This window comes from Gossypium arboreum, chromosome 8, assembly GCF_025698485.1.
Source record: "Gossypium arboreum isolate Shixiya-1 chromosome 8, ASM2569848v2, whole genome shotgun sequence".
Taxonomy (NCBI): Eukaryota; Viridiplantae; Streptophyta; class Magnoliopsida; order Malvales; family Malvaceae; genus Gossypium; species Gossypium arboreum.
This window is the reverse complement of record NC_069077.1, coordinates 130,194,848-130,266,936: the sequence shown is the minus strand read 5'-3', so window position 1 is coordinate 130,266,936 and position 72,089 is coordinate 130,194,848. Positions and strand designations below refer to the sequence as shown.

The 72,089-nt window shown below is 34.7% G+C and overlaps 2 protein-coding genes, 1 long non-coding RNA gene and 1 other non-coding gene across 5 annotated transcripts; 3 read left to right on the top strand and 1 right to left on the bottom strand.

The window, feature by feature from the left end:
* The first annotated feature begins 6,421 nt into the window (after nucleotides 1-6,421).
* Nucleotides 6,422-6,528, top strand: LOC128280188 (small nucleolar RNA R71). Its single transcript, XR_008270368.1, has one exon. It is a non-coding gene; the product is annotated as a small nucleolar RNA R71 (small nucleolar RNA).
* Nucleotides 6,529-44,843: 38,315 nt separating this feature from the next.
* Nucleotides 44,844-52,565, top strand: LOC108467515 (lysine-specific demethylase JMJ31). 2 transcript variants are annotated; one of them, XM_053031925.1, is made up of 16 exons: nucleotides 44,844-45,085; nucleotides 45,243-45,320; nucleotides 45,690-45,773; nucleotides 45,881-46,054; nucleotides 46,230-46,298; nucleotides 46,402-46,528; nucleotides 47,176-47,248; nucleotides 47,473-47,589; nucleotides 48,604-48,723; nucleotides 48,869-48,887; nucleotides 49,546-49,591; nucleotides 49,728-50,059; nucleotides 50,454-50,569; nucleotides 50,665-50,758; nucleotides 51,469-51,553; nucleotides 52,266-52,565. In XM_053031925.1, the coding sequence occupies exons 1-15, from the start codon at nucleotides 44,996-44,998 to the stop codon at nucleotides 51,490-51,492; spliced, it is 1,563 nt and encodes a 520-aa protein (XP_052887885.1). In that variant the 5' UTR covers nucleotides 44,844-44,995; the 3' UTR covers nucleotides 51,493-51,553; nucleotides 52,266-52,565. The 2 variants fall into 2 exon arrangements, with proteins under 2 accessions (XP_052887885.1, XP_052887884.1); XM_053031924.1 differs by having other exon boundaries at nucleotides 51,370-51,553.
* Nucleotides 52,566-54,675: 2,110 nt separating this feature from the next.
* Nucleotides 54,676-57,535, bottom strand: LOC108468336 (uncharacterized). The gene is made up of 6 exons (XM_053032102.1): nucleotides 57,236-57,535; nucleotides 56,612-57,112; nucleotides 55,980-56,157; nucleotides 55,444-55,515; nucleotides 55,115-55,177; nucleotides 54,676-54,872 (listed from the first exon to the last, which is right to left on the bottom strand). The coding sequence occupies exons 1-6, from the start codon at nucleotides 57,533-57,535 to the stop codon at nucleotides 54,676-54,678; spliced, it is 1,311 nt and encodes a 436-aa protein (XP_052888062.1).
* A 5,767-nt stretch (nucleotides 57,536-63,302) lies between these two features.
* On the top strand, nucleotides 63,303-65,767 carry LOC128296555 (uncharacterized). Its single transcript, XR_008287180.1, has 3 exons — nucleotides 63,303-63,478; nucleotides 64,396-64,437; nucleotides 65,635-65,767. It is a non-coding gene; the product is annotated as an uncharacterized LOC128296555 (long non-coding RNA).
* The last annotated feature ends 6,322 nt before the right edge of the window (nucleotides 65,768-72,089 follow it).

Genomic DNA, 72,089 nt, shown 5'->3' with positions numbered 1-72,089 from the left:
CATTTTGAAGACTTTCGACTGATTAAATAACAAAATTTTAAAATTAACAAGTACTAATACAAAGTTTCTAAATGGAAATTATTTTAAGCAAAGTTACGGTTTTCTAACACACTACCATGTGACATCGCCCAATCCGACCATAGCATCTAAGCCAAGTTTGGGGTGTTACATTTAGTGGTATTAGATCCAGGTTGTAAAACCCAGCTGTGGATGTGGGTTTTTAAGACGTGTTTTTTCGAGAACTGATTTCTAAATGTTTTTACTAAAAGTGTGGTAAACTGAGCCTCCGGCGCCGATCGAGTAAGTCTTCTGAAACTGTGAATTGTTCTAAAATTTTTTTTGATAGTATATCCTAAAATTGCAAAAGGTATTATATGCTGAGACTACTGTAGATAGACTGCACTGAAACCACCCAAAATAGGGTATACCGAGACTGTAGTAAAACTGATAGACATTGATTGACATTGCTATGTACGAAACAAATTTTACACTTCTGATACTAAATTCATAAAATATCTGTTAAGAAACATTGGAACTGTAAAATGATGCATAAAACTGTTAGTACAGATAATATGCAATTAGACAATGAGCACCAGAGGTACTCGTAGACGGGGTACAAGAGGCCATGGTAGAGTTCGTAGAGGTGTTCGAACTAGGTCTTCGTCATCTGGCAATCTACCTAACTTGGATACTAGTGAGACACCGGCTTCACCTGTTACTGAGACTAGATCTCATGATCAAGCGGCTGAGGACGACGCACTGTCCCAGACCATGTTAAGGATTTTAGAGAGGGTCGCTGGGCCCAATACTGGAGCTAAAGGCCTCGGGTCAGTTATGGAATGACTCTGGTCTAACTGAGCTAAGCTTTTCAGGGGTATTGCTGGAGTTTCTCCTGATGTGGCTGAGTACCGGATGGAGGCCACAAAAGGATTATAGATGATCTGGACTGCACTCTCGAGCAGAAATTAAAGCGTGGGCTAATTGTCAGACGCACCCAAATTCAAAGTTCGCGAATCACACGGGTAAAAATTGGGGAACACGGGCATGTCCCCTGGCCATGTGTCCCAAAATCTATAAATACCTCTCACTATTCATCATCTTCTTCACCCAAAATCCCTAACCCTAGCCGCTGCAAGTCCACACTGCCTCCCTAGCAGGCATGTGCGCCGCTTCTAACCCCATTTTTTACGGTTATTCTCCTCTTTCTAGCTTTTGTTTACTCTTTTCTCTCTTATTTTTCTGATTTTTAATGCTATTTATCATAGTAATCTGCATTTTTCGTGCTATTTGCATCTTTCTATCACTCAAATTTCATATCTAGAGTAGTTATCATCTTTTTCATGTTAAAGTTCTTACTCTTTGCATGATCTATCTGCTCTATTTGACTAGTTTAAAGTGAATATTTATGGTTAGGATAATAGAAATACTCATACCTTTTGGGTTGACATTTTCCATCAATACAATATGCTACATAGAATCATTTGCCATTTTTTTATAAAACTCATACTATTATCATGCTAAAGATACACCATAAAATTAATTGTTTTTTTTAAGTTTGCTAGTAGTTGTGACTGAGATTATTAGTTTTAATTTATGACTTTTTCCTTTTTGAATTTGTTTTCGTCTTACCTTGAACATTCATTACGATGAAAAAATGGTTTTTCTTGCAGGCATACCATGTCGTCTTCACGAGGAAAGAAAGTCGCCGTCCCAGCTTCGAAGAAAAGGAATGGAGCCTCATTTTCCTCGGGTCCTACCATAGAAATTAGTCACCCTTTCTTGCAGTTACCCATTGGGACCCAAGAAGAACTTTTTCATATTCTACGGGCCCGACCCTTGGAAGTGGGCTGCTGTATAGACTGGGCAGCACTAGAACAAGTCCAAATCGCGGATGTAATTTGGGCCCTCCTCACCACCGATACTTGGGGGCTTTTCTTTGAGATTGTCGAGCCGACATATCTCAAACTCAAGATGGAACTCTGCTCAATGTTCCATCTTCAAATAGTGATGGCCCGCTTTGATAACCCGAGAACAATCCAATTTCGCCTCGGTGGTCTAATCTGCCAGTTGAGTGTCCCAGAGTTCGGTACCGCACTGGGCCTTTACACGGAAGAGTTCATGGAGGAGAATGAGCTCTACACTCTCAATCGCCACATCTATCATTCTCCTTCATGGTGCTGGGATGCCCTCGCCCCTAGCTCTGCCTCTTACAATCCTAGCCGCTCCAAGGCGTCGGCTCTCCCTCCATCTCTAAGGTACCTACATGCCATTTTAACTCACATGTTAAGAGGAAGGCGAGAGAGCACTGGCGTCGTCAACACTCACGAAGCTTACTTTCTATGGTGTTGTTGCAAGGGCACATCTTCGATCTTGCCTACTTCATTGCCCTCCCCATTCAACATCAGACGGAGCGGCATAGGAAGGGGGTCATCTCCATTGGGCCCTATGTGACGTGGTTGGCTCGGCACTTCAGGCTCCTCAACACAGTAGCCCAATCATCCTCCCTTACTCTTATTGGCCAGATGCCCCCACAAGGCTTCTCGAGCATGATTAGTATGAGGATGATCGAGAAGCGTCGAGGAACCTACCCTCTTCAGTATCGCCTCGCCCAATCCACCAAGAAGGAGGCCCTCGAGGACATTACTGGTGATGTCCCTCCACGTCACGAGGACCCACCGTCTCAGCCACCACCTCCTTCTCGTCCATTTCATGCAGCGACTTCATACGCTGACATCTTTGAGTGCCTTACCAGATTCGAGCAACAGTGTTTTTAGCGCTTAGATAACATTAATGCTACTCTACAGCAGATTTGTCAGCACTTCCACATCTCATCACCACTTCCACCTCGCGAACCATCAAGTGATGAAGATGTTTAAAAACTTTTATTTATTATTTATTTTTATGGTTTCACTTTTATTTTATAACTACTTTTTATTTTTCTCTAAGCTTGTTTTTATTAGGTTTTATAATTTTTATTTAATAATTTTCCCTTTCGGCTATTCCATATTAAGTAATTATGCTTCCTTATATTTTTTAAAAAGTTCCTGATTCTGTCACAATTATAAAGAGCTCCTAAGCTCATCATCTCATAGGAACTAAAAACTCCACCGGGAAAGGCTCTCCACGATTGTCATGTCTTGCTCGACCACGACCATAGCTACCACTAGATATAATATGATTTTGGTGCAGGACTTATGGACTAATGAACCTCTACCACCACCGGAGTATCCTCCTCCACCCTCATGCTGATTATTCTCTAAAACTCTACTTCAAAGAAATTTATTCATCACTCGGGAAGTTTCTCCTCTCTTCCTATCTTTTATTCTTTTCTATATATCTATCTTTGTACATTGAGGGCAATGTACATCTTAAGTGTGGGGGGGTATTCATTCCACTATCAGAAAAATCTCTGAATGATTGCCTTGTTCTCTTGAAAAGCTCTCATATCATGTCTAGGATAAATTTTGATTGATTTATAATGTTTATTGATGTGTCTTGAATTAAAGCAAAGGCATTTATGCATTGATTGTTTAAACTTTAAGATATTAGGGAATCAAGCATGATAAGATGATTTTTGAAGAATTAAAAACTTTTAGATTGTTTCCCCAAGTTTAGGTATTATCTTGAATTGAAATCCACAAGTTTAAACATCAAAAAGCCATAATTTTTTTGAGATCTTGAGCTTTTAGAGCATCTATTATTTCTTTCATGCTCACTTTCATTATGAGTGCATCAGTATTGAATTGTTATTTTAGAACTTGCTTGATTATGCATGTCAAGACCACAGCATTTGATTTGATATGTTAAGATAATGAGGCACTTAGGTTTAACTCACTCACTCCATAAAAGCCTACCTTCACATTAACCCTTAGTGAACCCCTTTGAGCCTAACTCATTCATTAATTTACCCTCAATATTAACACATAACTCATTATTGTTGAATTCCCCTAAATTAATTTGATCCCTATTTTTGTCGAGATTTGAGTTGGAATAACTGCTTAACTATGTTTTATTATATTTAGTTATTTGACTTGTTCTAAAAAAAACATGTATTCATATTAGTAGTAGTGATCTTCTGAGCTAAAGAAGTTAAATTCCATATTCTGAGACAAAGCTCTCTTGTACGCAATTGATGACTAGTCTTTTTCTAGTTAAGTAATTTTTTTCAATTCAATCTCGATTCTAGCCTTTTCTTTTAGCTTGTCACCACACCCCTCTAACCAAGCCTCGTTACAACCCTCTAAAGACCTTTTTATTGATGTTTCATCTCAATTTGTAGTGGTGGAGATTTGATTTTCATGCAAGCCTATAGTAATAACTTTTCATATTGACTGAGGAGTGTTAATTTCATTGTCCATAAACACTTTGAGTGATTTGAGCGAATCTTTAGTGAGGATGTTAAACTCCGTGAGATTTCGAATCGAGAGCAACCACCTAGATAAGGGGAGATACCTATGTTTTCATGATAAAATGCTCAACTTGGAATGTTTGAAACTTTGATGTTCTTTCAGTTGAATTCTCAATGTATGATTACTTATGGATTATTTTGAGATATTATTGATAGAACTTATAAGTTAAGGAGAATTTATTTTGATTATGAGTTGAGGATTTTGCTTGAGGACAAGCAAATGCTTAAGTGTGGGGGTATTTGATAAATCGTAATTTATACATATTTCTATCCCATGCTTATCACATTTTATGGATGATTTTTCCTTAGATTTGGTGAATTCGATGCTCCTAATGCCTTAATTTCATGTTTCATACTTAGGAGAGCTTATGAGAGTGAAAGGAACGAGAAACGGGCTAAAAACAGAGAAAATGGGCCAACGTATGAAATCAATACGGCCTAGACTTCCTCACACGGGCAGACCACACGGCCGTGTCAATTTGGAAGAACCAAAGCACGATTCACACGGGTGGACCACACGCTCGTGCCTATTTAACAGGCTTAACCACGGCCCAAAGTAATCGCACACGGGCGTGTCCCTGTCGAGCCCAAGTTGAGTTCAATTTGGAAAAGGCCAATTTTGATGGTTCTTAGGCATTCCAAAGCCTATAAATACACCCTAAAGGAGGAGGAAAAGGGGGTCACTGAGGAGGAAGCAGGGAACTGGTTAAGGGAAGCCGATTGATCCATCTCAGAAGCTGGATCCATCATCAAAACTGAAGATCTCCCCTCAATTTCCCTTAAGGAGTTTTGGGTTTTTCTTATGTTTTGTATTCATTATTCTTCTGAGATGTTTACCTTTTTAGTTATGAACTAAAATCCCTAAATACCTAAGGGGAATGAAACCTAAGGCAGAGTTTGTTATTATTATCTGAATTGTATGATAAATATTTGACTTGTTATTAATTATGTGTTCTTAATTCTTGTTTTGATATTCCAGGATATTGATTCAAGTTAAGCTCTTATTCAGAGGACGAATAGACCCTGTCTAAGAGTGCATTTGTCATAATTAAGTGGAGTTGATTGCGCGCCTAGAGATAGGGTGACAAGATTTTACCGAATTAGGGTGAAACCTAATAAGGGGATCCATAGATCGAGTTAATGCATCCCTAGGGAGTTAATTTAGAAAGAGATTTCAATTATTCAACCTAGGGTTAGACGTTGTTAGTCTCAAAAGAGATAATGATATAACTTAGGGATTTCTACGGATCAAGTCAAATGAATAAATCGTTTGATTCAGAGTCAAATAACAAGTGAAGTCTAGGTGGATTTTTCCTTAGGTATTGTCTTAATTCAATCTTTTTTCCAAAAGTAACTCCCAAATTCTATTTTCTGTGAATTCTTAGTTTAGTTAATTAGTTAGTTCAAACAAACCCATTATTCTTAGGCTAGATAATAAAAAGACAGTCCTTACTAGTACTTTTAGTTCCTTTGTGTTTGATAATCCGGTCTTGCTAAAACTATACTACTGTTCTATAGGTACACTTGCCTTCATGTGATAATAGTTAGTTTCAAGAATGATTCATTGTAAATATTTAAAACCTGTCACGAATATCACGTATCAAAGGATTATTTTGAGGTCGAGGATTATTACCCATATAATTTAATTGCTCGTTTTCCATGATGTGGCCATAAGGTGGCTATTCTGAATTACTCGTCTCTTTTTCACTTGCATTGAATTGCATTATTGGGTGAAACTGTGAAGAACCAAGAAAACCGCCAATTTTTCTATTCAAAAGTTCTACCTGATTAGCGAGCATGGTGACCGAATCGACGTTAAAAGTGTCGGCTGCTTTCGTTGGCTTTGTCCTCATGACTTGCCACTGATAATTATTCAGTGACATCTCTTCCATAAATTCATAAGCATCCTCAGGTGTCTTATTGTTGATAGTCCCACCCGCAACTACGTCAACCATCTGTCTAGTTGAAGGATTTAGGCCATTGTGAAAAGTTTGAACCTGTAGCCAGAGTGGTAGCGCATGGTGAGGGCACCTTCACAATAGATCTTTGTATCTCTCCCATGCATCGTAGAGTGTTTCTAGATCCATCTGCACAAAAGAAGAGATATCATTCCTTAATTTAGCCATTTTAGCCGGCTGAAAATATTTTAATAAAAACTTTTCGATCATTTGTTCCCAAGTAGTGATTGACCCTAGTGGTAACAAGTTCAAACACTGTTTTTCTTTGTTCCTCAACGAAAAGGGAAACAAATGAAGGCGTATGGCATCGTCAGAAATGCCATTGACTTTTAATATGTCGCAAAACTCCAGAAAATTCGCCAAGTGATTGTTTGGAACTTCACCCTACAAACTATCAAACTGAACAAATTGCTGTACCATTTGAATCATGTTAGGTTTCAGTTCAAAATTATTTGCAGGGATAGTAGGCCTAACTATACTTGACTCAGTTCCTTTAAATTCAGTTTAGCATAATCATTCATAGTGCGTGGAGTAGGATTCTAATTTATTGGATCAGCAACAATTGCAGGAGGTAGCGGATTTTCCTGATTTTCAGCCATCTCCTCAGTTGTGGTGTGAATGTCGTCCTCTTGCTCTTCCTCTGTGTATCTTAAATGTCTCCTTATTTCTCTTCAGTTTCTGCGAGCTGTGCGATCGATCTCACTATCAAAAAGTAATGGTCCCAACAAGTTTCTTCTAGTCATGCACTATAAAAAAACCTACCAGAAGCTAATAAAATAAAAAATTAGAAAAGAAAAAAAAGATTTAAATTGCAAATAAAGTAAAATGGCTAAAGTAATAAAAATCGAGTGTTCCTAATATCTTAGTTCCCTGGCAACGGCGCCAAAAACTTGATACGTGATATTCGTGACCTATCGAATAGTAGTATAGCTTTAGCAAGACCGGATTGTCGAACCCAAAGGAACCAAGAGTACTAGTAATTACTTTCTTTTTATTATCTCGCCTAAAAAATTAAGGGATTTGTTTATCTAAACTAATTAAATAAACCAAGGGTGCATAGAGAGAAAATTGGGGAAAAGCTTTTGGGAAAACTTGATTGATTAAAACAATACCCAAGGAAAAATCCACCTAAACTTCACTTGTTATTTAACTCTGAATCAGACGATTTTTTCATTTGACTTTATCCGTAGAAATCCCTAAGTTATATTATTATCTCTCTCGAGACTAATAACGTCTAACATTAGGTTGATTAATTTAAATCTCTTTCTAATTAACACCCTAGTGTTGCATTAAATCGATCTATGGACTCTCTTATTAGGTTTCACCCTAATCCGACAAAATCTTGTCACCCTATCTCTAGGTGTGTAATCAACTCCGCTTAATTACGACAAATTTTACTTTTAGACAGGGACTTTTGCTCCTCTGAATAAACGCATTAACTTGAATCAATATCCTGGAATATTAAAACAAGAATTAAGAACACATAATTAAGAACAATTCAAATATTTATCATACAATTCAAATAGTAATAACAAGATCCATTTTAGGTTCCATTTCCCTTAGGTATTTAGGGGGTTTAGTTCATAATTAAGAAAGAAAACATCTTAAAAGAAGAAAGATAACAAAACATAAAGAAAACCCAAAACACCTGAAAGAAATTGAAGGGAGATCTTCAGTCTTGACAATGAATCCGGCTTTTGAGATGGATCAATCAGCTTTCCTTGAGTAATTCCTTACCTCCTCCTCTGTGTCACTTCTAAGTGTCTCCTCAAGTGTTTAAATAGGCTTTAGAATGCCTAAAAGCCCTCAGGAGTCGCCTTTTCTGAATAGAACTAAACTTAGGCTCGACAGGGACACGCCCGTGTGACACGCTCGTGTCTCATTTCTTCAAGATCGTGCTCAAGGCTGTTAAATAGACACGGACATGTGATCTACCTCTGTAAGGAACTCTAGGCCGTGCTGATTTCCCACGTTGGCCTGTTTTCTCCGTTTTTGGCCCATTTCTTGCTCTTTTTGCCCTCCTATGCTCACCTAAGTATAAAACATGAAATTAAAGAATTAGGAGCATCGAATTCACCAAATCTAAGGAGAAATCATCCATAAATGTGCTAAGCATGGGATAAAAATATGTATACATTACGGTTTATCACTAAGCTTCAAGTTAAGCCTACATAGATTGAGCAGATTAAGGGTAAGCAGTTGAAAGACGAATCGTTGGGTCTTCGTTTTTGACAGGTTAAGAGCGGGCTTACTGAGGACTTTGGACTGAAAAGGGAAGGGGTACTTTATTTCCATGGGAGAATTTGTGTACCGAAAGACACTGAATTGAGGCAGTTGATACTGAGAAAGGCACATAGCAGCCCTTGTGCTATGCATCCTGGCAAAAATAAGATGTACTGAGACCTTCGTGAGTTATACTGGTGGCCAGGACTTAAACATGAGGTTACCAATTTTGTGGGTAAATGTCTGACTTGCCAGTAGGTTAAGGCTGAGCATCAATTAACTTCAGGTTTGTTGCAGCCAATTAAGATTCCACTTTGGAAATGGGAGTGGGTGGCTATGGACTTCGTTAGTGGGTTACTCCTCACACCCACTAAGAAGGATTATGTATGGGTCAACGTGGATCGATTGATCAAGTCCACCCATTCTATACCTATTCGTACTGGCTACTCACTGCAAAAGCTGACTAAACTATATGTGTCTGAGATAGTGAGACTGCATGGGGTACCGATTTCGATAATCTCTGATAGGGATCATCACTTCACATCTCGATTCTAGAAAAAGCTACATGAGGTGTTGGGTTCAAGGTTAAACTTCAGTACTGCTTTCCATCCTCAGACAGATGGTCAATCTGAGAGGGTGATTTAGATACTGGAAGATATGTTGAGGAGCTGTGTGATTGACTTCCAAGCCAGTTGTGAGGAGTATTTTCCATTGGCAGAGTTTGCTTACAATAATAGTTACCAGTCTAATGTAAAAATGGCACCTTATGAGGCACTCTATGGTCATAAGTGTCGCGCTCCTTTATGCTGGATTAAGTTGGGTGAGCGACAAGTTCTTGGTTCTGAACTGGTTTCTGATATTGAGGATAAGATCAGATTGATACGGGATTGACTGAAAGCAGCATCAGATAGACAGAAGTCCTATGCAAATCTGAAGCATCACGAGATTGAGTATTTTGTGGGGGACTTCATTTTTTTAAGGTCTCCCCATGGAAGAAGGTACTGAGATTTGGTCGTAAGGTCAAGTTAATCCCTAGGTTTAGTAAACCCTACTGCATACTAAAATGAGTGGGATCGGTTTCCTGCCAATTAGAGTTACCTCCAGAGTTAGACTGTATTCACGATGTTTTCCATGTATCGGTTTTGAGGCACTACCACTCTGATCCCACGCATATTGTACCTATTCAGGAGATCGAGGTTAGGCCAGATCTGACCTTCAAGGAGAAGTCGGTTCAAATATTGGATCGTGACATAAAAGTTCTGAGGAGGAAGTCTATTTCACTGGTTAAAGTTCTATGGGATCATCATAGCACGGAAGAAGCCACGTGGGAGCCTGAGGATGCAATGCGTCAACAATATCATCATCTATTCTAATCAGGTAAATTTCAAGGATGAAATTTCCGTTTAGGGGGTAGAGTTGTAACGCCCCAAAAATTTCTATTTCGGTTTTCGTGAAAATGTAACACAAAATGTGTATCTGCTTCAATGGTTAAGTTTTCTGGGTGTACATGAGAGGTCCCAAATTCAAGTCTTTCATTTGGCAAATTTTGGAATTTTTCTGAATAAAGCCTTAACTTTGTTAAGTAGCCTTTTATTTAATTGGTTTTGGATATACATCAGAATGGGCCAACTGGTCTAGTGGTTAAGTGAAGTGTTCGATTGCATGAGGTCCTAAGTTCGAATCCATACTGGAGCATAGGCGTTGTTTTTACGCAGTGATGGACAAGTGTTTCGGTAGAGTGGGATTCTAGTGTGGTGGTAGGTTAGTAGGATTAGTGGAAGAAAATTTAGGGATGTGGGGTAGTTATTGCTATCACCTAAGTTTCTATCTGATTTTTATTCTTTTCCCAAATTTTGGTATTCTCCTCTTTTCCCCAATTTTTCTGCCATCCCCTTTTTCGTTGTTTTGCCAAATTTTTGCTCCCTAATCAGCCTTCTCTGTTTGATATTTCTACTAGCATACTTTCCGGCCAGCAATTGTATGCACTCGTTCCATAAGTATTTGACTGTCTCTATTTTATCGTTTCTTAGCTAGTTTCTAAAAAGGATTGTTTTGGCTTTCTTGGTTTAGGCGAAAATCAGAGATCGGTTGTGGCTTTACAAGCAAACTAAACGTTAGAAATTTCATTTCGTTGCCGGTAAGTGTTCAGGTTCACTATCAGCTTTGATGTAGATGATTTTTGGTCTTGAATTTTTGTTAGTGATCTAAATTGAGCTCTAATTATCGAATTTTAAGTCTTGGAGTGCTTAGGAGCATTTTTGTAGCGAAATGATACGAGGTATGTACTCGAAAATATAGAAAACGAGGTTTTAGTGAAAGCCGAAAACCTTTCTATCGATGCCACATGACCGTGTGGTAAGCTGTGTGATAGGTTGTGTGCCACAACACAGGCGTGTGATCGACGAGGCCAGGCTGTGTGCACCAGACACAGCCGTGTGATGGCCAAGTAGGCCGTGTGTGACACACAGGCTCGACCAAATTGGGCCGTGTGATGGCCAAGTAGGCCGTGTGTGATCCGCACGGCTAAGGCCAATTTGGGCCGTGTGGGCCCACACGGGCAAGCCACATTGGCGTGTGAGCCCATTTTACTGATATGTTTTCTAAGGTTGCACGGGTCACCCAAGTCGACTGTGAACCTACTGTAGGGTCGATAAGCATTACCTAGACCCCTAATTAAATGAAATCACTGTGTGATTGATTTATATGTGTACATGTTATCAAGCATGATGATGTTTCACTGAACTGATATTGTATGTACTATTACCATGTTATAGCATGTCATAACTGTATATTGCATTGCATTGGGTTTGGGGTTGATATTGTTCAGAGAAAGTGTATTGAAAGGCCTCAAGCCTAATTTACTAACAACTCGGCTGCAAACTACTTTCTGGTGCCATACTCGGTACTTATTGGGGTGTAGGTATGGGTGGGTTGATTATATCCCTACATGGAGTGTAGGGTTAAACGGAGATGGTGTGTAGAGGCTTGCTTGGTAGGATTTTGTGATTGAATATCTGTTACTGTTACTGATACGTTGATTGGCTAAAGCCTAACTACATGACTGATTCTGTACTGAGATGGGCTAAGGCCGAACTGAAACCTATACTGTTACTGAAAAGGGCTTAGGCCCAGACTATGATCTTGTGCATACTGTCTCTTTGTTTATACAGGGATTACACATTGAGGTCACATAAATCCACCCATTCGGTTTAATCTGCACAGGTAATCCCCAGACTTGACGAATCGATACAGCGGAGGACTCGATGGTGGCATACTACCCCTTTGACACTGTTTCGTACTTATTTATGATTCTAAAATTTTATTTGGGTATTTTATTGTAATTTGGCCTCTATCAATTTTTATTTTAGTTTGGGATTTTTATTGGTTACGGTTTATAACTGCTAGTATTAGGAAAACTCAAGTTTTCAAAAGAAACAAACTTTTTAACAAAATGCTCACAAATACGTAAACCGTTTTAAAAGCTTCCGCATTGAAGAAATGTTTTGAAGACTTTCTACTGATTAAATAACACGATTTTAAAATTAACAAGTAATAATTCAAAGTTTCTAAATAGAAATTGTTTTAAGCAAAGTTACAGTTTTCTAACACACTACCATATGACATCACCCGATCCGGCCATAGCGTCCAGGCCAGGTTTGAGGTGTTACATGCATGATAAAAATCTATGTTATTAAATTAAAATAACTCAAACTTATTAAAAAATAAACTTAAAATAATTAAAAGCCTTAGAATTAGCTGGTTAAATCAATCGGATCCTGTAAAGAATTTGTCCAAAATTTGAATAATTTGAATCTTCATGGAAGTTGGGCTCAGCCCAACTTGGTCATGACCGGATTGGGCTTGATTCCAACATTTTTGCATAAGCCCACCAAGGCCTTCCACGTAGCTTGGACTTAGGATCACATCATTCCCTCTCTATTGGAAAGGATTTGACCTCAAATTCGAATCTACTTAAAAAAGAAATGGATTTGAAAACATGTTTTGCCTTTGAAAAGAAATTTCAACAATAAAACAAGCATTATAGTTCATAAATACAATCAACCTATCCTTCTCCCATAATTCCAAACAAAAGTGCTTCTACACGCATAGGTTCTTGCTGATTGATGGCAACCAAAACAACATGTTATATATCCTCTTCATCCCTGTGAATAGTTCCTTGTTAAAATTTGAATGTTTATTCCTACGAACCTGAACATATAATTCATTAAGCAAACGAGGAGTAATTTGGTTAGCAAAATAAACCCTCCTCACCTTCGACTCAATTTTCTCCTCACTAAACCACTCTTTTTCTTTTCTGAATACAAAGACTCTCTTTCCTTCTTATTTGTTTTTATTTTTTCTTCATAACAACCTCTTTGCTTTTCTCATTTTGTTTCTCACTACCCTCACCCTCTTTTCTTTTCTCATCTCTTTTCTCATTACCTTCCACTTATTTTTTTTATTTTAACTTTCATTTTCATTCTTTTTTTTCAAATTCTCTCTCTTTCTTATTTTAGTTTCACTTGATCCTCGTAGATTTGTTTATGTGACAATAAAACTAGGAGTACCAATCGTCCTTTAAAATCAAAGTAATACAGATTTAAGAACCCGTCATGTATTACCCATCAATCATAATGCCACGGTCGGCCCAACAAAATATGGCCCTCATGTATTGGTACCACATCGCACGTGACATTGTCTTCATATCATCTATAGAGAATGAAATCAACACTTGCTTAGAAACTTTGATCTTACCTTCGGTGTTCAGCCATCGAAGCTTGTAGGGATATAGATGTTTTAACATGGGCAGACTTTATTTCTCTACCATGGTTATGCTAGCCACGTTAGTGCAGCTCCCACCATCAATAATAAGACTACATACCTTACCATTAACATGGCAACGAGTGTGAAAAATATTCTCGCGTTGCATATCATCTTTAATAACTTGCGCACTCAAGGTCTTCTTAGCACCTAATAGCTAGCCTTCCACGAGATACTCCAAATCACTTGAATCCTCCATAACAGGAGTTGGTTCGTTTTCAAGCTCTTCCTCGGACACAATTTCTCTATTATCTTTCATGATCATTGTAGCACGATTTAGACATTGATTTGCTATGTATCTTTTTCAAAGACATTTAAAGCAAGTGACATCATAACTCCTTAATGTTTGTACCACTTCATTACCTTTTGTTCAATATCAACCTGTTTAAATTCTTTTAGAACATTAGGTTTATCTTGGGCAGTCGGAACATTAGTATTTTTTTTCCACCTTGTATCCCATGATGAAGTAGCCCCCTGGCTTGATCCAACTTTACTGGTGCCTTTCCTTTTGAGTTATTGCCTGACTTTGATGGCCATATGCACCATGTCATTGATGTCGACATAGTGTTGTAACTCAACGATATTGGCAATCTCACGATTCAACTTCACAAGAACCTAGCCATAGTTACCTCGCGATCTTCCACCAAGTTGGCTCAAATCATGGCTACTTTCATTTCTTTGTAGTAGTCATCAACATTCCTTGCTTCTTATGTTAAGGTTTGCAATTTTTTATACAACTCTCTATGATAATGGCTCAAAATAAAGTGTCGCCTCATGATAGCTTTCATTTCCTCCCATGTATCTATAGGACGCTCTCCGTTTCTCCTCCTATTCAAGGTTAGTTAATCCCACCAAATTATTGCGTAATCAGAAAACTCAATGGCAGTGAGTTTTACCTTTTTAAACTCGAAATAGTTATGACAATCTAAAATCATCTCAATCTTTTATTCCCACTCCAAGTAGGCTTTAGGGTCGTTCCATTCTTGAAATAAAGGAATATTCAATTTGATGTTATTTAGGTTATCATCAACTTACGCACACTCTCGTCTTTATCTAGGTCGTCCTACGCTAACGATAAGCCCACGATCACTTTCATCATTGCCATAGTAATCTTCTTGTCTATTCCTCATTTGTGCGCGGTCTCCTTGAACATTTAGTCCTCGAGGCGAATGTCCCCGTTGCAATCACTCCTCCACTTAATCAAGCCATTCTTGGATAGACTTTAATTCAGCTCGTAACATGTATCACATTTCTTGGAGCAATGTTTGTATTTGGAGATCTGGCGGTTGAGCCCCGCATTAGTAACTCCACGTTCGGGACTTTGAGACATGCTTGAGAATAGAAGATTATTAATAAAAGAATGGAATTGAAGATAGAAAATACCTAACCAAACAAAACCTCATAAATTCACTCGGAAGGAAATCATTCCACTCATTTTTGCATACAAATTCGGCTTTTTCCACTTGAATGCTCTCACTTTGCTCTTCCCTTTCCTACTTGTAGCTTCTCTCATGGAGTTTTTAAAAGAATTAGGAGAACTTTTCAACCTTTGGATGATTGTGGCAAGAATTAAGTCAAAAAGGTGATAAAAGATGGTAGTGCTATTTTGGTAATTTGGCATTTTAAAAAAAGTTCACAAAGGTCTCGAAATGATGTAATATATGTTTTTAAGGGTTTTAGAGTGATTTTAGGCGTAAAAGTAGAATGGTAATTTTTGGATCGAAAAATTTTTGGTATAGTGAATTTACCAAATGGTGTAAAATATGCTAAATGACAGTAAATAGATGAATTTTCTATTGATGAGCTTCTAGACTTTTTTTTTAGTCTTACTCATTCTTTTTTTTGTCTTCTTTCACACTTTTTTCACTTTGAATTTCTGTTTTTTATAAACACAAAAATTAAAATAAAGATAGATACGAACCAAATTCAAGAATATTAAGCTCTGATACCAACTGATGCAATTTCTCGAGACTTGAAAAGTTTAAAAATTTGCTTGAAGGGAAGGATCGTATAGAATGGTTCAAACAAGGGTGGAAACTTTTACCCAAAGCACTTGAATTGTAACACCCCTAACCCGAATCCATAGCTGGAACAAGGTTACAGAGTATTATCGGAGTTTACAAATCAAACAGACAGAAAATGCAAACATTTCATATCATATACATTCATGTTAGAAACCAATCGAAATCAAATATATTGTCCCTTATACGAGCCCTCGGGGCCAAAATTACGTGTTAGAAACAAGTCGGGACTAGATCGGGTACTCAAAGAATTTTTCAAAAAATATTGAAATTTTTCAAAGCTGCAGGGGTCACACGGCCATGTGGTCAGACCGTGTGATTCACACGGCCAAGAGACATGTCCGTGTCTTAGGCTATGTGGACATGTCCCAGCCCGTGTCTGTGCCCGTGTAACTCTCTAACTTAGGTCACATGATCAAGTCACACGCCCGTGTGCTAGGCTGTGTCAGCATACTGACTTGCATTCTTAAAAATATACAGGGAACAAACGGCCGCGTCACTTGACAATGTGTCACACATGACTGAGATACATACCCATGTCTCTACCCGTGTGGACAAAAATAGGTCATTTTCAAAGCTACATTTCTCACCCAATTTGACACCAACCTAAACTCATCATATTGCACATCAACAAGCCATAACAAGGCATTCAAAACAAGCTAAAATCAAGTCTTAAATATGTATTATCACAACATACAACTAATATGCGCTTAGGCATCTCAAATGACAACTTAAAAGCATGCCAACCAAGTATCCAAATTTACTTAAATAACCAAATACATATATGCATCAACCCAAATGGTACCAAATATACCATTCTAACAAACATCAATATGATAAAAGCACATATATATATACATCAACATATACCAAACACAAACCATTAAGTGGCTAATCTCAACAAAATAATTATATGCCAACATTGGCCAAATTAACAAATACATGTCATCATAACCGATATTAATTTACAGAAAGTACCAAAAGAACCGATGGACAGTGTGAAATAGCTCCGACAAGCTTTGAAATGACCCAAATTCACAGGCACCAAAAAACCTAGTTATAGGATATCAAAAAAAGCATATTAACTAAAATAAAGGAGTAAATAGAAATGGATAAATAAATAGTGGGTTCCATCGTTTCTATGGTTACTTCTTAAACGGTGAGGTCCTCTCTATACACCGAGCTCATTCCTTCATTTAATTGGTAACTTGTACAGTTCACACTCTTCTACTCTACTCATAAATTTTCCAGAATAGATCTTTCACAACGAGATCTATCTTATACAAGAACGGTATGTAAGGATGAGGATTAATTGGGCAGCTGACCCTGTTAGTCCGTTCTTTGCAAGAGTCGAAGCATAATCTTTTTGCTTTTTAAATCCTCTGTCTTAGTAAACCGAGTTTATAAATATTTATTAGACATATTTGTGAGTCTAGTTATGTGTTAAATTAGGTTTTAATGAAGTGAATTTAGCTTAATTAAGAATAATTAGGGAAAAGGACTAAAAGAATAAAAGAAAGAAATGAAGGAAAAAGAAGAAACAGAAAACATTCGAACAGGGGAAGGAAATAAAGAAAAGGAAAAACTAGAGTTTTAAGGTTTGAAGCTTTAAAAGGTAAGTCAATTAAGTCATTTTCTCTTAATTTTGATGTTTTAAAAGCTTTAGAACAAAGTTTTGTTGAAATTAAGTTGAAGTTTTGAAAGTTCTTAGGTTTTTGAACATAGCTCATGTTGAATAGAATAATGAATTAGGGGTTTAATTGAATGAATTTCAAGTTAGAATTGATTAAAGGATTAAATTGTAAACTAGGCTAAAAGTTTTGTGTTGTAAGGATTAAATTGAAATTTAAATTAGGGGTTTATTATGAACATTAGATAGTTAAATAGAATATGGAAGGAAATTGAATAGAAATAAAGTATGAATTGAGTTAGAAACGTAAATGAGTTAATTAGGATTAAATTAGAATTAGGGTATAAATTGGACAGAAATTCAATTATTATTAATTAGTGTTGTAATTAATAGTGTAAATTATTATTATTTTCATAGCTAGCAAAGAACCCAAGGCATCGGCACAAAAAGGAAATGAGAAAGTTGTTGAGGAGTAATTACGAAATCCGGGTTTGTATTACTGTAATTCAAGTTATTTTTATTAAATGTTAAATTTTTAATTATATGTATGGCAAGTAAATTATGATGTAAGTATTATTATGGAATTGAAAAGGAAATTGAATTGATGATGGATAAGTATTGATAATGAATTGTATATTGATGAAAAGTGAAATTGAATTGATTCGTAAATGAATTAAAAGTGATATTGAATTGAGAAAGTGAACCGAATACCCTATTAACTAGTCGGGCTGAGTCGGATATAATTGGCATGCCATAGGATTGGAAGTGCTCAGGGATTCTTCGACCTCGAGTCGATGAGACACTAAGTGTCACTATATTTCTTTAGATAGATTCGATAAGGTACTGGGTACCAACTTTCTTCCACTTTTCCGATGAGACGCTGGGTGTCAACTATTGCTTCGAACTATCGAATGAGGTACTGGGTGCCATTCTGGTGTGTTTGGTTGGATCCGTGTATCCGCCAAGGTCCTAGTCTTGTTAAATCAATTGAAATTGATTGATTGAGCCATTGAAATGAGAAGAGAAAATTGAATTATGAATTAAGATTGAAATTGAGATAGAGAATGAAAGGCATGAACTAAATGTTCATAAAGTGACTTAAATTCAAGTTTATGATATGTGTATTGAATGATGAATAGTTAAATTGAATTGTTATTGTGAAATAATGAATGATAAAGAATGAATTAGTATATAAGAAATTAAATTGTTACATGTTTAGTATCTATATTTTATTATTGTTAATATAATTTGAATTATGGTAATACCACTGAGTATACCGATGCTCAGCGTACAGTTTTTTCCGTGCACAGGTCAGTAGAAGTCAAAAGTCCCGAATTAGCATATAGAGTAATCCCGACTTCAGAGAAAATTTGGTGATATAATCTTTCTCTTTAGTAAAAGTGGCATGTACTTAGGAGTTGTACATGTCACTTGAACATGTCTTATGTTTTGGTTGTAAAGGATGATTTATAATGTTTGGACGGTTAAATGAAATGGTAAGAAAAGTTTTATGACACTTTGGTATTTTTGATACTAAGTTAAATAGAAATGAAGAAAATTATCAATAAATTTTGAATGATATTATGAATGTTTATTTAATTAAAATATTAAGTTAATGTTTTAGATATAATTTAGGTGTATTTAAATGTGAATTGTTGGTCTCAATTTGAATTTGCAGGGAAGGTTAGATATTTATAAAGGGGTTATATTGAGTTCGCACAAAAAAGTAAAATAAATAAAAAAATTTCCCCAAGCACTCGAATTAGTCCTGAATCACTCCTAACTCGTATTTTGGGCCTCGAGGGTCCATCTAAGGGACTTTAAGATTATTTTATATTATGTTTAATAATTATTGTATATTAATTGTAAATTGTCTGATAGGTTTGATAATGCTCCATAACCCTATTCTGGCGACGGTTTGGGATTAGGGGTGTTACATTTTGTTGGTATCAGAACTACCGAGTTTAACAGGTTCTCGGACTAAATCGAGCTTAAAAATTGAGTCTAGATGTACATGCCATAGTCGAGTCGAAACTGAGTCGGGATTTAGATGCTGACCTATTTGTTTGTTTCCGTTTTATAGATTAAAAATGTCTGATGAAAGAATAAATGATATTAATGAAGAAATGTATATTGGAGATGAAGAGTCGTATCGATTAGATGAAACGGAGTCAGTTAAACCTAGCATAAATCCAGAAAGAAATCCACCCCCTAGAGTTGATAGAAGAAATGATAAAGATGATTTTGATATATTACGAGTAATTGCCGATGCATTACAAAGAGTAGCAGAAACTACTCCTGTTACGACTTCAGTATCAACTCAAAGACTGGCCTCGATAAAAGAATTCAGAAAATATGGTGCTACTGAATTTATGGATCTGAAAGGAGTCGGTCCATCAGCAGTTGAAAATTGGATGGAGTCGACTAAAAGAATTTTACAGCAATTGGACTGTACCCTCGGGAGTGTTTGATTTGTGTTGTATCGTTGCTACAAGGGGAAGCTTATTTATTGTGGAAATCAGTGGTTCGACATTTTCCGGAGAATCAGATAACATGGGACCTATTTTAGAAAGAATTTCAAAAGAAATATATTGGAGAAATGTATATTGAAGACAAGAAGCAAGAGTTTTTAATGCTGCAACAAGGTGACATGTCAGTAATAGATTATGAGAGGGAATTCTCGAGACTCAGCAGATACACCTCAGAATTTATACCAATAGAAGCTGATAGTTGTAAAGGATTTTCTACGGGGTTTGCTAGACGAGATCAAGGTACAGTTGGTATCTCACTGTATTACTGAGTTTGTAGATTTAATTGAAAGGGCAAAAATGGTGGAGCAAGTTTTCGGCCTCAACAAAAAGACTGAAAGTGTTAGACCAACTGGGAAGTGTACGGGAACTACTAGTTCGAATCCTCAGTAGAAAAGGTCAAAGGAATCTCAAAGTGGTTGGAGATCCAGTTTTAGATCAGACAGAGGTGGTAGAAGTAGGAGTGTAACACTCCTAACCCGTATCCAACACCGGGACAGGGCTCGAGGCATTACCGGAACTTTACACTTTCAATATTCTAACTCAGGTTACAAAATTTCATTTAAATTTAAAACTTTTCAATCATGAACATCTCGTCCCCTGTATAGGCCTTCGAGACCTATAACATATTGGAAGGCAATACGGGACAAATACGGGCACATCCGATTAACCTTGGGCTCCTCAAAAAATTTTCCTTAACATAAAGGGACACACGCCCGTGTATCTTGGGGCATGCCCATGCCCTTCAATCGTGGGCAACACTGACTTATCAACACGGCCATGGAACACGCCCGTGCTGCCTGTCCATGGACGAAACTGTCATTTTAACACGGTCATGGCGCACGCCCTTGTGGCCTACCCGTGTACAACTTTAAGCCAAAATTTTAAGTGCAGGGGACACACGGTCATAACACATGCCCGTGGAAGGGAACCATGTGTCACACACGGCCTAGACACACGCCCGTGTGTCCAACCATGTGGACTCTGATAGGCTACATTCCAAGCCTAAGGTCACCCTTTTCTACCTCTTATGCTTAGAAATTTCCAAGTTTGAGAGAAAACATGACTTTACACTTGTAAATAATCTTAATAAGACTCATTGTATGGAAGCTTCATATCATTGGTTTCATACGTAATAGGTTATTTCCCATTTAGTGTTTATGGGTTCACATGTCACTTTAATTCATCCGAAATTGGCTCGTTCATACGACTCATTGCCAATTGGTAACGACCCATCACTTGTAAATAAAACTATGCATAAATTCATAGGTCATGGCCTACTTCAATTAAGCTAATTTTCGCGGCCATATACAAAGAGATAAACATATTTTTACATGCCTTCATTTGGCAAATCAAATGACACGTATAACCAAAATACTCAAAAATACTATACATGCCATTGAACAAAACAAACAAAGTCTTTATACCAAAGCTTGTCTAGTTGATAGTGTGTTGACTCTCCAATCGTCTTCCAATCCTTATGAGTCCTCGAGCTCTGTAAAATAGAGAAAAGAGAGGGGGTAAGCATTTTCATGCTTAGTAAGCTCGAATAACCGAAAAGTAAACTTATCGAGTGATTAGCATACATCCACTTAATTCATGAAATCATCCATTATGAAATGATTTCCTATCACATGCACTCAATCAATGAGTTAGTCACATAATCATGTATCATGTAATTTAACTAGATGAGCTCATCATTCAACATTTCATTCATATATATATATCCCATGTTAATCTCGTTGAGTTTCTAGGAAATCTCAGTGGAATACCCAATATCCGTCAATTCATATGAATGATCATTCCATATATGCACTCCCGCGAACCTCACATTATATGGTGGGATTACCAGTCCAAGCTAAATCCCTATTATATGAACTCATAAGGTGATGTCGGGATTACCAGTCCAGGCTAAATCCCTTATAGCGACAAACACCTTTAATGAGTTCGGATCTGAATTACCAATCCAGGCTAAATTTAGATCCAACTCAGATTACCCGTTCGGGCTAAATCCGTAATGCACATATATTCTTGGGGAGGCTCGATCATTCAAGGAACACCCGTCCGGGCTAGATCTTTTTCATAATTGAGATCAATGGATTACCCGTCCGGGCTAAATCCTTACTACAACACATGCAGGATCTCAATTCACATGTAAAACATGGTTTATCCATCGAATCCCCTTTTTAACCTCAACCGAGATAGTTATCAACAAGTAATTTCCAAATGTACATTTCATGCATTTTCATACCATCAATAAATGCAAATATCATGCATTCATGAACTATACAATTATGCATATTAGAGGTTTACTTTAAGTTATCCGAACTTACCTGGAATTCTTTTCGGGATTGTGTTTTAGTTATTCCGAAAACTTGCGTTTACCTCGATCGACCTCCGGAATTTGTTCCTCAGGGTCTATAACAGGAAAATTAACTCATTAATAGCCCACATTATACATTTCAAGTTTAATATCTACCCCGGTCCAAATAACCATTTTGCCCCTAGCCTTCGACATTTTTACGATTTAGTCCCTAGGCTCGTATAATGAAACACATGCAATTTCTATCTTACCCAAGCCTAACCGAAGATTTTTCTCTCTTATGGCAACCAACATTTTTCATTTTCTTCCCCATTTCTACCACACATTTACATCATTTGCAAAATAGTCCCTATAAGGGTTTCTCATGAAAACCAACTTGGAAAAGATGTTTAACACACATTTATCTTTCATATTCCTCCATAATCCATCAAAATACCAATAACTCATGCATGGGTAAGTTTTTTAACATGAACCCTAGCATGAAATATGGGTAGAAATGGAAAGAGCAAGCTACCGGGATTTCAAAAATACAGAGAACATGAAAAACGGGGCTTAGGAACACTTACTATTGAGCTTGAAAATTGAAGAAAACCTAGATATGGTGTCCTCCAAATTTCGGCAGCTATGGGAAGAAGATGAGCATATTTTTGCTCCATTTTTCCCTTTTTATTTCATTAAAAAGCCTAATGACCAAAATGCCCTTATGCCCTTTCTTTAAAATTTCATCCATGCAAGCCCATTTTTGTCCAAAAATTTTGAATTTGGGAAAATTACTCTCCAAGACCTTCTAATTCATAATCTAAATCAATTTCATACAAATTGCTTCTAGAATCCAAATTTTTCAATTTATTCAATTTAGTCCCTAATTTCCAATTGGACATCTTTTACTTAGGAATTCTTCATGAAACTTTAACACATGCATATACTCATATTCTATGCCTTATAATAATCATAAAATAAATATTTTGATGTCTGATTTGTGGTCCCGAAACCACTATTCCGACTAGGCCTATTTCGGGATGTTACATTTCTCCCCCCTTAGGGACTTTCGTCCTCGAAAGTCTTACCAGAAAATAGATTCAGATATTGACTTCTCATAGTTTCTTTCGGCTCCCATTAAGCCTCTTCTACACCATGTCGATGCCATAGAACTTTTACAAGAGCCACATTTTTATTTCTCAGCTGTTTAAATTCGCGAGCCAATATCTTAACTGGTTCCTCTCCATAAGTCATGTCTGGTCGAATTTCAACCTTACTCGGTGAAATTACATGAGAGGGGTCTGATCGGTATCTCCTTAACATGGATATATAGAACACGTCATGAACCTTTTCCAGTTCAGGTGGCAACGCCAAAGGATAAGCTAACGGTCCAACTCTTTCGGTGATCTCGTACGGTCTGATAAATCGTGGACTCAGTTTACCTTTTCGACCAAATCTCAATACCTTTTTCCATGGAGATACTTTTAAAAATACTCTATCCCCAACTTGAAACTCAATTTCCTTTCTTTTCAGATCAGCATAAGACTTTTTTCCTATCTGATGCCGCTTTTAAACAATCCCGTATCACTTTAACTTTTTCTTCAGTTTCTTTAATTAGATCAACTCCATGAATCTGATTTTCCTTGAGTTCTGTCCAGTACAATAGAGTTCGACACTTCCTGCCATACAAGGCCTCATAAGGTGCCATCTTCAAGCTTGTTTAGAAACTATTGTTGTAGGCAAACTTTACCAATGGCAGGTATTTTTCCTAAGTACCCTGAAATTCAAGGATGCAACAACGCAACATGTCATCGAGAATCAGAATCATCCGCTCAGACTGACCATCGGTCTGAGGGTGAAAAGCTGTGCTAAAACTCAACTTCGTACCTAAGGCTTCTTGTAACTTCTTCCAGAATCTCGAAGTGAACCTCGGGTCTCTGTCCGAAATAATCGACAGTGGTACTCCGTGCAATCTAACTATCTCAGAAATTTACAAATCGGCTAATTTATCAAGGGAATAATTCGTCTTTACCAGAATGAAATGAGCCGACTTTGTAAATTTATCCACTATAACCCATATGGCATATTTCTTTTTCAGAGTCATGGGTAGTCCTGTCACGAAGTCCATGGTAACTCTGTCCCACTTTCATTCGGGGACCATTACAGCTGTAACAAACCTGAAGGCACTTGATGTTCAACTTTAACTTGTTGACATACTAGGCATTTTGATATAAATTCAGAAACATCTCTTTTTATTCCAATCCACCAGTACATCTTCTTTAAATCGTTGTTCATCTTAGTACTTCCCGGGTGAACTGGAAAAACGACTATTATGTGCTTCTTGCAAAATCTTCCGAATAAGTTCATTGTCTTTGGATACAAAAATCCTATCTCTAAACATTAAACATCCCTCAAGACTAATTCAGAAATCTGACTCAACGCCAGACTCACATTGAGCTCTTTTTGCTTGCAAGTCATCATCATTAAGCTGAGCATCATGTATTTCCTGCAGAAATGTTGGCCTAGCCTCCGACTCGGCCAAAACTGAACCATCATCAAGCAATGTCAAACGAGTATCCATGGTTCTCAAAGCATACAGAGATTTTTTACTCAATACATCGGCGACCATATTCGCCTTTCCCGGGTGATAGTCGATAATCAGATCATAATCCTTAATTAATTCTAACCATCTCCGCTGTCTCAAATTTAATTCTTTCTGAGTCATCAAATATTTCAAACGCTTGTGGTCCGTGAATATATGGCAAGTCTCTCCATACAAATAATGCCTCCAAATTTTCAAGGCAAAAACAATAGCGGCAAGCTCTAGATCGTGGGCTGGATAATTCTTCTCGTAAGGCTTCAATTGCCGTGAAGCATAGGCTATCACCTTGCCATCTTGCATAAGTACACAACCCAATCCGTTCAAAGATGCATCACTGTAGACCACAAATTCTTTTCCCGGTTCAGGTAGCACTAAAACAAGAGCTTCGGTCAGCAATGTCTTTAACTTCTCAAAACTTTGCTGACACTTCTTTGTCCATTCAAACTTAACGTCTTTTTGTAGCAACTTCGTCATCGGAGTCGCTATTATGGAAAATCCTTTACAAACCTTCGAAGTAATCGGCTAAGCCCAAAAAGCTTCTAACCTCGGTTACATTCTTAGGTGATTTCAATTCAACAATTGTAGAAATCTTACTTGGATCAACTCAGATGCCTTCACCCGAAATTATATGACCCAAAAACCCAACTTCCTAGAGCCAAAACTCACTATTGCTAAACTTAGCATACAGTTGCTTTTCCCTCAAGGTCTGCAATACAATTCTCAAGTGTTTCGCATGCTCTGTCTCATCATTAGAGTAGATCAAAATGTCGCCAATAACACAATGACAAACTTATCCAAATATGGCTGAAAGATCCTGTTCATTAGATCCATAAACACAGCTGGTGTATTCGTCAGCCCAAACAGCATGACAAGAAATTCATAATAGCCATACCTCATTCTGAAATCTGTCTTAGGTACATCTGAGTCTTTAACTCGCAGCTGATAATAGCCAGACCTCAAGTCTATCTTGGAGAATACGGTGGCTCCTCTTAACTGGTCAAACAAATCATCGATCCTTGGCAAAGGATATTTATTCTTGAAAGTCGCCTTATTCAGTTGCCGATAATCGATACATAATCTTATCGAACCATTTTTCTTCTTTACGAACAACACGGGGGCACCCTAAGGTGAAAAACTTGGCCTAGCAAATCTTTTATCCGTCAGCTCTTGTAACTGTGCTTTTAACTCTTTTAGCTCGGTAGGTGTCATTCTGTACGGAGCAATAGAAATAGGAGTCGTCCCTGGCACCAACTCAATACCAAACTCTATCTCTCTTTCAGGCGGTAATCCAGGTAATTCCTCTAGAAATATATCTGGGTACTTACATACTTTCGGCACAGACTCAATCTTCAATGCAATTTCCTTAGTGTTCAGCACAAATGCAAGGTAGGCTTCGTATCTTTTCCTCATATACCTCTGGGCAACCATTACTGTGATTACAACCGGTGGCAAACCCAATTCTCTTGATTCGACCCGTAGAATCTTACCATCCAGGCATTTCAACTTAATGTACTTACTGTCACAATTCACTGTTACATCATGAAAGGCTAACCAATCCATACCAAGTATTACATCAAATTCATCAAATGGTAACAACATAAGGTTAGCCGGGAAACAATAACCTTGAATCATTAAAGGACAATTCTTACAGACTTTATAAACTAGGAATGATCTACCTAATGGGTTCGACACTCTAATAATGAATTTCGCAGGTTCCACAGGTTATGGTGTCCTCCAAATTTCGGCTTGGGAGCACTTACTATTGAGCTTGAAAATTGAAGAAACCCTAGCTATGGTGTCCTCCAAATTTCAGCAACTATGGGAATAAGATGAGCATATTTTTTCTCCATTTTTCCCTTTTATTTCATTAAAAAGCCTAATGACCATAATGCCCTTATGCCCTTTCTTTAAAATTTCATCCATGCAAGCCCATTTTTGTCCAAAAATTTTGAATTTGAGAAAATTACTCTCTAAGACCTTCTAATTCATAATCTAAAGCAATTTCATACAAATTACTTCTAGAATCCAAATTTTTCAATTTATTCAATTTAGTCCCTAATTTCCAATTGGACATCTTTTACTTAGGAATTCTTCATGAAACTTTAACACATGCATATACTCATATTCTATGCCTCATAATAATTATAAAATAAATATTTTGATGTCAGATTTGTGGTCCCGAAACCACTGTTCTGACTAGGCCCTATTTCGAGATGTTACAAGGAGGAAACAGACGATGGTATCTAGAAATTTTAGACTATCAGCACTGAGGAAAGAAACACAGAGGGGAATGCTAGAAATTAACTAGAGGCTATTTCCAATGTGGTTCTACAAACCATTTCATCAGAGATTGACCAAAAATTGATAGTGTTGTACCCGTGACATCATAGAGATCAGTATCTACTGCTAGAGGCAAAGGGTCAGGTAGAGGAAGTTCAGTTTCCAAAGAAAGAGGTGTTAGGAGGAGCAGTGATATTGTTACCCTGTAGTCTGAAGCTAAAGTACTTACCAGAGCTTATGTGGTCAGAACTTGGAAAGAAGGTGATGCCCATGATGTAGTAACAGGTATATTTTTATTGTATTATGAGCATGTTTATGCTTTGATTGATCCCGGATCTTCACACTCATATATAAATTCAAAATTAGTTGAATTAAAAAAATTTAAATCTGAGATGTCTAGAGTGTCTATAGAGGTGTCCAGTCCGTTGGGGCAAACAGTGTTAGTGAATCAAATATGTTCAAGCTGCCCGTTGGTCATACAGAATAAAACTTTCTCAGTTGACTTATTGATCATGCCATTTTGGGATTTCGATATAATATTGGGGATGGATTGTTTATCCGAATATGGAGAGATTTTGGATTGCTATAAAAACAAATTCAGAATTCAGACAGAAGGTGGACATCGTATTGAAGTAAATGGTATCCGCACTAGTGGACCGGTACATATTATTTCAGTAATAAAGGCTAATAAATTATTTCAACGGGGTTGTTTAGCATATTTGGCATATGTTATTTATTCAGATTCAGTTGGAAGTCAATGCAATAAAATTCGGACAGTTTGTGAGTTTCTTGACGTATTTCCCAAAGAACTACCGGGTTTGCCACCAGATAGGGAGGTTGAGCTTGCCATAAAGGTTTATCCGGGTATGACTCCAATATCTATACCTCCATATCGAATGTCACCTACTGAGTTAAAAGAACTAAAGATACAGTCGCAAGACTTATTAGATCGTGGTTTTATCCAACCAAGTATATCAACGTGGGGAGCTCCAGTATTATTTTTTAAAAAGAAATATGGTTCGATACGACTTTGTATTGATTACCGATAGTTGAATAAGGTGACAATTAAAAATAAATATCCACTACCTCGCATTGACGATTTGTTTGATAAGTTGAGAGGAGCTTTTATATTCTCAAAAATTGACTTAAGGTCAGGTTACTATCAGTTGAAGGTAAAAGAAAGTGATTTACTGAAGACAGCTTTCTGTATGAGGTATGGCCACTATGAGTTCTTAGTAATGCCATTCGGGTTGACAAATGCCTCAGCCACTTTTATGGATCTCATGAATTGTATCTTTCAGCCGTATTTAGACCAATTTGTAGTGGTTCTTATTGATGATATACTGGTTTATTCGAAGTCAGAGTCAGAGCATGATCAGCATCTCAATATTGTACTACAGATATTATGGTAGAAACATTGTATGGAAAGCACAGCAAATGTGAGTTTTGGTTATCAGAAGTTGTATTGATGGGACATGTGGTATCAATAAATGGAATTAGAGTAGATCCGAAAAAGATTGAAGCAATTGTTCAATGGAAAGCACCGAAGAATATATCTAATGTACACAGTTTTCTTTGTTTAGTTGGGTATTACAGAAGATTTGTAAATGGATTTTCGAAGATAGCTTTACCGATGACCAAACTGCTGCAGAAGAATGTTTCATTCATTTGGGATGATCAATGTCAACGAAGTTTTGAAACATTGAAACAAATGTTGACTGAGACACCTGTTCTGACTTTCCCAAAATTGAGTAAGGACTTTATTGTGTACAGTGATGCTTCTTTGTATGGTATGGATTGTGTACTGATGCAAGACAGAAAAGTAATAGCCTATGCATTTCATCAATTGAAACCACACGAACGTAACTATCCGACTCATGATTTGGAACTAACAGCTGTGGTTTTTGCTCAGAAGATTTGGAAACATTATTTGTACGGTGAGAAATGCTACATCTATACTGATCATAAAAGTTTGAAATATCTTCTTTCTCAAAAAGAATTGAACTTGAGACAAAGAAAGTGGATAAAGCTCCTAAAAGATTATGACTGTGTTATAGACTACCATCTGGGAAAAGCTAATGTTGTAGCTTATGCACTAAGTAGAAAAGCTGCAATTGAATTGAGAGCGATGTTTTCATGACTCAGTATCAATGATGATGGGAGTCTTTTGGCCGAGTTGAGAGTAAAGTCGGTAATGTTTGATCAGATCAAATCATCACAGTTGGATGACGACAAATTATTGAAGAAAAGAGAAACAGTATAGGATAGTACAGTAGAGAGTTTTAGTATTGATAATTGTGGATGTTTGAGATATCAAAATCGGATTTGTGTTCCAACTAATTCTGAGTTGAAAAAATCAATTCTTCGAGAAGCTCACGACAGTCTATTCGCTTTGCACCTCGGAGGTACGAAGATGTACCGGAATTTACGAGAACTATACTGGTGGCCAGGGATGAAAATAGACATAGTAAAATTTGTGAATAAATGTTTGACTTGTCAGCGGGTAAAGGCAGAACATCAGATTCCTACTAGACTGCTTCAGCCTATTAATATTCCCGAATAGAAATGGGATCACATCATGATGGATTTTGTTACGAGATTTCCACTGTCGGTGAGCAAAAAGAATACTATTTGGGTGATAGTTGATCGACTTACCAAGTCTGCTCACTTTATAGCAGTTAAAATAAATTGGTCATTGCAGAAGCTTGCAGAAGTATATATTCGGGAAATTGTAAGATTACACGGTATTTCGGTATCAATAATCTCAGATTGAGATCCTCAGTTCAAATCGAGATTTTAAAGGCAGCTACATGAATCGTTGGGTACTCGACTTAACTTTAACATGACCTTTCACCCACAAACAGATGGACAGTCCGAACGGGTAATTCAGATATTAGAAGATATGCTTTGGGCTTGTATCATTGATTTTGAATCAGGTTGGGAATTATTTGCCATTAGCTGAATTTGTCAACAATAATAGTTTTCAATCTAGTATACAAATGGCTCCGTATGAAGCATTATATGGTCGAAAATGTCGATCACCAATGTGTTGGGTAAAATTGAGTGAAAGAAAAGTGATTGGGCCAGAATTAATTCAAGAGACAGAAGAAACAGTTAAGAAGATCAAAGATAGATTAATAGCAGCCTTGATAGATAGAAATCTTATGCCGATTTGAAATGTCGGGATATTGAGTATTCAGTCAGGGACAAAGTATTTCTCAAAGTCTCACATTGGAAGAAAGTATTGAGATTTGGCTGAAAAGGAAAGTTAAGTCCTCATTATATCGAGACATACGAGACTGTAGAGAGAATCGAGCCGGTCACTTATCGATTAGCTTTACCTCTAGAACTACAGAAAATTCACGATGTTTTTCATGTTTCTATGCTTGCGAAGATATAGATCGGATCTTTCTCACATTATTTCTACTGAAGGTATTGAAGTTTGACCTGATTTGTCCAATGAAGAAGAGTTGGTTCAGATTTTAGCACGGGAGGTAAAGGAATTAAGAAATAAACGAGTTCCCTTAATAAAAGTTTTATGGAGGAGTCATAGTGTAGAAGAAGTAACTTGGGAACTGGAAGAGACAATGAGAGCACAGTATCCTCATCTTTTCTCAGGTAAATTTCGAGGACAAAATTTATTAAGAGGAAAAAAATGTAATGACCCAAATTCACGCGCACTGAAAAAGCGAGTTATAGGGCCTCCGTCTTAGTAAACTGAGTTCATAAATATTTACTAGAAATATTTGTGAGTCTAGTTGTGTATTTAATTAGGCTTTAATTAAGTGAATTTAGCTTAATTAAGAATAATTAGGGAAAAAGACTAAAAGAATAAAAAAAAGAAATGAAGGAAAAAGAAGAAACAGAAAACATTCGAACAGGGGAAAGAAAGAAAGAAAAAGAAAAGAAAAAGGAAAAAAATAGGGTTTTAAGGTTTAAAGCTTTAAAAGGTAAGTCAATTAAGTTATTTTCTATTAATTTTGATGTTTTAGAAACTTTAGAACAAAGTTTTGTTGGAATTAAGTTGAAATTTTGAAAGTTCTTAGGTTTTTGAACATAGTTCATGTTGAACAAAATAATGAATTAGGGGTTTAATTGAATGAATTTCAAGTTAGAATTGATTAAAGGATTAAATTGTAAACTAGGCTATAAGTTTTGTGTTGTAGGGATTAAATTGAAAGAAGCTTTAAATTAGGGTTTTATTATGAACATTAGATAGTTAAGTAGAATATGGAAGGAAATTGAATAGAAATAAAGTATAAATTGAGTTAGAAAAGAAAATGAGTTAATTAGGATTAAATTAGAATTACGGTATAAATCGGATAGAAATTCAATTATTATTAATTAGTGTTGTAATTAATAGTGTAAATTACTATTTTCGTAGCTAGCAAAGAACCCGAGGCATCAGCACAAAAAGGAATAGAGAAATTTATCGAGGAGTAATTACGAAATTCGGGTTTGTATTACTATAATTCAAGTTATTTTTATTAAATGTTAAATTTTTTATTATATGTATGGTAAGTAAATTATGAGGTAAGTATTATTAGGGAATTGAAAAGGAAATTGAATTGATGATGGATAAGTATTGATAATGAACTGTATATTGATGAAAAGTGAAATTGAATTGATTCGTAAATGAATTAAAAGTGATATTGAATTGAAAAAGTGAACCGAATACCCTATTAACTAGTCGGGCTGAGTTGGATATAGTTGGCATGCCATAGGATTAAAAGTGTTCAGGAATTCTTCGACCTCGAGTCGATGAGACACTGGGTGTCACTATATTTCTTCGGATAAATTCGATGAGGTACTGGGTACCAACTATCTTCGGCTTTGCCGATGAGACACTAGGTGTCAACCATTGCTTCGAACTATCCGATGAGGCACTGGGTTTCATTCTGGTGTGTTTGGTTGGATCCGTGTATCCGTTAAGGTCCGAGTCTTGTTAATAGGGGTAAATAAATGAAATGATAAATCACTTGAAATTTATTGATTGAGCTATAATGCACCAAATTTTATGTTTCAGCTTTTGTGGTTTATTGACTCAAGTGTGTATCTGCTTCAGTGGTTAAGTGTTCTGGGTGTGTGTGTGAGGCCTTAAGTTCAAGCCTTGCATTTGGAAAATTTTTGGTGGATTAGTGGGAGGGAAATTAGGGTGGTGACGGGATTGCCGATTCTGTCAGTTGAATTCTTTTTTCCAAAATTTTTCCAAATTGACATTTTTCTTTTCTCTCTATGTTCCTTTCTTTTTTTTTCCTTCACTACCGAAATTCTGCCATCTTCCTTCTTCTTTGTTTATTTTCTTATTTCAATTCGCATCCTTTGTGCGCACTTCCTATTTTTGTAGGTCGGTAAGTTGAGTTTAATGCTTTGATAATCTATTTCTTTGACCATTTGGACTGATCTCCAAGTTTTGACCGTAGCAAGTCGTGGGGTTTAAGGTTTCCGCCGCACTGTTTTGTAGAGAGTCGATTTGAAGTTCTGCGGTAAGCGTTCATTTCTTTTTGGATGAATATTTTTAATTTTGGGATTTTAATTAATCGCAAGTAGGATTGATTGTGGACTCAGAATTATCGATTTTATGTTCTAGAGTGCTTGTGGTTGAGTTAGCAGCGAAATCAAACGAGGTGTGTACTCAATTACACAGAAAACGAGAAACTACGAAAGCCGAAAAATAATTCTATCGATGCCATACGGGCGTGTGGTCGCCCGTGTGGTAGGCCTGTGGTAGTATATGAGCATGTGGTCGACGAACCAGGCCGTGCGCATAAGACACGGTCGTGTGTTGACCAGTGGGGCTGTGTGCGACACACGAGCTCGATTTATTAGGCCATATGAGCCACACGGGTGTGTGGGCCCACACGGGTGAACAGGCCACATAGGCGTGTGAGCCCCTTTTTTCTGAAGCAGTTCTGTAAGGTTGCACATGTTGCCCAAGTCGACTGTGACCTATCGTAGGGTCGGTAAGCATTATTTGGACCTCTAAATGTGTGATCTATTGTGTGATATTTGTACTGAGTCTGATAATACTGAACTAATTGTTTGAATGATTATTGCATATTAGCATGCCATTCATTGTATGTTGCATTGCATCGGGGTGGGTTGATGATTTATTGGAGGAAGTGTCTAAAAGGCTCTTAAGCCTATTATCTGGCAGCACAGCTGTAAATATCTGTTTATGTGCCGCGTTTCGGCACAACATGGTGTGTAGGGATGGGTGGGTGTGTAGGGTTGGATGGAGATGGTGTGTAGAAGCTGGTGGGTAGGATTCTGATATTCCGTTCTGCATTTGAATCTGATTGGGCTAAAGCCCTAATTTATATCGGATTCTATATCTGAATGGGCTAAAGCCTGAACTGATTCTGTAATGGACTGTGGCCCCAGACTGTTTATTTTTTACTTCTGATGATTATTCTGTATGTTTTCTGTGGGGATTTCACACTGAGTTTGCGAAAACTCACCCTTTTCTGTTTAATCTATGCAGGTAATCCCCAGTCTTGACGGATCAGTGTAGCAGAGGACTCAATGGTGACCACACATAAAACTTTAGACTGACTTTCCATTTACTTCCAGTTTTATTACTTATTTGGGGTTTTTGATGTAATTTTAGACTTGGACTGTTTGGTTTTAACTCGAAACTTTATACGGTTTTATGATTATTTAAACTGCAACTCCTTAAAACTCGATTTTCCTAAAAACTAAGATTTTCGTAAATAAAAACGGTTTTCCTAAAATAGAATGTTTCTAAAGCATCCGTGCAAAAGAGCTACATTTTAATCACAACAAAGATTAAGTAACTGGAATGGTTTTAACTCGTCAAATCCAATTTCAAACTCCATATCATGTGACATCGCCAGATTCGGCCATAACGTCTTTGGGGTGTTACATGAGCCATTGAAATGGGAAGAGAAAATTGAATTATGAATTAAGGTTGAAATTAAGATAGAGAATGAAAGGCATGAACTAAATGTTCATAAAGTGACTTAAATTCAAGTTTATGATATGTGTATTGAATGATGAATAGTTAAATTGAATTGTTATTGTGAAATAATGAAAGATAAAGAATGAATTAGTATATAAGAAATTAAATTGTTTCATGTTTAATATCTATATTTTATTATTGTTAATATAATTTGAATTATGGTAGTACCACTGAGTATACCCATATTCAGCATACGGTTATTTCTGTTCGCAGGTCAATAGAAGTCAAGAGTCCCGGATTAGCATCCAGAGTAATCCTGATTTTGGAGAAAATTTGGTGATATAATCTTTCTTTTGGGAAAAAGTGGCATGTACTTAGGAGTTGTATAGGTCACTTGAACATGTCTTATGTTTCAGTTGTAAAGGATGATTTATAATGTTTTGATGGTTAAATGAAATGGTAAGAAAAGTTATATGACACTGGTATTTTTGATACTAAGTTAAATAGAAATGAAGAAAATTATCAATAAATTTTGAATGATATTATGAATGTTTATTTAATTAAAATATTAAGCTAATGTTTTAGATATAATTTAGGTGTATTTAAATGTGAATTGGGTTGGTTGTGATTTTTGTTTGGATTGGTCTCGATTTGAATTTGCATGGAATGTTTGATATTTATAAATGGGTTATATTGAGTTCGCACAAAAAATAAAAATAAAAATAAAAAAATTCCCCAAGCAACCGAATTAGTCCTGAATCACTACTAACTCTTATTTTAGGCCTCGAGGCTTCATCTAAGGGACTTTAAGATTATTTTATATTATGTTCGATAATTATTTGTATATTAATTGTAAATTGTCCGATAGGTCCGGTAATGCTCTATAACCTTGTTCTGGCGACGGTTTGGGGATAGGGGTGTTACAAGCTTCCAACTCGAAAAGCTTCTGAATTATTATAAAACACAAAAATTAACTTGGAGTAAACATTTAAGCTTAGTAAGTTCGTATAAGAAAGAAATTAACTTACCATTTAATCACATTTAAGGTAAGCATATAAAACATATCCAAACTAATTTGGCCAAAAGCCTAAACACATATCATCAACAACCATGTTAGTCATGTAATTCAACCATTATTCAAATTCCATATACATGTAACATCTATACCACGTATCCATATTTCATATATAAATCATTTCCATGTAATTCATGTAAATACCTGTACTAGTTCGTATTGAACTATTATAAACTCGTAACAGAACTATGCCCATTGAACCATTTAGAATATCATTGGATACGTGGGTAGTACACTCGAGGTGTACTGAATTGTAATCCATCAATTCATATACATGTCTGCTCATTTGAGCTATGAATCGGTATGCTCTCACGAGCTGTGAATCGATAAGCTCATACGAGCTGAGAATTGGTAAGCTCTCACGAGCTGTAAGTCAGTAAGCTCATATGAGTTGTGGTGTGTCCGCAACACATGTAAGACTTCAACCAAATCGGTAACCCTAATGACATATCATTTGTATCCTACGAATTCCTAAGGTTCAAACAGGACTCAGTAATCGTTGGATATATGATCGGTATTTATACATGACAATTATACAAATCACATACATATAATTCAATTTAAAACTTATAAATATACAATTTAATTACACGAACTTACCTCGATAAGTGTACATATATTATGAGGCAACTAATATGATATTTTCTCTTTGTCTCGATCTAACTCTGTACAAGGTCTAACAAGATCTATACGAATGAATTTAACTCATTTCAATATAATTCTCATTCAATTTAATCCAACACGGAAATTTTGGCAAAATGGTACTTTTAATTCCTTTGTAATTTAGTCTCTAGGCTCAAAAATGAATTTCATGCAATTTAATCCTTACTCAATCCCAGCCAATTTTTATACCTATTAATAGCAGCCCATATAATTCACAATTTCACCATAAATTTACCACCTTTTTTTTAGTTTAGTCACTAATTGATGATTTCACCAAAATTCTCTTTACAAAAGTTGTTTATCTAACAACAACCATTCATTTACTATCATCAAACTTCAAAACTCAAGCATTTTCATCAATAGCAAAACCCCAATACTTTAACAGTTTTGCAAATTAATTCTCGGGCTAGCTAGATTAAGCTACAACGATCTCGAAAACATTGAAATCATAAAAAACGGAACAAAAATACATACCTGATTAAGCAAAATAAGCTTGCCTAAATTTCAAGCTTCCATGGCTAGGTTTTCTTTTTCTTTTCTTTTTTTTTTCTTTTTTTTTTTGTGGAAGATGATGATAACAAATGATAATAGTTTATTTTATTTTATTAATTATAACTTTTTATCACTAATTTCCAAAATTAACCTTAATAATTCATTCAAATTCCAATGATGACTACTCATGCTTATCCACTAACAAACTTAATGGCTAATTACTATATAAGGACCTCAAATTTTAAATTCTATAGCTATTTAATACCTTTAGCTATTAGAACATAATTTTTGCACTTTACGCAATTTAGTCCCTTTTATCAAATTAAGTATGTAAACGGTAAAATTTCTTAACAAAATTTTTATATGGTATTTCTATCATATAGTAAAACATAAAATAACAATAAAATAAATTTTCTAACTTTGAATTTGTGGTCCCAAAACCACTGTTCCGATTTCACTAAAAACGAGCTATTACATGAATGCTTTAAAGAATCAAAGTTATGATAAAACTCGATCTGCTTAAACTTGACAAATACTCGAACATTGGTATAATCGAAGTCTCCACACCCCGAAATGGGTTACGAGATGATAAGACAACTGGTAAACGCCACAAACTTGTGAAAGTTTGATAAGTTTGAATGAGGTTCAGTTAAGAACTTTGGAGAGAAGAATCTCACAAATAATGTTTTGTATTAAAAATGGTCTAACCATGAAATGTCCTTTTACACAGTTTATATAGCACCTAAAATGGCTATTCAAATTTGGCACAAAAAGTGTTTCACACTAGACTTAATCATGTTCACACCTAACACTTAAGTTGTTCATACTAGGCTTTAAAATTTGATTCATGCTTAAAGGATGGTGCATGCTTTGGCCGAATGGTCATGTTGTTTCACTTGGTATATTCATGCATTCTTAGCCATGAAGTAAGCTTCATATTCCTTGACTGTTCAGCCATTAATTCTTCTTAATCTCCCCTTTGGCCAAATGTACATTGCATGGAGCATACATGTCTTTAAATGTTATCTTTAAGGAACTTATGATGTATGGATGGAAACATGATTCTAGAAGGTCCTTCCTCCACCATCCATGTATCTCCATTAATGCCATGTATCCTTCCACTTTAAGAAATGTATGTTGAAATGTATTTGGCACACCATATGAGCAACCACACGAACCATACTGAAAGCTTGATTCATGAAAATTATGGAAGGTTCCTTTGTACATGAATTTGGCTTGAATGTAGAAGCTTAAAGAGTCAATCTTGTCCCAACCATATGGTCACCTGCACAAGTATTAGTGGGCATCAATTACTTGCAACACTCACAAGCTCATTCGGGTAAGACAAATAACTTAAGAATTAGACACTCGAATTCTTGACCCCACACGTATGAAATTCAAGTTAGCTATATATAATGGACACAAACACATACACATAACTAAAATATATCAAATGACACAAACTAAACCATGTGATAATTAACACACGCACATAGGCTAAACATAATTATCAACTTAGTAACTTGAACACAAAAGACATATAACAACATGCATGATAAAAATTTGTGGAATTAAATGAAAAGAACTCAAACTTATTAAAATAAACTTAAAATAATTAAAAGTCTTAGAATTGGTTGGTTAAATTAATCAAGCCCTTTAAAGAATTAGTCCAAAATTTGAATGATTTGGACTCGTATGAAAGTTGGACTCGACCCAACTTGGGCATAACCTGATTGGGCTTGATTCCAATGTTTTTGCATAAGCCCACCAAAGCCTTCCACGTAGCTTGAACTTAGGATCACATCACCATCAACATCTCCACATCCCTTCCAATGATTCTCCATTTCCTTCCATCACCAAGAATGACCTTTCCTGTATCACATTTTAAAATGTCCTTCAAAAAGCTCTTCTTTCTAGTCATATGCCTCAAACACCCATTATCAATGTATCAAATCTCATTGGTCACAACTTTTAAGGATGTATGAGCTACCAGTAAAAAATTATTCCTTTTCTTGACGTAAACTTGTTTTATACCAAACTATCTTGTCCTTCTACCTGTTTGAACGATTGTTTAAATAGCTGCTGAACCAAATTTGAACTTCCATCAGTTATTTTGCAACTTGAAATAGTAAGGCTTGATATGACCAGCCTTTCTACAATAGTGACGAATTATCCTCTGAAATCCTTTTTCTTTTTTTTTTTGGCATAAAGGAAGTTTCGTTAACTTTAACAAGCTTAGCAGATGGATCAACTTTCTTACTTGTAACCAGGACTCCTATGGCCATGCTCGAATCTCCTATTTGCCAAGAACTCATCAAGTTTTTCGTTCTACCCACTAAACCTCTTCAAAACAACTTTGGACTCAACAATCTCTTTTTAATGTTCTTTAAGACTTCATCTTTCTCGTGTACTAGTTTCTTGAGGTTCTCTTTTTATTCCTTCAAATTGTTCACCTCTTCTCTTAAATCATCATTCATCTGACACACAATTTCTAATTTTTTTCTCATTTAGAAATATGCATCTTTAAGAGATCCAATGTCGTAATCTAGTTCCTTAAATATTTCACAAGCTGCCGGGAGAATATGACAATTCATGATAAATAAAAATATATTATATTAAATTAATAAAAGCATTTAATAATATTTATTGGAAGTGATTTATACTTGTACCAAACAAATAAAATAATTTAACTTTTCTTTCTAACCTTCATCTCGTATATTTTTAACTTCATATAAAAATAATAATATCATAATATTTTATTACGTCATCACCAATTAAAAATAGAAAAAATAAAAAATCATAAATCAACAGTTGAACAGTTTTGAAGCACATGGCATGCGTTTATGGCATACAACGTTAAAAGGGTATCTGTTACAATTTTTAAAAAGTAAATCTGGTGCTAATATTCGATCCCCTTCGTTGTTAAACTTGGACACAAATCAAGAGTGTTCTAGAATTTCAAACTAACATAAATGTGGAATGTCACCATGTGTGGTTTCTTCGACACAAATGCAAAGCACAATTGTGCCATTCTTTCTGAGATATTTTAATTTATTACTGCTATTCATAATTTTTTAAATATTACTTGATTGAATATACTTAACTATTATAAATTTTTCAAGTTATAATTTTAACTTAAGTAAATAAAAATTAGGGTAAACAATAAAAATAGTTGCTAAATTATTGCTTTCGTTCTATTTTGTCATTAAACTATTAATTTTTTCATTTAATCATTAAACTTTTCAAAATAAAATATTTTAGTCACTCAAACTGATTTGGGCTTATTTTATTAATTTACTAACAAATTTAACTTTTAATGTTTATACATTATATAAATTTGATCTTAAATATAAAATATTCAAAAAAATTAGCCTTCAATGTTTACAAAATTTATCATTTTAGTTTAAATTCTAAAAATTCAACAAATTAATCCTCAAAATTACAAAAATTTGTCAATTTAGTTCTAATTCTAAAAATTTAATACATTATTTTTGGTCCTTTACAAAATTAATAATTTAAGCTTCTTAACCTAGAAATGTTGGCTTTAGGTTTCAAAATTTTATAAGTTTGTCCTACTCCAATATAAAAATTCTAACATCATCTTTGGCATAGATTGTTTTTATACACAACGTTTACCAACCCAACAGATGGAAAAGGAAAAAAAAAAAAGAATGAAAATAACATCATATAGTAATGATATTTAAAATGTTACAATTTATGAAGCAAAGTTAATTACAAATCTCTGCCAAAGGCTGCAATAGCCAACCAACCAACTTATAATAAAAGCCATCACCAAACAACAAAATTCAAAAGCCGAAATAGAAAAAAAGTGAGCTCAAGTTGCCATCTCTAGCTTCAAAGCAGAAGATAAAATTATGTGAAATTGATGGTTTAATTATAAATAAAGTTATGTAATCTTTTTAGAATTCAAACTAAAATGATAAATTTTGTAAACATTGAAGGCTAAAATTGTTGAATGATTTATATTTAAGATCAAATTGATATAACTTGTAAACATTGGAGGGCTAAATTTGCTGTTAGAGCAATAAAAAAACCCAAGTTAACTTTAAGTGACCAAAATATTTTATTTCAAAAATTTAGTGATTAAATAAAAAATTAATAGTTTAGTGACCAAAATAGAACAAGGACAATAATTTAATGACATTTTTATAATTTACCCTAAAATTTAATTATAGAACCTTTTAATAGAACTAACCTTTAAAAATATCTACCTTATACTACTTTTTATTTTTAACTAATAAATCTAAATTATATTATAATTATCACAACTTAAAAAAACCTACTATATACAATTCTTTTTAATTAATAAATCTAAGGAATAATATTTGGTACACTCTGGTAGAGTTTTTAAATTTCACAAATAGGTCAAAGGGTTTACAAGTATCCTATAAATGTATAGTAAAATATTAAAAATAAATAATAAAAAAGAAAAAGAGACACATTTTAATTAAGTCTTAGCTCAATCGACATCGACATTATTGCTAATGTAGGAGGACGTGGGTTCGAGTCGCTAAAGTGTATTATCCTCTTATTTAAGTGTTGGAGAGGGTTATGGATAGTTCTAGGCACTATATAAAAAAAAAGATATGATACTTAATTTATAATAAAATTATTATTCAAAAATATGAAAGAAACATATGGTAATTTTTTAAAGCTAATACAATCAATGTACCAAATACTAGTCCTAAATCTAAATCTAAATTACATTATAATTATCACAAATTTTTAATAAAACTATCATAATATATTTCTTTTTCAACTTTTTTAATTATATTAGAATTATCATTAAAAAATTTAATATAACTATCGTAATCTATTTTAAAAACTACCATTATCTATTTTTAAAGGTAATTTATTTATTTCTTTTTAATTTTATTATAATTACTTTTAAATGCGAATTTAGTAATATGATAGAAAGGGCATCCTTATCAATTTAATTAGTAATATGATTGAAAGGGCATTCTTATCAATTTTTTTTTTAAATTCACCAGCGAGCTTCAAGCAAAAATTCGATGATCGGTATGGTGGATTAATACCCATCGATAAGTAGAAGAACACATCTTAGATCCAAGTTGATCTGACAGTTAGTGTTGATGATAGGAGAAAAAAGTTGTTTGAATTTCTCTTTGCAAATTCGTGACTCCCAAAGTTATTTCATGAAAACAAATGAACTATAAAAGAGCAGGGGAAAGAGAGGTTTCAGTCGATGCAAACAATGCGAATAGAGAAAGCCATATAGCACTGATTTTAACAGTCTAATGACTTAAATGAAAACTTTCAAATAGTTCAATAATCAAATTGTTTTTCTGTTAAGTGACCGAAACGAAAACTTACCAATAATTTAGTAACTAATGATATAATTTACCCTATTTTTATCTATTACTATTATTTTAAAAGGTGAATATTTAGTACATTGATTTATATTTTTTATTCCACAAACAATCTTAAAAATTGAGCATATGTTTTTTTTAAAATATTTTATTGTATCGTTATAGGAGACTCCTATATTTTCCCATTTAAAATCATATCATGTTTCCTCTCTTTTTTAAGTGTTACAATAAAGAAGTAATGACTAAATTACTCAAAAATGTCCTTTTGTTTTAATTACCAGAATAGGCCGATTTTTGGAATATTTACAGGTATAGGCTGATTTAAGGGAAACACTTGGAAGCGTTTCCCTCGTGTTATATTGGGGTTTTAGGATTTTTAGTGTGTTAAAGTTTAGGGTTAGGGTTTTAAAGTTAGGATTTAAGGGTTAGGGTTTTAAGTTGATTACATTCTTAACATAATAATTGCAATTATTGAATTCGATATTTAAAATGTTTATATTTACACAAATCGTATGTGGTTGCTTGTATCGAGCGCTCTGTTTAAGTTGTTACCTGATAGGTCTTACGTCACAAAATAAAAGGTCGACCAACATCAACTCGAATACTCGACAACATGGATTTTCGGAACAGGTCAAACCAACCAAGGAAGATGCAAACTAGAAAACAAATATCAATTCCATTATAAATGTAAACGCATGGTTCTGTGAAATGATAACAAATATCAACTTTCATTTTGTGAAATGGTAACAAATTACAACTTCAATTTTGTGAAATAATAACAAATATCAACTTTAATTTTGTTAAATGATAACAATATTCCTCTAAAAATAATAATAAAAATCATCGGAAAAATATAAACGTTCAATACAATCAATCCAGATGCCGATCAGAATTTGTGCCACATCAGGGTTGTCGACGGTTGCGCGCTGGATTCCTTCTTGGTTCAGCCTTCGGGCAGGGTTGTGGTCTCAGTAGCTCTTCTTTTTCGCCTTCGTCAATTGCGATCCTTGCATTCTTGGTTGCCATCATGCATCCTCCAGTCTAGAAATGGTGGTTGGAAAGATGACCCAGCTTGGTAAAACAAAGATCCTAGAGGTGTTTGTGTCACAAATAGTGAATGAGCATAACTATGTTGAGTCCCATACACTGATGGGATAACGAGTGTACTCTCCGTCGGTGCCTGGAACATATAAGACCTATACATTATTGTCAATATTTTCATTGTCAAAGGTGCCGATGGCATAGGTGTGTAATACATCGGGGACGAATGTATTACACTCCAATTTGATATATGACTAGAAGTAGAAAAATGTGGTGCAATATATGGTGCTTGTGTGAAGATTATAGGGTTAGAATACACAATAGAATAAGACAGTACATACTAACCGGTGGGTGGTATAGGCATCGATTCTGTGGTCGTCGGTGCTGGTTCTTACGTGGGCTCTAATAATGGACCTGCCTCGCTGGCCTTTGGATTTAAAGGGGGTCGTTGTGGCCTACTCATATGGGGATGCCAAGGCCTCGCTTCTTCTTCGTACAAATATGGTTTGCCATGGATCCTAGACCATGGCATGTACTTCGAATTGCATGCTAACTTCGGAATGATAATAGATTCACGAGTAGGTAAGAAATCATACCAATTATTCCACCTGTTGATATGTTGGGAGTGGAATACCAACCAATATCTCATCTGGCCACTGTAAGTTTATAGGATGCAGATCACTAAGGTCTTGAGGTGCCACAGGAATAGATTGTCGGAATCTAAACTGCCACAACACTTTATCAATCTTGTGCATCTTAATGGTAGCGTACACTACCAATGGGACCTTCACGTGCCAGATGTTGGGATTCACAAAGAATTCATCGGGGATGACTTCTCAAATTGTCGGATCCTCGTATGGTGTCCATTCAAACTATATTAACATGATAAAAACATTAACTATATATATACTACTAAATACGAAATAGACTACGTTAATATTATATAATTCAAATTTAAATAAAAAAATATCTCCGCTTCTAATCGCCGGTCTAATAGAAGCCGTATATCTTAAAGGTCAGTAGGTAATCCCACTTAACTTAGCCCATGGTTTCACCTATTTAAATAACTTGTCAGCATAATAATATTTATTTAAATAAATCTTATTATTAAAATGTCTACTAAATTTTATCTTGTTACGAGTGGGAATGTATACAAGTAGTTCGCTCGAGAACATAAAAATGAAAATTAGTACCGCGTCCATGATTGCAATAGTAAAATCCAACTACCAATTTTGATTTTTCCTAGTTGTGTCGCTCGACATATCTCTCGGTACAATGTTACCAACACGACAAACCTCCAACTGAAGTTTCAACAACCATCTTAGATGGACGAGTGTTCGTGACTTGTCCGGCATTAGGATACCCCTGATGATCTAAAGGATGTACGTCCAAGTGTGTCATTCTCTTTTGACTTCAGTCGAATCCTTATCCAGCGCGGCGAAAGTTGTTCTTAACCAAGCTATTTTGATCCGACCTCCGTAAATTGTTTCCGAAACTGAACCCAAAAGTTCACCACATATGCCTTGCCACTCACCAGACTAAACAGACCTGGTGACTACTGACCCATCCATGGTCAAACCCAACTGTAAATGCACGTCCTCTAGAGTGATAGTACACTCACCATATGGAAGATGAAATGTGTGCATCTCTGGTCTCCACCTCTCCACCAATGCGCCTACGAGTTTTGAGTCCAACTTACATCCCCGGCCTACAAGGGCCATGTGCCAAAAAACTGGTTTCCCTTAAATATGGTTCAATCGACGATGATGGAGGACCGAGTGGATTGCGGATATAGCATTGAAAAATTCGATATTTCGCCTATTTACGTAAAAAATCAAAATATTAAGTTAATATATAACAATGAAATAATAAATTAAATAAAAATTGAAATTTATTAAAATTTATTCTTACCATTTGCAATTGAATGACGAAAATGTACTTGTCATCATGATGGATTAGAGAATCGACCATTGCTAATTATATAGAACACTAATTAATTTAAAAATATATTTTCAGAAAATATTAATAAAAAATCTAATAGAAAATATAATTTAGATTTTTGAAAAAAAATTGAAAATTTGAAAGAATTTTGAGAGTGGTTTGAGAAATTGAGAGAATTTTGTGAGAAATGAGTAAGGGTGGGGGGTTTTATAGTTTTTTTTTACCATTGGAGAGGGGACAACAACTATTTAAAATAGTCGTTGGAAAAGTATCCATTGAGGGGAAAACGCTTCCAACTAGAAGTGTTTGGAAGCGTTTTACTAGTGACACACAAAAAGCACTTCCAGCTGAAATCGTTTTCCTAGATTTCACCTAAAAATACTTTCAGTCCTAAATCGGTCTATACCCATAAATATTTCAAAAATCAGCTTATTCTAGTAATTTTAAAAAAAAATCAGCATTTTTTTAGTAATTTAATCAGAAGTCATGATTCGGCCCATTGATGTGTATTCTTTGGAAAGAAAGGGCCATCGAAAGTCTATGATAGACCTAGACCTGCTTTTTACAATCAAATGAAACTTAAGAAAGCCTTGTTGGGACTCTCTCAGGCCTCAACGCTCCAATGGTTCACTTCTCACTCAAATAAAATCCAAAGGCCGAACTACGAAATTCTTCAGGCTGAAAAGCTTTTTTTTTTTTTAACGTGAAAAGCTTGTTACAAGTTAGTGAAAAAATAAATGGAAGACTCTCTACGACTCCAGAGCTTCGATCAACTCCCATCAGCTGCACAGTTTGCCTCTCAGATTGAATCTCGAAATGTTCCCGCCGTAATTTTTCTGTTTTCTCAACTTTTTGTTTCTTTTTTCCCTTTCTCTGTTCGTTTTTCGAGAAAAATTGGTCCGAACTTTTTTTTTCCTTTTGCTAATTTATATAAGCGGTAGTTGCTTCAATCTTAGTTCATTGATTTTTATTTCGTTTTGAAAGGTGTTCGTTGGATGCGTTAAGGACTGGAAAGCCGTTTCCAAGTGGAATCCTTCTAATGGAGGCCTCGGTTATCTGGAGGTTTGCTTATCCTTTTATAATTACTACAATTTTTATGCTCGCTTTTCGAGTCAAAATATTTTAAGTTGCTAGATTTTTAGTAAAATGGATAACGTTTTGGAAGTAAATAATATTTTTGTATATAATGTTGAAAGACATAATTATGCATTGAGTTTCAAATCTAGAAAAGTAGCACTAGTTTTACATTTGTTTTATTTACATCTGTGATAGTCTATTCAGTAAGTTAATTAATAGGCAAGAGCTTGAATTAGTGCGTTATACATGTTGGATATGGTTTCTAGAGTTACATTTTTTTAGTGGAATTGTGCATTTTATATATTCAATTAAAGTATTTATTTTAGTATTTTTCTTGTTTGAGTATAACTTTAGGAACGGGTAGGATCATTCATGGTGGAGGCTATGTTATCTCAAACTGCACCGGTGTTTTACGGTGATCTTAGAAGCCATGAGAGGGTAATTCACTAATTCTCATGTTCTTCATACACCGAGGCTTGTGATACATTTTCTCTCTTGGGTGGATGCGAGAATTATGATCAATTTGGTTTTGCATTTGTTTACAGGTTCCATTACCATTTTCCACTTTTATTGCCTTGTGTAAATGGCATAGGCAAAATGTCGGTAGTTCTTGCAGTATTAATTCTAATTCACAAGGGCATCAACTTGAAGAATCTGACACAGAGCAAGGCTGTTCACCATTTGTAGATGCTGCTCCAAAACAAATCTACCTAGCACAGGTCGCTACTCAAAGTTCTGTGATCACTGACGTCTCTGTTAACATTTTTTTCTGCTTTTGCTTTGTTTATTTAATATGTTGAGACCAGATGGATTTCACTTTTCCTGTGTGTCCTTCATTTCAATTTTCTTTTTAAGCATGAATGTAATTGTTGAATTTTTATACTTCCGATTCAGATTCCAATTATAAATGCTGAGAATGAAGAGAGAGTTCAATTGGAAACTCTACAGGAGGACATTCAGTTGGTCTGCATATTTCTTTCTCAACTGCTTGTTATTACTAGTTAGTTCTCTAAAGAAGAACTAGTAATGCTAGGAAATTCTTATTGCAACTGCTTGATTTGCACAGCCTGCAATTTTGGAGGAAAAAAATCTTTCTTCAATTAATTTGTGGATGAACATTGCTCAAGCTAGATCAAGTGCTCACTATGACCCTCACCATAATCTTCTATGTATAATCACTGGAAGAAAACAAGGTGCATCTTCTGTTTTTACAAATTAAATATATAGATTTGTTAGTTTTTTTGTTTCTCTTGGTCAGCTCTCTATAGATAGGTGTTCTCATTTGTAATCTGTAGAATCATAACTTTCATCAACATCCAGATTGGAGGATATGACATTCTAACTCATAAATTTGTATTGCCTAGCACATATCAGCTCTGGATATAGGACTGCTGTAACTTTCTTCTTATGCTTAATCATGAAAGGACCTTGCAGACCACAGCATGAATAAGGGATATTGTCCACGTGCTGGTGTTTGAGAATGCTTGTGTACAAGGCATACAATGACATTACATTTTTACTTCCTTCTAAGTCATTCATATATGGGATGACTGAATAAGGAATATTGTCCACATGCTGGTGTTTGAGTTTCATTATCTTACTCACGGTTTTTAAGTTGTTTGTAAATAAATACTGCAGACCCAAAAACCCTAGCTGAGGTAGTCCTTTTTTCCTTTGTAAGCCATAATGGTCCGTTTCTATCTGCTTTACTTGTCATTGATTGTTAACAAGAATACACGTCTTTCACCTAGCTTGTCTTCCTTTCTTGATCAACGCATTTATTATGTGAGTAATATTAGAACGAGTTTTTGTTTTCTTGATGAACTATATGGCGTTGCAGTTGTTTTATGGCCCCCTTCTGCAAGTCCTATGCTATATCCCATGCCTATATATGGGGAGGCCTCAAACCATAGGTATGCTACTTTGTCTATCTGCATCAAGAACCTAACTTTCCTTCTATTTTGCTTTTTTTGAACTACTCTGATTATGAAAAAGGAATGCTTGGCTGGCAACATGATTGACTTTCAAATTTACTTTCTTAGCATGTTAAAATGTTTGATGTCTTTAACATTATCTATGCTCTTTGGTTGGTTCTTTTTTTTTTTTTTTTTTTTTTTGGGGGGGACTGTCTTGGCAGCTCTGTTGCTTTGGAAAACCCTGATTTTTCAATTCATCCAAGAGCACAATGTTCCATGGAATACTCTCAGAAGGTTACTCTTCAAGCGGGAGATGCACTTTTCATTCCCGAAGGCTGGTAAGATTAAGCTCTTATTTTTTATAAAAACATCATCTTTACAGGCTTCTCTTCCCTTCTCTTTTTGCTTGGCCTATAAGTTCCAGCATAAGATTGATTCTTTTTTATTTATTTATTCTCTCTCTCTAGAAGCTCAGCAACATCTTAGTTATAAATTACTGAGAGCATCCACTCTCTTCGTTAATGATCTTAGATTTGATTGAGTGTAGTCAAGCTAGTGCTGTCAGATTCGCACTAATGGTTTGAAGTTAGATATTCCAGTAATGATTTTGATTTGGAATTCAAACTTTTCTTTATGAGAATGGAAAGCAAGAGTGATCTGTGCCTTTTTTTTTTTTTTAACTAGAATATTTGTGACCGTACATTCAACAATACTAGCTAATGTGATCTGTGCTTTTTCACATTTACTCAGGCTGGTGGATCGCTTAAAACATTATCTCCTCTTCCATTTTTCAAGTTTGAAAATTTCATTTCCTAAGAAATGTTTGCTTGTTATTCCTCATTTGCAAGTTTTATCTCCTTTTGAACTAGAGTTTCAAAGACATCCAATCCTACTTAGTTTGTTGTAAATGAAAAAACAAAATATGGAAAAATCTCTTTTTGATGCTACCAATACTTCAAACATACCCTCATTTCTCTCACTGGTTATATTCATGAGAGAAATGTTGAATTTGGAAGCAACCCCATTGCTTTGATGCCTAAGCACTTTGCTTTTAGATAATAGCTACTGTTTTGGATGGGAAAAACAAAATTCGAAGTAAAGTTGCTTTCTGGTGCAAGTCAATATAGTATCTTTCTGTTGATGCCTTGACGGATGTGGTAGAGAATCATAAAAGCTGCAGTGAATGAACAAAGCATATACTGTGAGGTATCTCATAATAAGACAGTGTAAAACTTGTTGAGTAGAATTAAGTTGTGGAGTAGAATTAACAATGAACTAGAAGTGTTGTACTGGAGCTACACTTTCTTTTGTACTGCATTGAACTTGGTGATTTTTGTTTCCTATTGATACAGGTTCCACCAAGTAGATAGCGATGAGTTGACTATTGCTGTTAATTATTGGTGGCGCTCCAGCATAATGTCTAGCTTGGCAGACCACATGGATGCATATTATTTGCGCAGAATACTTAGAAGGTAGCTGTGGATCATCATCTTTTAAAATGTTTTGGCTTCTTATAGTTTATCCCTCCCCCCCTTAGAAAACGAATCTGTTATTGCTATTGGTATTATTATCTGACTTGAGTTTATGTTGCTCATGGAATGAACCTGTTGTATGAAGATTGACAGACAGAGAAATGGTATGTACACTGCTATACTATTTGTTGCAGTTATATTTTTAAGTCTTGATCAGCACAACACTACTCTTGTCTGGTCATTTTGACATTCTATGATACACCATATGCTTAACAGTGGATCTTTTTTTTCCTGGCTTGTTATTTCTATCCAAATTATAGGTTTGAGTTTGCACAACTTGCATCTCTCATCAGGATTGTCTTTTCAGATCCTTTTTTTTGGTTTAATGGTTCATTTGCAACAAAAGAGCCTGTTTTCTTTGAATTTGGGTTAAAATCTTTATAGCTGTAGGGGAAGCATGAATTTTATGTTGGCAAATATGATTCTTCATCTGCTTTTTTGAACCTGTTTTTTTAAATATCATAAATTCTTAATGAGATAAATCAAATCATCTCATAAAGTTAATTAAGTTAAAGCTTCAGTGAGTTTCAGATATCTTACTGTCAATTGATCCTTGACTAGTATGGACTGGACCATGATAAATGATGCATTAGGCAGCACTAGTTAATGCAATGGACAACATTGTACATTTTTTACCGGTTATACTGTATTCCTGAGGATTTACATGTACTAAACTCTCTGCTTTTTCTGATGGTACTTTCCTTTTTGTTTCCCATGTCTATCAATTAATGTGTTGTGTATTTTATTTTGAAACTAGGACAGGATCAAGTGCTTCTGAAGGGTTCTACTCCTACGTGGAGACTGGAGAGTAAGCCACATCTTCTGTGTGATGAACGTTAGATTCTGATAAGCATGCAGACTTGTGCCAAAAACAAGAGAAGATAAACATGCTGAGAAACTGATTATTTTTCAGCCATGATTAAACTTGATAACTTTTTCCCCAGGTAATGTAGACCATAGCTTGGATCAGGCTGGGCAGAGCAAGGATTTGAAAAGGAAAGAACAAGAACAACATAGCCTTCTTTTGCATGAATTGAGACCCTGTGCTCTCCAGGCCCTTCATGAACTGGTTGCTTTAGTTCATGACCGTGTTAATGCTTCTGATCAAAATCAACCAGTGTCGTCTGATTCAACAAATGGATTGATGTGTTCTAAGACAAATGAGCAAGATAAAACTTTAACAACTGAAATATTTCATTTAGAAGAAGATCCTGTAGCTAAAAATCTTTGGATCCTTGAACCAGGCATCTTTAAGGATATTTTTGTTGCCATGGCGGTGAGTTTGCAATCTCCTATAAGCATTTTTACACTTTCACTATGCACCTAGAATTTTCATTAATTCTATTTTAAATTTTGATGAGTTTGGAAGAAATATTATTATTTTTATTTTAAAATTGAAGGAGTTATGTTGGGGATTTTTATGTCACATACTAGATTTGGTGCTTGTCTAAGTGAGGCTTCTGTTCTAACATTTGTGGAAAACTAAATATGAGAAAGATGGATTCTACTTGAAGGAATTTAAGAAAACAACAGCATAATGAATGGGTTACCCATCTCAGTTTATTTTAAATTGTCTTGGTTTCTTTCAATATGCCTTGATGGTTTTCTTTGTTGCTCTTACTTTTTATGAAGGAATGCTTATTTGTTTGTTTGTTTGTATCGTTTTCCAGCATAACTTCCCCAGAACTTTGGAAGCTCTAGTACTGCACTTACTTTCACCAGTGGGGGCGGAAGTCCTTACACGGAAGTTTGATGAGATAGATCAGCAGAACACCGAAGAAAATCGGTACGTGTCAATTATTCTTGGAGTCAATCCTGATTTAGTTGTTCTTTGCTATGTAGTTGCTTTGGCATCAGTATTATTCTTTTTCATGGTTTCAGGAACAAATTCTACCAGATATTCTATGGGGTATTTGATAACCAATTTGCAGCAATGGATGCTATTTTAAATGGGAAAGAATCATTTGCACGCCAGGTGATGCATTGACCCTTTTGAACTTTTTCTTCCAAAGAAATTAAGTATTTACCAGTTTATGATATAGATTTGGGACATCATCTGCTATGAGATATATCTATAAGACAAACCTTTCTGCTCAAATTCAAGTCCAACAAATGTTTTGAATTCAGTTTTCTTCTGTCGGTGAGGAGGTAGAGGTGGGTGGCTTGAGTTTATTGGAGGAATAATTGCAATCTTCATCCTGAACTACATGTTGATTAATCTAAATTTGTTTTTCTGAGGAAATTATATAGTCAGGCCAACATTGTTTTTTTAACATGATATGCCTAATTTGGAGCTGCATAAAGCAGCAAAAAGAATATTTTCGTTACAGTTTTCTGATCCTCTTCACCATTGAAGACCTTCTTTCATCCCCCCTACCTTTCCTCTTAGTGACACTTCTTCTCATTTGTTCTTTATTCTTTTCCGTCATTACTTCTTCAGCAGGTTGGTATGTTCTTTAGCTAGTTTGTGTTTCTGTTCCCACAAGACATCCAATAGGAAGTTTTGCTGAACTATGATGCTTCATACTCTCAACACAGTCTAAATTCTGAACTTTGCATTCTTAGCCTTATTATTTTCTAGCGCAGGCATTCAAAAATGTGTTGGATAAATACGTAGGAGGGAACTTTGATGTACCAAAACTGAGTGTTGGGCGAGACATCTCATGACGCAATATTCTTCTTTAGGTAATTGGTTCCATGGAGATCTGAGGATAGAAATTGATGCATATTTCATCTCAGAAGCTTTCTATTGCAATCGGTGCTTCTACATGTAAGTCTTCAACAAATTTGTAGAATACAAATCATTTCAAAACTCTTACGATCTAAACTACAAAGCTCTTACTGTTGCATTAGATGATTTCTCCATTAAGACACTATATATAGCTTCACATAAACAACAACTTTAGGTTAGGAATCCTCTTGTACGTAACCTAGATGAAAATGGTAACTATATTTTGCTAAATTCTAAAATTTTTTTATTGATGAAAATAGCAAGTATTGATGAAAATGAGCTTTGACAGTTATTGCCTTAAGCAACACGGTAGAATGATGCTTTTTATATGCATTTCATGTTTTGTCCATGTTAGGCTTTGAACTTGATAATTGTCCTCACATTGGGGCCTAAACTAGGCAACCGCTTTTACATTGGGGTTTGAACTTTTTTTTTTTTAAATTAGTCCTTGAACTTGGCAAATGTTTCCGTGAGGGCCAAAACTTGGCAATTATTCTCATATTGAGATTTAAACTATAAGGTTTTCAAGGAAATATCAGTGACTAAATTGAACAAAAAAAGTTCAGGTCCCAATGTAGACAAAATTGCCAAGTTTAGGGCCTAACATAGATATAAAAAAGTTCAAGCCCCAGAATTGGAACAATTGCCAAGTTCAGGGCCTACTTTGGACAAAAAAAAGTTTAGGCTCCAATTTGGGAATAGTTGCCAAGTTTAGGTCCCAAAAAGTGATTAACCTTTTTTTTATCTGTAGTGCGATTGTTAATACTGAGGGGAGGGGTGTGGAAAAGAGGGATTTGCAGCTGAAGGTAAAACAAAAGGAAAGCATAGAAAAGAAGGGTTTGGTAATTATTAGAAAAAGCGCAGAAGTAAGGTATGCTGAGATGAGATTCCCTGATGTAATATGACATATAGAATATAATATTCAAACTCCTATTGAGAGAGAGAGAGAAGAGAGGTGAATTATTGCATGTTTAGATATACTCATAAACAGTGAACTACTTTGAACTATTTTCATTAATCCAAATGCTGTCTCTGTTTGAATGTACTAGAATACTAGCAAGGATTTGTTTTACGTTTCCTCCTTTTGCCCTTTTGGTGGTTAAAGTTGTTAAAAGAGTAAATGGTAATTGGTCTCCCATATGTTACTGTAAAGCAAAGTTGACCTACTGTTTGTCTCTCTCTGTTCTGAGGCTCAGTTTGGTACATTTGAACTATTCACAGCTCTCAATAAAATAAATAAATTTATATAGACTGAGCAAGTAGCACATTAAGTGTTATAGCTACAGTTTTATTCTGTTCTTGCAATGAAAGCAAGTAGATGTTGTGAACCAGAAGAGGCCCAATAAATTATATACATATTGTGAAATAAGAATTACAATTAGAATTGATTATTATAAAGTAATTATTTATGAATCTAGATCATAATAAATTTAGATATAACTCACATGATTTTGTACCTACATAACAACTAAATTAAGCCTTCATTCCAATTTCAAAACTTCAACCTTATAGCGCTAAGAGTACAGCATCAATAGAAAATTGGTAGAGGAGGAAGGGTCATCAAGGAATATACATATACATAAACTAAATTTGTTCATTCAAACTTTCAAAGTTGTATCTAAACATCTTTCTTATTTTTCTTTTGTAGCCTCTCCCTCCCCTATTTAGAAAAAGTTATAAGTTTTCAAATTTTTAAAATTTAAAATTTATGTCTATCCACTTCCATCCGGTCCTTATATCTAACTCGTTTGGTATCTGAGCCAAGAAAGAACATATAATTCTATTTGTTTTAAATATTTTTGAGTTTTGGTTTAACTGTTTTTATTAATGTATTATCATTTTTATTGAGTATTGATACATAAACCAGTTAGCCATGGGTTAGACGTGTTAAAGACCAAGACGTGCTAAAGACCAACTATCCCTATATGCAGTTTTAGTTATCCAAAAATTTTGATATTAGAATCCTTTGTTGGAAATCCGAAACAAAAAGATTTTTGCTTTGCTTAGGAGAACCAATTCTCAAGGGTCTGACCAAACCTCCGATAACATTGTCAATGAACAATAACATTATGAAAATGTTCCCTATATGCAGTTAGCCATGGGTTAGACGTGTTAAAGACCAAGACGTTGTAAAGACCAACTATCCCTATATGCAGTTTTAGTTATCCAAAAATTTTGATATTAGAATCCTTTGTTGGAAATCCGAAACAAAAAGATTTTTGCTTTGTTTAGGAGAACCAATTCTCAAGGGTCTAACCAAACCTCCGATAACACTGTTAATGAACAATAACATTATGAAAATGTTCCCCAAAGATGTGACAATTGAACTCTTTCGAGAGTTCCAAAAATCCAAATGAAAAAAAATAATATTTGAAACTTTAAATGTCTTTTGAAGTTATGTAATAAAAACAAAAGAAAAAAGTTTATCTATCTAAAAGGAATATGAAACTATTATTAGATAGAGTCGTCTTCAATAAGCTTAAGGAACAAAATTATAAACATATCCATTTTGGATTAGTCCAAGTCGATGTTAAACCACTTAAGGTCAGTTTGGCAATGCTTTTGAAAAGTGCTTTTGAAAAGTGCTTTTAAAAAGTGCTGTGAAAAGGTGCTTTTGAGAAGTGCTTTTGAAAAATTTAAGTGTTTGGTATTGCTGTTAAAAAGTACTTTTATGAAGTAAAATGTCTATTTTAGACATGATATTATAAAGTAATAGATATGTATTTAAATAATGTTTAAATTAGTTAATATTATGATATTTTAGCAAAAATATAAAAATAATTTATTATTACTTATTATTAATATTTTATTATATTATTAATATTTTAATATATAATATTAATTTTAAATATTTATAAGTAATTAATATTGATTAATTATTAAATTTAATTAGAATATATAAACTATATTTAAATATTTAAATATAATAATTAAATATTTGCAATTAGATATTGACACAATTGTATTATTTTAAAAATTATTTTATATTTTTAATTAATACTTTTAACATATTTGTAAAACTCATATTAGATATTAACATAACATAGAAAACATAAACCTAACAAATTAAAATATTACATATATTTGGATTAAAGTTTCAAAAAGGGATAATATTTATCTACCAAATATAAATACTAAAATTTTATAATAGCATTTACAATTTAAAGTGAATTCATTAAACTAGAAGCTATAGCATCTCTTGTTAATTCCATTTCAAAACCACTTGAATTGCTTGATTCACCATCATCATCACCATCATCATCGTCGTCGTCATCATCATCACTTTCTCGACCATGCGTATTTTCTGAATCAATAGTATTCTCATATGCCCAGTTAATATCTTCGTATTTCATAAAATCTGTATCATTTCGACCGACATGTTTTCGGATAAAATTGTGTATCGTCATTGTAGCAACAACGATCATCGTTTGCTTTTCAAAACTATAACTTGGCATATCCCTTAAAATGGCCCATTTTTTTTCAAAACACCAAAAGTTCGTTTAATCACACTACGTAATGATGAATGTGAATGATTGAATATCTCTTCTTTACTAGACACCGGTCTACCTCTACGAAAGTCAGGTAAATGATATCGCTAACCTCTATATGGTCCAAGATAACCTTTCATTTGAGGATATCCAGAATCAACAAGATAATATTTTCCTACATGTCATAATATAACAAACAATTAATTCAAGAATTTTTTTTATAAAAATTATCAATTAAAGAACTTATACTTTATTTTTTTTTAAAAATCACATATAAATAAAATATCTACCCATTTGGTGGGTGCGGAAATTTGTATTTTGGATCTCGAATTGCATCAAGAAATATTCTAGTGTCATGTGCCGATCCTTCCCATCCAGTCATGACAAAGGTGAAACACATATTAAAATCACATACTGCCATAACATTTTGAGTTGGGATACCTTTTCTTCCAATATGGGGAATTTGTTCATTTGGTGGAAGAATAGCGGCAATATGAGTACCATCAATTGCACCTATGCAATCCTGAACAAATAACCATATTAGTCTCGTGCATGTTTTTAGTCGACCAAAAATATTAAAAATATAATAAGATAAAATTAAATTTTAACCTTAAAATGCGGCATATATCTAGAATCATTATGTATTTGTTCAGGTATTGAGCTAAAGAAAGGATCTTCGGGTGCAATTAGATCAGTGGCCATCCTTGAAACTTTCTCAAGCACAATTGCAAAGTATCGACTTATTGTTGATCCAGACCTTTGAAATCTTTCTCGACATTAGGAAACTTTTGCACCGGTGCCCAAGATGTATAAAAAAATTCCCAACATTTCACTAGAAGATATGTTTCTTGAAGTTTGCAAGTTGTATCTTGTCTCCAAAACTCTCAACAAACTTGTGAATACCATTTTAGACATCCTAAAATTAATCATACAACGTGATTCGTGACCGTTAAAGATCTGTCGAATCCATGTCTCACCTGACTGTTTTGAATTCATGCATGGTTGCTTTAATATATACTTCTCGTAATATAATTGCACGGAAGAAGATGCAACAACAAATAATTGGTTAAAACATTCCATGCGTTGTAAAATCTCTTTCTTTTCCCTTTCATCATCATTTTCATCACCGCTGTAATTCTCAACTATACTCATCACCTGTGAAAAAATTTGAACATCTAAAATCATATATAAACAATTATTGATAAAACTAATTTAGTATAAATAAGTAGAACATAAATCAATATCCAAATACCAAACATAAACAACTATTAATAAAACTAGATTACACATAAATAAGTAGAACATAAATTCAATATCCAAAAACCAAACATAAACAACCATTGGTAAAACTAGATTACACATAAATAAGTAGAACATAAATTCAATATCCAAAAATCAAACATAAATAACTATTGATAAAATTAGTTTAACATTTTTAGTCGACCACATAATAGATATCTCCGAACCCTAGAAGATCAGAAAATTTTCAACTATCTTCCATTTCCGTCTTAAGCCACAAAGCTCTAATCTTGGGATTAATTGATAAAAACATAATTCGCTTGTCCTTATTGAGCAATAATCTAAGTGCGAAAAAGTATAGCGGACTAGCCAGAACTTCTTCCGACATCTTTGTCGAGCACTTTGACCGCTTGTGGAATACCATATGGATCCATAACAGAGTCAAACTAGATGTGGCTTGACTCATATTGTCAGTTGCATTGCATAATTTTTCTATTTGACTGGACAATCTTGCAGCCCCTTCAATTTGCTTTGAGGATTTCTTTCTTCCAGTCTTAAAATGTGAACTTGATATCTCAGGGTTTTTTCTTTTTTGACCGTTTCCATCAATTTGAACATCATTTGAAATGTGAACATCATTTGAAATGTGAACATCATTTAAAATGTGAACATCATTTCTCACATTTTCTTCATCATCCTCTTCATGTATTTCATTATTAACATTTTCAAAAAAATCACTACGGAGTGTACCAGAAGAAGGTGCCCATGCTTTATCACCTGTTGCAACTATTCCCATAAACATTTGGTCCAACTTCCCTTCGAATTCAGGATCAATGCCCAATGTTCTAAATTTTTGAGCTTCAGGCACAACCTACATATCAAATAATAGTTTAATAACAGTAATTATCAATAAACTCATAAATAAGAAAAAAAATATTCAGAATTATTAATGTATCTTTAGCCTACTCTCCCACCAATCATCCGATGCATCGACGGTTCTTTTAATAGGATTCCACCCTAGACCAGTATCTTCACCTTTAAGTTTCTTCCAAGCTTTCCATTCTTTTTTTAGGGCATCCCACCTATTTTTAAGTTGTCTTTGTGAAAAAGCCTTGCCCGTTTCTTTCTCAAAGTTGATCATTATTTTCAACCATCCATCTTTTGTGAAATGAGTACCAGGCCTATTGCCTTTCAATATCTCTTTAATACAAATATCACAAAATGTTTCTGTCAATCTCTTATCCCACACTGCTTTCACTTTTTCACCACTAACTTCAATCGCCGACGTACTCATCTATTTTGTATACGAATAGATTCGTTTCAGCCAGTAAAGCAATCAAGAAAATCAAATGTCACAAAAGTATATTTTTTTACATGTGTATCAAAATCAAGATAGGATCCTAAGATTTTTTTTCTCAATCAAAATCAAATTTCCAAGACCTAAATAATAATCAAGAAAGAGAACACAACTAATAATAGCATCAAACACAATTAAACCATGCAGCTTCAATGGCAAAACAAGCATACTAATAAAACATAGAGAGGTTGTTTAACACTAAAACATATACAAGCTAATACTAGGGTAATCACGCGCATAAGATAATATATATAAATATATGGTCATAGTATAAAAATATTACAGTCAATATGTAAATATATATGGTCATAGTCTAAACCAATGGAGAAAAGGATAGAGGGATCGTTTGTCTTGCAAGAATGATTCATGGTTAGATATAAATATATAAATATATATTGGGTTCATTGACTACAGCAAAAATAGTTTGGGCTTTTGATTTCAGTCTTACAGATTTTAAACCATTAACTTATATATATACCATTAGCAAAGTTCAAATTAATCCAATTTTCATGAGCAGGGATGTTATGATTACTAGCTTTTCGGGTTTAAATATTTTACGTTCATTTGATTTTTATAAATAAAAGTTTTATATAACACATATAGGTGAATATTTAGTATATTGACAATATACTTTTTTCATACCTTAAAATTTTGATATATGTTTCATTTTTTTATCAAACATGTTTTTTTTAACATTTATTTTAAATATTTTATACTTATCAACTCCCTAACCTTACTTTTTTTTACCATAATTCATCGTATCTGTGGGGACAAAATTATTTTAAATAATAATTTTAGAATATGTCAGTATTGCTAAAAAGTGAAGATCCTTACAGTTTAATCCCTTAATAAATAAATAAATAAATAACGATAATCTTTGGTTTATAAAATCATAATGGAAGAACAAAATGCAATTAAGTAAAACCTACAACTTCCATGACTAAAATCATACACAATAGAACATCATTTCAATTTAGGCATTTATATATGTATATATATATCAAGTAGTTTAGCAAAATGGATTAAAGAAAAAAGTACCTAAACAGGTATTGGTAATATTCTAATATTAGAAATCATTTTATCAACCGACCTAGAAAATCCATACCATTTCTGCGAGTTGACATTGTGTGAGAATGCTAAGCGTGCAGATGTAAAAACTAGAAGCCAAAGAAAGCTAAAGGAAGCTGCAATCAAATCTTTGAGCCTTCGGTAATAGCAAGCACGGCACAAAAAGGAAAAAATGACTTTTTTCTCAAGAGGGTATCCAACTATCTCCCAACTAAAGGAAAATGAAAGGTGAGCCAATTCCAAAGAAAAATAACATTAAACTAAAGGAAGAAATTTTAGAACTTTTTTTGTGCCAAATTTGTGAGACCAAATTTCTAATTACACAAACTACCAGATTATCATAGGATGTCAGATTATTGCAAAGACATCTCCAACTAGACAACTAGATGAGCATCTAAAGATTCTAAGGATCAGTTATATTTTTTAATTGAGAGCAAAAGATTGACAAATGCGAAACAAACAATGCACCTGCGCAGCATGATTGATGGAGGCACAATGAGTACTCCTTTGACAAAGAAATATACTAATACATCGGTAAAATAAACGATAGAAAGAAACCAAAGTTTTGATACCTCCAGCGACATGCATCAAAAAGTGAGGTGGGTACTTATCAAATATTTTATATGAAATGGTTTGTAATTGAGTTAAAATCCAAACAAGAAGTTTTACACATATGCTTACAAAATCCAGTGATTGATTGCTTGCACATTTATGACATACTATCAGCATAAAAATTGATTTCTTGTTTAGATCATTTTTTTGACAGAAAACTCAATTTGTATACTTTATTATTTAACTTAATACAAAGGAACTGTAAGGATTCGTCAATTGGGTTTTGCTGGGTCATCAAAGATTGAAGATTGTTATCAGATGAGGAATCGTAGAGAGGAACCAAAGGAAGATCAAAATGGAAGTGCTCATTGAATGTATCAGGCAGAACAGATATATTGTAAGACATTTGAAAACCCAATTGGCTATGTTAAAAGAAAGATAGTTTCTTAGCTGCGGCATCTACAAAACAAACACCATCTGGTTTTTGGCTACTGAACATAAGCTTTTAAAAATTTTCATTAAAGTGAATTCATTGTTGTAGTATCACATAGATATCTACCACACAAATGCAAGCCAGTATTAGACCATCACAGATTATTTTATGAACAGTAAAAACACAGCAGCAGGTTACAATGTTTCTCTTTTAAGCATAATCCTTGCCAAAGTACCAAAGATGAAAAGGATAAAACCTTGAATATGAAGCAAAACAACAGTTGCAGAGATGTTGAGAAGCTCGAATATGAAGAAAAATAGGATGCCCAGCTGAAAAAAAAAAAGTGAAAAAATGTGAACATCATTTCATAATTATTTCAAAAATGAAAGAGAATAAGAGATGCAAAAAATAAAACTCACCACCGGTGGAGAATAAGAACAAAGCAGAGAAGAAAGAGTAAAGTTACAGAGAAGAAAGAGTAAAGGCAAAGAAGCAGGTTAAAATAGGAAATACAAGCCAAAGAAGCACTTTTGGTGAGAAAAGCCAAATTTTTCGCTTCTCCATCTCATCAAAAGCACTTTTTAAAGTTAAATTTTTTTTTCATCGATGCTTGTTCTGCAATGCTTTTAGGCAAAAAGTACTTTTTTGAGCAAAAGTTCATTACAAACGGGGAGAAGACCGGGGCCTTAGTGTTGAAGGCACCAAAAATACCTCAATTTTAATTATCCTAAAGGACCAAAGACACATAATGTTTAATGATTTCTAACTAGGAATAGTTGAAACAAGCCTATGTATTGACTTTATACATTTTTGTTACCCAAATTTTATGGTTTCATTAACTGATAAAAACATTTTAAAATCATTAACCTTTCAAATTCATACTCATAATTACAAAATGCACCCTAGATCCGAAGTACTAACGTGAGTTTATCGGGTCTATTTCAAAGTCATGTATTTCGTTGTTAACACCAAGGCTTTACTCCAAAACCCAAAAGGAGAAACCCTTTTAATAGAATTAGGCACCTCAAGATCTCATTTCACAATTCCAGAAACAATACAATGGCATGAAATCAATCTCCATGCCAAATGGAAGTTAAAAGGTGTTATAGACCTTGTTGCACCAACCTCTATTAGAAACACTTCATATTTCTCAACACCAAGATGACACAGTTGAACTAATATTCAATAAGTCACCCATAATACCCTCAAGACATTTCTTTGAAATAGGAAGTACTAGTACAACCTTTAGAAAGCTAAATATAGAATAAGAATCAAATCTTGTAACACAAAGAAAAGACTTTAGGACTGCTAGAGCCTCAGTTTCTTCTATCCCAACAATATTTCGAAGTAATTTATAAAGAATAGATAAATCCTCAAATATAGTTCAAACTATCTATACTAGACAGAAACGGAGCCCCCAAAATTCACCTAATATGTCACCAATATACTCATCAATGACTAATAGTGTAAGTTAGAAGAAAATTTAGAAATTTTTGTACTAGAAAAATCTTTTGAGATCAATAAATAATAGTGTAGAAGACACTTCTATTCCAACAAGAATAAACAAACAAGAAAAGATTACTTTAAAAATTATAATAATGAGAACGAGAACATTCTCCAAGAATATTAAAATTTATAAACACTCATAAAATTTATATAAAATTCTTTGAATAATTTGAAGAACATTATTTGGAATTTATCAGTACAATAAAAATTAATACTAGATGGAAAACAAATAGATGAGAAGTTGAATCTCAACATCCCCGCTTAACGAAGGTTCAATATCTTCATAGAAATATTGGAATAAAAATAAGCTCTTTAAGAATAAGAGCTCCTGATGCATAAGAACAAATTACATCAAAAGACATTAAGATGATAGTGGAACAAAACAACTATACAAATCTTAGCCTTTATACAATAAGAAAATAATTAGATTCAATTGAAAACCTGATTGAAAGCCAACCAATTAAGAAAGAATTAGTAAAAGAAATAATTTGAAAGAAGTTTTAAAGAATCAATATTTATACCATATGAAATACCAAAGTGATTTCTTAAAATAAATCTAAAATAGACTTGATGCTTTGGAAGGTTACAAGTCTGAATTAATAGCCTCGAATAACCCAATGCAAGCTGAACACTCAATAAACATTTTACACCAATCTTCCCAATATAACTTTGACCAGTATAATGAACAATAAATTAACAAAATGGCTTGGAAATAACCAAAAAGATTATATTACCACGAATCACTGCACCTGACCTATGCTACACTATTTATGAATGAAATATAGGCGAAATCTGGATATAATATTCTATGTTTATTACAACAAATAAAAATGGTTTCAAATGTTTATAAAACTCAAAACCAAAATTGGCTGATTAATGATCATACTATAGTCAATCTTTTAATTGCAGGATTTATTGGTTAATTAAAGGGGTGGTGGGACTATACATTCACTAAAACCCAACAAAAAGAAATTCTAAAAGCAATAAAATAGGATGATCAATGAAAATTTATTTTAGATAAACAAAGAAAAGAAATTCAAGATGCAGTTGTAACTTTAATTTTCTCAATCTTTAAACATTTTATAAGAGATCTTTCTCATTGTAAAGATAGGAATTCAAAATTATTATCAAATTTAAAATAAAAAATTAACAGATTTTAAATGGTATAAAGATGTCTTTATTACGGGTCATACAAAGATATGATAATCAACAACTATTCTAGAAAGAAAATTTTCTAACAAGACTTCCCTTCTTTATTAGGAGAAAAGTTAGAAACCAAATTAGGGAGAATTACAAAGATATTATTCTATATGAAAAACTTGCATAGGGTGAAACTAATCCAAAAAGAAGGATTAAAAATCTGTCAAGATTTAAAATTACAAAAATAACTTAAAAAGAAATATATCAATGCAAAAAGGAATTGAGATCATTTCGCCGTCAATTTGAAATTAAAAGTAAACCTTTTTCCTCAAAAACATGTTGTCCTTTAAGGCCAAAAATAGGAAAAAGAATATCTCATAATATTATAAAAAGTCAAAATATAGAAAATATAGAAAATAAAAGAAACAAAAAAATCTAAAACAATAAAATGTTAAAGATGTGGAAAAGTAGGACACATCTCAAAATATTGTAAGATTAAGAGAAAGATTAATAATTTAAATCTAGATGAAGAAATAGAACAAAATATCAATAAAATTCTTCTAGAATCTACTACCTATGAATTACAAACAACATTCGAATCCTCTGATGAAAATGAACATTCAATAAATATGTAACGCCCCAATTTTCGGGAATTCTGTGAATGTTGGCAAAATTTCATGCTTTGATTTTGTCATTTGTGAATGAAATTATGAAATAGGACCTATGTGAAAATGTTTGAAAATGTTATAGGCTAAATTGAAGTGGCCAAATAAATAGGAGTGCAAAATAGGAGGATTTGCATGACAAACCTCTCATTTTACATAAAGTGGCCAGCCATCATGTTGTTGTAGACAATATGAGCACTTGATATCCATAATTCATGGTACAAATTGATAATGGGTTAGGTAAATATTCCATGATAATGGATTAGGTAAATATTCCATGATAATGGGTTAGGTAAATGTTTCATGATAATGGTTTAGGTAAATGTTCCATGATGGGCATTTCATGTCTTTTGTATTAAAGAATTAAATGGATGAAATATGAAATTTTATTAAAAGAAAAAGGGGTGAAAAGAACAAAGTTTTGTCCATCTTTGTTCATCATAGCCTAAAGTTAGAGAAGAGAAAGGAGAGGAGAAAGCTCTTGAATGTTCAGTCACTTGGGGAAGAAAATTGAAGGTAAGTCCATGGTAGTTTGCTTCTATCTTGATGTTCATGAGTTCTTCTTGATTCTACCTTAACTCTTGAAGCATATTTTGGTTTTTAGCTGTGTTGTGAGCATTTAGTCATGAATTAAAATGAAGGAAATGGTTGTTGTTACATGTTCTTTTGATGAAAAAAATGGAAGATAGGTGAAGTTGAGCCAAACAAATGAGCATGCATGTGCCTTAGATGTTAAAGGGAAAAATCAGCTAACATGTTGTGCTTTAAAATGATGAAATGGAGATTATACTTAAGTAAAATCATAGATATGTGATGATTGATTGGTGATATACATGTTTAAATAACAAGCATGCAAGTTAGGTGTGAAAGAGTGATTTGGTAATAAATCTGCTTGGGACAGCAGCAGTAACGTGACTTTGGAAAATCACCATAAATTGTGGGAGATGAGTTAGAAGCTGCATAAATTACGTAATTAAATATTAATGAGTCTAGTTTTAAATGAAATAAATGAGAACATATTTTGAATCCTGTGCAATGAGAAATTTTATTCCTAATGAATAGTGGTCAGATTAGTCAAACAGTAAAACATGGGAAACTTTGAGAAAAATCTGGTATTGATTGGCTAAACCAAAAATTCTGAAAATTTTATAGATAGAAGATATATGAGTCTATTTTCAAGGAAAATTAACGGAACTTGATTTGGAGTTTCGTAGCTCTAGTTATAAATGATTTAGTGACTGTTGCTTAGGAAGACAGCTTGCAGTGAAATTATGATTATGTGGTAAACATTGACAAAATTTGTTAATGAGTTGCTTATTGTTTTCTTATAAGCTTACTATGATCTGTAGGTGTGGTTGGCCGAATATTGTAAGGGGTTAATACGTAGTTTGTATTTGAATAGTTAGATTAACGTGTTAGTAATCCAATTGTAGGTGGTCCGTGTGTGGATCTCGTCAGCATATCGTCGCAAACAGGTGTGTAACTAACACCCTCTTTCTTAGTCTGGATCGGTAAAAGTCGAAAAGCCGAAATGCCGAAAACCGGTATTTTGTAGATTTGCGAGTGTGCGAATGCTCGTGAGGTAAATCGATTAATATTTTTGGTAAGCTGCAAAATTTGGACTGCAAAGTGCATGATTTCTATGCCCTCGATATTTTTGGGCTTAATGGGCCAAAGTTGGAATGATGGGCCAACTGGCCCAATTCGTAAGAACCCTCGATGCGTGATTCTGTTAGTACGTGAAAAGTAGGAATATGCATGAAAAACCCTAAAATAGATAAATTATGAAATACCTTTAAAAGTGAAAAATTTACGCTTTACCCTAGTAGATAAATTAAAATATCTCTAGGTTAAATTGACCTAAATGCATGTTTGATTGTTGTTATTTACTTGCATGCCATGTTGTTATTATCGATGCATGGGATTGGGATATTGACGGAAGAAGTCTGAAAGTGGCTTGTCCACGTCTTGGAGGCTTTGTCTCAATTCTTTGATAAGCTGAGCAAAGAAGGTCAAGCTGTGGAGTGTTAAATGGGTGGGTTGAGCTATTCCCACATGGAGTGTAAGGCTGGTACGGGTGGAGTGTAGTGGTTAGTGGGTTGAGTAGTCTCCCCAAATGGGCTTGCATATGTTATTGATGTTGCATGTATTTTGAAATGGGCCTATGGGCCATACTGTTATCAGAATAAGGGGCTAAGGCCCAGTTTATTGTAATCTGAAAAGGGCTCTGGTCTAGTACCACTGTTACCTGATTGGGCTTAGGCCCAATAGGCTTGAGCTGACTTGGGCTTTGAATGGGTTTTCCTTACACACTGAGTTTCCCCAAACTCACCCTTTTTATTTTCATCCACGCAAGTAATCCCCAACCATAGTGGGCTTGGAGCTGTGAGGGAATTCAGAGTGGCCACCCGTTCTGAATGTTTGATTTTCTTCTGGTGAACTGGACATCCTTTTATTTACGTTTAAAGTTTTGGGTTTTTAAATGTAATAAGGCCGCTTAATTATTTTTGATAGTTTTAATATGTATTACTAAGATAAGTATTACTTATTTTAACTGTTGAAGTTAAAAAGCTGATAATACTCTAAAATGACGTGTTTTTATATATTAATCATGTGTTTATTTTGAGCTTGAGCCTACTAATTTGAGCTATTTATGTCTTTTTATCTTTTAGGGACTAAATTGGAGGCGAAAAGTAAATTCAAGGGAAAAGCGTCAATTTGGAGATTAAATGGGCCAATATGCAACGTGGGACAAATATGGTGCCAAAAGTGCGAACATGGAAGGCACAAGGACTTAAAAGCAAATAGAAGAGATTTTATTTTGGAAGACTCTATTTTCTTTTATTCTATTAGGATAATTAATATTAAGATAATTATTAGGATTATTTAAATTTAGGATTTTATTTTAATTATCTTTGTTTATCTTTAATTAAATGTATTTATCTTTTTAGAATTTAAGTTCAATTAGACTATCTCCTAGCACTATAAATAGGGGTGAAGTGACTCTATTTGAGGATCTTTTTCGTAAACACTCTCCCCAAAAGTCTTTTGTTCTTTCATATTTCTTTTCAATAAAATTTCTTTTTCCATATTTTTATTTATTTGCTTTCCTCCATTATCATGAACCATTAAAACCCTTCTAGCCAAAAGTTGTCAATATTTCCCCAAAAGGGTTCTTGAGGCCTAGAATCCGTTCTTAGCCTTCTCGCCAAGTATTCATCGTTTCTTACTTTTCTGGTGGCGCTTCCGTCCATGGCCCTTAAGAAGTAAGCTTTTCAACATATGCAAAGGCGGCGCTTTGTATGTTTTAGAAGGACTGCATAGTCGGTTCGTTAACTTCTCATCGTCGAGGTTGGCGAGCAAAGAGACAAAATGGCGTGGGATTAGCCATTGAGAAGCGTTGATCTAGCATAGATTCTTGGCTAGAGTCGGGTTCCCTAAAAATCGTAAATCTAATCTTTGGAGCTGGTGGTCGTGGCGTCCTCTTCCACTATAAGCGGCTTACTTGAGTCGAGAAGGATCATCCAAAAGCCAAGGATTGAGCCCAAGGCGGAATGAGACAATCGAGGTGGAACTTTCCTATAAAATTTCTTTTCTCTTAAAACTCTCTTTATTATTTTATTATTTTCGTAATCATAATTTGATAAACTTTAAATTCTGTTTTATTTTATTTTCGCTTCCAAAATCAATTCTTAAATTCTTTTTTTATTTTTTTCGAGAACGCAGTTTTCTTGGGCACGATTACGCCTGAGATTTTGAGAGACAAGCATTCAGTATAATCCGGTCCCGAGGATTCAACCCTACTTCCCTTTACTATTTCTTTTTATTATTTTACAGGAATAGGATATTTTTGGTGCTCTCAACGATCGCATCAAATTTTGGCGCCGTTGCCGGGGATTGGCAACATACTAATCTTGTTTTTCTTTGTTTTCTATGACCAGATCTGCTCCAGGTACTCTTGCGTTCGACTCAAAAATCGAAAAGACTGCGAAAGCTAATCGAAAGAAAATAAAACTAAGGAAAAAGCAGTCAGTGGTGGTTGGAACTCAAAGCAATCCACCGCCAGAAATTAGAATCGACGACGAAGTAGAATCTAGGGTTAACAAAAACCCTACTCAAACGTTAGAAAGTAAAGAAGAAGAAGTCGATTCCCCTAAAGAAGTGCTAAACACTAGGGTTGACAAAAACCCTAATTTAACACCTCAACTTATGGCTCAGACAATTCGGCAACTAGCCGAAGCACCGACAGAACAATCGCCACTATGCATTGTGTATCCTACTATGGTTATTGATTTTGAATTAAAGTCAGGCTTGATTCAGCTACTGCCAACTTTCCGTGGGTTACAAAATGAAAACCCCCACAAGCATTTAAAAGAATTCCATATGGTTTGTTTGAGTATGAAACCTCAGGGGGTAACTGAGGATCAAATTAAATTGTGCGCTTTCCCTTTTTCCTTAGCAGATTCAGCCAGGGAATGGTTATTTTATTTACCTCCTGGATCCATTACAACTTGGGCTGATCTATCTCGTTTATTCCTTAACAGGTTTTTTCCTGCATCACGAGTGGCTGAGTTAAGAAGAGAAATCGTGGGCATAAGGCAAAAAGACGCAGAGACTCTATACGACTATTGAGAGTGATTTAAGAAGTTGTGTGCAAGTTGCCCACAACACGGTATAACGGAACAGTCTTTGCTCCAGTACTTTTATGAAGGCTTGAAACCCATGGAGATGAATATGGTAGATGCCGCGAGTGGAGGAGCGTTAGTCAACATGACTCCACAATAAGCAAGGGACTTAATCTCCACAATGGCTGCGAATTCCCAGCAATTTCGAGCTAATCCTGAACCCCCTAGAAGGGTTCACCAGCTAAGTAATTCTACAATTGAAGATAGACTTGATAGACTTACTAATATTGTGAATTCCTTGTTACGAAAAATCGAAACCAGCCAGAGTATGTGGAATATGTGCTACACACGAACATACGACCGATCGTGCCCTAGTCGTGTGACGATTCTATAGCCCATTTAGATCTTGTGGGAAATTTTCCGGCCACCACAAAGGCGATCGACCCTTACGCCAATACCTACAACCCGGGATGGAGAGACCACCTAATTTTAGTTATGGGGCTAATCCACGATATAACCAGACCATACCAAAATCGAGCCCCACAACAAATGCAAGATTCGGGTAATTCTTTAGAAACTTTGGTCAATAAATTAGCAACTAATGTCCTTGATTTTCAACAACAAACTCTCAATTTCCAAAGAGAAATGAAGGGTTTTCAGAAACCAAGCATCCATAAGGAGTTGACCACATCAATTGAGAAATTAAACTCTCAAGAAGCGCCATCACAAACAGAACCAAACCCGAGGCAGAATGCGAATGCAGTAACGTTACAAAGCGGAAAGATCCTGGAACCAGTTCCTGGCAAGAATCTTGGTCAAGAAATCGCCCAGAAAACTCCAAGAAACGCGATTTAACGATCCAAGCGAAACCCCACCGCCAAAAATCCAACCTCCATTCCGAGGACGATTAAATCAGTGTCGAAAAAGTAAGAAAGACAAGGAGATCTTCGAAACATTCAGGAATGTTGAGATCAACTTACCACTGTTAGATGCCATTAGACAGATTCCGCGATATGCCAAGTTCCTCAAAGAACTTTGCACCAACAAACGAAAACTAACGGTAATGAAAAGATAAGTGTTGGTGAGAATGTTTACTGTTCTCGATGGAAAATGCCGTTAAATGCAAAGATAGGGTATGTTTGCTATTCCATGCAAAATTGGCCATTTGGGAATTAAGAAGGCTATGTGTGATCTAGGGCCTCCATAAATGTAATGCCTTATTCTATTTATGAATCACTTAACGGGTTTTTGACAAAGACAGTGTTATTATTCAATTGGCGATAGGTCTATTGTGCATCCGAAGGAGTCCTCGAGGGCGTCTTGGTAAAAGTTAATAAACTTATTTTCCTGCAGATTTCTACGTAATTAAGATGGAGGAGGACAACACTCTGGTCTTGAGACATCTTGTTGGGCGACCTTTCCTTAGTCTGCGAATACTAAGATTGATGTCTGCGGAACCTCACGATGGAGTTTGACGGGAGATTGTGAAGTTTAACGTTTATGGCACTATTAGTCACCCAAGTGAAGTCTTGGGCGTAAACCGTGTCGGCGTAATTGACTCATCGATGAAAAACTTTTGAGTCATCTTATGGAGATAAACCAAAAATGATGTTTGATGATTTTGAATCATTAATAAATTATTGGCTCTCATGAATACTAAACTTCTACCTCCTGTTGTGCAGGCACGGATCTGAAATTAAATCCACTTCTGAACATCTCAAATGCACATTTTGGAGAATGATGAGACCATTGCCAACTTAAAGGGATCACCCTTGGAGGAAAATCTGGAACCAAAGAAAGAGGCGCAAGGACAATTAAACCCAAATATGGTGGACGTGTTAAAAATGAGAATTTCCAAGCTCATAAGAACAAAAGAATTCAATTTGGAGCATTGAATACTAGTTGAGGCGTCAAGCTAGCGACGTTAAACAAGCGCTTGTTGGGAGGCAACCCAATCTTTATTTTATTTTATTTATTATTTTCTTTATTTTCTTTTATTATTTATTATTTATTATTTATTATTTTATTTTATTTTATTTAAATATTAATAAATTTCTCTTCTTCCATCTAGGTGAAATAGAGCGAAAATCGCACCAAAACAACCCTATCTATGGTACCAAACAGTTCTATTCCAACCCAAAATGCCATATCCTCGCGCCAAACAGTTCTATTCTAGCCTGAATGCTATATCTCTGCAGCCAAACAGTCTTATTTTAGCCTTAGAATCCCCAAAACCTGCAGCCAAACACCCTTTTCAAAAAATAAAACCCCAAACCTTACATTTTTTTCCCTAAATTTCTCCATAACCATGACTCCTTTCTCCTCCACCACCCACCGATTTCTTAGCCACCATGGTGAGAACCCGGCCAAACCAACATTGCACACATCACTCACCCGTCTCCACCTCTTGTCGCCGCCATCTTCTTCTCCACCGTGTGCGCCAACCGACAAGAACTACATGGGGAGTTTTTCTAAACTTTTTTTCTCCACTTATTTGTTTTCCTTTTACTTTCACATCGAGGACTATGTGTTTTAAGTGGGGGAGGCATTCTTCGTTATTCTTGTTATTATCTGCTATTTTCATTGTCATATTGTTTGACTTTCATGCATGATTCTTACCTTCTAAGGAAGTTATGATTTTCCCATAATTGATTCCATCTCCACTGTTTTATTTTTATTAGGCTAAAAATAATTGTGATTAATAGGGTTAATTCTATCTTGCTTTTAAGTAAAATTGATCAAGTTTAATATAAAGTGAACACTTAAAATGATTGCATGCTTAATTAATGTTCATGGCTATTAGGTGATTATTGAAACTTATTTTTGACACTTAAATTTTTTCTTTCCCGAGTTCTCAAGAATTTTAAATATCGTTTAATTTTTAATAAATGTTTTCCATGGTTATGAGTCTGACTTAGATCGTGGTGATGAATGCTAAGGGTAGGGTGCTTGGGTTGTCATTCTACTTGGCGTCAAAAGGTTGTGTGACGTGACAAGTAAAACTCCGCTAGCCGAGGTTATGAGTATGGCTCAAATCGTGGTGATGAAATGTAACCGGGTAGGGTGCTTGGGTTGTCATTCTACTTGGCGTCAAAAGGTTGTGTGGCGTGTTGGGTAAAACTCCGCTAAGGAAATAAATAATTTTAGGAGTATGTTGAATGAAATGTAAGGGGTGGGGTGCTTGGGTTGTCATCTCTTTAGCGTCAAAAGGTTTAATATATTCCTAAGTAAATAAATAATAATAAAATTTAAAAAATAAAAAAAAAAAAAAAAAAAAAAAGAAAAAAGAAAAAAATAAGTACTAATAAAGTTGCACTTGGGGACTAAAGGAGGAAATAATTAAGGTGTCTTAGTAGGTTTGGTAATTTACCTAAATGGCATAACTCAAGTCGATCTTAATTTTTGTGTGAAATAATTGGAATACTTTTTACATTTTACTTAAAGCAAGCTTAGAGGTCTCTTTATTTTTCATATCGTTTTAACTAATTTTATAAACTTTGGAGTGGTATTTCTTTTATGGCGAATCTAGCTTTCACGATCGATAGGAACCATACTTGAGGGCAAGCATGGGCTAAGTAGGGGAATTTGATAATACTCTAAAATGACGTGTTTTATATATTAATCATGTGTTTATTTTGAGCTTGAGCCTACTAATTTGAGCTATTTATGTCTTTTTATCTTTTAGGGACTAAATTGGAGGCGAAAAAGTAAATTCAAGGAAAAAGCGTCAATTTGGAGATTAAATGGGCCAATATGCAACGTGGGACAAATATGGTGCCAAAAGTGCGAACATGGAAGGCACAAGGACTTAAAAGCAAATAGAAGAGATTTTATTTTGGAAGACTCTATTTTCTTTTATTCTATTAGGATAATTAATATTAAGATAATTATTAGGATTATTCAAATTTAGGATTTTATTTTAATTATCTTTGTTTATCTTTAATTAAATGTATTTATCTTTTAGAATTTAAGTTCAATTAGACTATCTCCTAGCACTATAAATAGGGGTGAAGTGACTCTATTTGAGGATCTTTTTCGTAAACACTCTCCCCAAAAGTCTTTTGTTCTTTCATATTTCTTTTCAATAAAATTTCTTTTCCATATTTTTATTTATTTGCTTTCCTCCATTATCATGAACCATTAAAACCCTTCTAGCCAAAAGTTGTCAATATTTCCCCAAAAGGGTTCTTGAGGCCTAGAATCCGTTCTTAGCCTTCTCGCCAAGTATTCATCGTTTCTCACTTTTCTGGTGGCCTTAGTCCATGGCCCTTAAGAAGTAAGCTTTTCAGCATATGCAAAGGCGGCCGCTTTGTATGTTTTGGAAGGATGCATAGTCGGTTAGTTAACTTCTCGCGTCGAGGTTGGCGAGCCAAAGAGACAAAATGGCGTGGGATTCGCCATTGAGAAGCGTTGATCTAACATAGATTACTGGCTAGAGTCAGGTTCCCTAAAAATCGTAAATCTAATCTTTGGAGCTAGTGGTCGTAGGCATCCTCTTCCAC

Coding starts and splice junctions, on each gene's coding strand:
- LOC108467515 (XM_053031924.1), top strand. CDS start 44,996: ATGGAAGACTCTCTACGACTCCAGAGCTTCGATCAACTCCCATCAGCT. Junction 47,590..48,603: donor CTTTTCATTCCCGAAGGCTG/GTAAGATTAAGC, acceptor CTATTGATACAG/GTTCCACCAAGTAGATAGCG. Junction 50,570..50,664: donor CAGAACACCGAAGAAAATCG/GTACGTGTCAAT, acceptor TCATGGTTTCAG/GAACAAATTCTACCAGATAT.
- LOC108468336 (XM_053032102.1), bottom strand. CDS start 57,535: ATGAGTACGTCGGCGATTGAAGTTAGTGGTGAAAAAGTGAAAGCAGTG. Junction 55,178..55,443: donor TCCCCATATTGGAAGAAAAG/GTATCCCAACTC, acceptor TATGACATGTAG/GAAAATATTATCTTGTTGAT. Junction 54,873..55,114: donor TTATCTTGGACCATATAGAG/GTTAGCGATATC, acceptor GAAATGATACAG/ATTTTATGAAATACGAAGAT.